Source organism: Fistularia commersonii, chromosome 8 (assembly GCF_037954325.1).
Source record: "Fistularia commersonii isolate RoL2024-O1a breed Wild chromosome 8, RoL_Fcom_v1.0, whole genome shotgun sequence".
NCBI lineage: Eukaryota > Metazoa > Chordata > Actinopteri > Syngnathiformes > Fistulariidae > Fistularia > Fistularia commersonii.
Genome location: NC_141291.1, coordinates 2471182 through 2543270, shown reverse-complemented (window position 1 = coordinate 2543270; position 72089 = coordinate 2471182). Strand labels below are relative to the sequence as shown.

The following is a 72089-nucleotide window of genomic DNA, read 5'->3' as shown; positions in this document are numbered from 1 at the left end:
TTATTTATCATTGTTATGTTTTGGCACAGCAATTTCCTTCGGGATACATAAAGTTGTTCTTATTCTTATTCTCATGACAAGTGTGGCCTATATATTTACACATATATTTACTTAGCTATTTTTAGCAGGTGCGGCTTATATTCAGGCGCGCCCTATAGTCCAGAAATGACAGAAAGTGTTTAAATGAATTGAATTGAATTGATTGAATTGAATTAAATTGAATTGAATTGAATGAAGCGTGTGAATTTAATGTCAGTTGAACTTTTCTGACCATTTTAAAACTTGAACAAATATGCAAATTCCCATAATTTGTGTCAAAAATAGTCCAAAAAATGTCAGCCTATTCATTGAATTAGCATGTAATCACCAACAATTTGCGTTTGTTCCTTAAAATACTTGTACTTTAATACTTATTGAACCCATTGTTCACTTGAACCCCACAGAGTCTCATCGGTACCTTAAGTAAGCTTTTATCGAAGGATATCAACACCCAGTCCTACGCAACAGATCTGTATATCTCTACATGACGTGAACGAGAGATTTAACGCAGGATATGAATGTATTCGCAATTTCGATTTACCACGTTTTCAACGACAAGCCAGCGGACGGTTTGACCTAAAACGAAGGGAAACATCTGGATGAATTAGATCATCTGGACCGGTGGGTACGAGGACAATGACATCATCGTGGAGGTTCTACATCGCAAGGACGAAGTCGATGGACCGGGACGACCTCGGCGGACCTCCTTCCACCCGGGTCCATCCTGCGTTTGTCCCCGGGCTTCGAGGAGGGTCATCTATCTCACTTAGAAGGTATCTGTGCGGCGGATGTGCCGAATCAGCTCCGCTCCACGTGTTGTATCAGCGGAATTCCGGCGTAACCTATTAAATGTTGCGGACGAGGCGCCACGTTTCCTTCGGTTTTCATAAGCTTCTGATAAAATAAGAAATAAAAGTCCACGGGTCTGGGGGAGTCAACAAAAACATGGCACCGAGACGACCGTCTCCGGCCAAATTAAACGCCGTGGAATTCAGAGTCGCAGAAAACTTGCCAAAAACAAAGTGGATGAAATATGGACGGGGAACTAATGAGGAGCCGGCAGATGGTAGATGTTGGAGCAGCTGCATCGCCGGACATAAACGAGCAGCAGATTGACGTTATCGTCTGAGATGCGGAGATGTGCATCGCGCATGTCGCACTCAAACGCAAATTTAAGCCCGGATCGCGCAGTTGTGCAACTGGGGTTGGATGGATAAAAGAGGATGTCTACAATGAAGATACGTTGGAAGACGGATTATTCACCCGTTCATCATCTACACCGCCTATCCTGCTCTCGGGTCACGGGGAGGTTGGAGCCTATCTCGGCTGTGATTGGGCGAGAGGCGGCGTTGGACATGGATCGATCACAGGGCCGCGTGGAGAGTCAGGCAGCCATTCACTCATTCATTCACACCTCATATAAACTTGCAACCATTCACTCATTCATTCACACGTCATATGGAGACACACAGCATTCAGTCTCTCATTCACACATTGAAGAGACACAACCGTTCACAAGTCATGTAGAAACAAAAAACATTCACTCTTTCATTCACATGTCATATGGAGACATACAATCATTCATTCACATGTCATATAAAAACATGCAACCATTCACTCATTCATTCACATTATATGACAACACAACCATTCATATTCATTCATACGTCATATGGAGACATACTACCGGTCACTCAAACATGTAGCTATTCACACATTCATTCATATGATATAAAAACACAATCATTCACTCATTCATTCATATGTCAAATAAAAACATGCAACCACTTACTCATTCATTCACAAGTCATGTAAACATTCAACTCATTTATTCATGTGTTGTACAGAGACGGACACCCATTCAACCATTAATTCACACGTAATACAAGCATTCAACCATTCACTCATTCATTCACACATCATATGGAGACACACAGCATTCACTCTCTCACTCACACATTGTAGAGACACAACCGTTCACAAGTCATGTAGAAACAAAAACAAACATTCACTCATTCATTCACATGGCATATGGAGACATACAAACGCCCGTTCACCCCCTCATAGGCCACATAGACATATAACTGTTCACTCTGTCATACAAACATGCAATCATTCACTCATTCATTCATGTTGTATAAAAACACAACCATTCACTCATTCATTCACATTATATGACAACACAACCATTTGCATTCATTCATGCATCATATGGAGACATAAAATCATTCACTCCTTCATTCACATGTCAAATAAAAACATGCAACCATTCACTCATTCATTCCTGTTATATAAAAACACAACCATTCACTCATTCATTCACATGTCAAATATAAACATGCGTTCATTCACTCATTCATTTATGTTATATGACAACACAACCATTTGCATTCATTCATGCATCATATGGAGACATAAAATCATTCACTCCTTCATTCACATGTCATATAAAAACATGCAATCATTCACTCATTCATTCATGTTGTATAAAAACACAACCATTCACTCATTCATTCACATTATATGACAACACAACCATTTGCATTCATTCGTGCATCATATGGAGACATAAAATCATTCACTCCTTCATTCACATGTCATATAAAAACATGCAACCATTCACTCATTCATTCCTGTTATATAAAAACACAATCATTCACTCATTCATTCACACTTTATATAAAACATGCATTCATTCACTCATTCATTCGTGTTATACAAAAACACAATCGTTCACTCTGTCATTCACATGTCATGCAAACATTCAACCATTCACTCATTCCTTCACATATTATATAAAAACATACAACTATTCACTCTCTCATTCATAAATCATTTAAAAAACAAACATTTAAATGTCATGTAGAGCCATACAACCATTCACTCGCTCTTTCACATATAGAGACCGTTCACTCTGTCATATAAACCTTCCACCATTCACTCATTCATTCACGTCGTATAAAAACATACAACTATTCACACGTCATATAGAATAACCAAATACTCAGGTGTTATTTGACCACCTGAAAACTCCACCAAACACCAAACGTTTGCTTCATCGGCTCTTTTTCGGATTCGATCCGCGTGCCTGAGGATACGACCCTAACAGGGAAAGATGTTTTCTCCCCCCCAAAAAAAATCCAGGAACGTCTCGCCAAAGCAAACCCGAGCCAAAGACCGAAACTGCTGACGCGCCGTATCAGCTAACAGCTAACAGAGCGCAAATTAGAGGAACAGTCCAACATAAAGTGTGTGAAGCTTCTAGATAACGTGAAGGATTTCGACGGACTTCCAGGAGATGAATGAGTGAAGGCTCGGGCGGAAGGGAATAAAAAAGCCGATGATAGATGTTTGTGAAACCCTGATAAATATAGGGCTGCTAAAAGTAGTATTATAGGAATTAAATCCGATGATCCGCCAGGTTCGTCTACTATTTTTTTTTTCCCTCTTCGGGGAAGAGGAGGAGTTAATGAGCTCCTTGCCCTCAAAATGGAAAAAAAAAGGTAAAGAATACTTTTAAATGGATTATTTTCCACCCACTTAGGCTACCTTTATACCCGAAACGTAGGTTGACACAAGAAATCGAGACTGTGAGTTTTATCCCATCGAGATCTCCGATTGTTTTTACGGCGAGCGACGAGAAAAGTTTCACTTTGGCACCAAAACCCAGCTCAGCGATTGGATAATACCATTTTTTTTTTTTTTTTTTTGTATTTTTATTGTATTTGTATTTTTTTTTTTTGGGGGGGGTTACTGTTTGGAAAAAATTTTTGGACTTAAAACTGAATTTTTAGATTTTTGGTTATTTTACCTCTCTCCAGAGCCGAAGCCGATATTTAATGCTTACAGGTCCGAATCTAAAAGCGCTACATTTGATTCGGGTAAGAAGGCGTCTGCAAATTCTTATTTATTCTAGTTTATGACCTTTGACACCGATGACCCCAAAACACAGCAGACGAGCGCGTGGAATGTAAATCCCTGAAGGAAAAATAAAAATAACAATCAGCCCAAATCTGTATTACTCAACTCCAGATCTCAGCTTTTAACACCCTGATGTTCACACTTTCTGCAATTTTGATTCATCAGAATGTCCTTTAAAACGGTGTGGAGTCTCAACCCCCGAACAATAACAGTGATGCATTATGATTTTATAATCATAATGCAAATAATAATACAAATATAATCATAATGAGATCTGCCGGGATGAAATCATACCAGTAGTGAAATGTGAAATGAGTGAATTTGATATGAGAGCTGCAAACAGTTGTGTCTACAAGAAAGTTCCTTGGTCTTTTTTTATGTTAAAAACTTGAAAAGGGTTATTTGGTTAATTTTTGAGTTCATAAACTTTGCTATTTATTTCATTAATAATGTTATCATTTATTTTCTGTTTTTTTTTTTTTTTTTTTTTTTTCTCTTTTCAAGATCCCAGAAAGGGTTCATTTTCGGTCATGCCTGGTTTTCTGGAAAAAAAAAAAAAAATGTTTACGTTTAGACATCTCTACGATCGTCACACTTTTTGTTCCAAACCAACCCGGCCTCCCGTCACAGGAGGGAAAAGTTATTTGTCCCTCGCAGGGAAAAAGTTTGGGGACCCCTGACATAGATAATGAACAAACAAATGAATATTACACTCGTTGTTTTTTCTCTGAAATCCATTCATTTTTTCTGCTAACTTTCCAAACTACCGCCCTGGCGATGCCTTTTCCTGCAGCCAAACCGCGTCTAATTTGTCATTGTTTCCCAAAAGCCGAAGCATCGCGAAAACACCCTCACACGCCGCTCCATATTTCCTGAAGATAAGCCGTTTCAATAATTGCATCCCTCCTCCTCCCACCAACTCCAAAAAACAGACGGAGAACATTTAATAGAAGCCTGTCCGTGCTGCCAGCTCTGCTCTTCCAAACCCGACCGCCGGCTTGAAAAAACACAGCTGATGGAAGGAACGTGCGACGTCAGAGGACGGGGAGGGCGGATTAGAGGGGGGGAAAGTACTTGTTCTGTTTCAATAATGTGAACCGAGCACGTTGTCAGGGGCGACAGCTCTGTTTTCAAGGCTATTTACAGCGTGGAAATATTTGCGTTCTCGTGGAGAAGCTATCCGGGGGGATGCGCTCGCCGCGAAAGACGTCGCTCTTTTTCCCTCGGAGGTGGATCACGGGCGGTGGGGTTGCCGCGATACCGTCCGCAAATACCGGTGACGCGCTCAAAGTCGCGAAAGCGCTGTTTCATTCAGAAATGTCAACCAACAATTAGGCACCGAAGCCGAGGAGACCCTTAATTACTCCTCCTCGCTCCGCACAATGGCGCCTTTGTGGCACGGTGGTCCTCGCGGCGGTTCGGGCGTCCGCGCAGACACCGGTCGTAAATGCCAATCCCGGATTCCGCGGCTAAAATATTAGCCGGTCCGTCAGAAATACGAAGGCGTCGCCGAAGACGACCTTTCACCCCCCGCCAAAAACGACAAGAACTCGGCGCTACTGATGCCTGTCAGGGTTTTGGCACGACGGTTGTTTCTGTTCAGCCTCACCAAAAAAAAAAAAAAGAAAAATGGAAATCATTACGCAGCGGTTTGGGATTGGACCGTCTTATCCGACGAGGGTTTAACTCAAACACGCCCCCAAAAAAACTCTCAAACAAATGCATCTTCCATCCCGACACAACCCAGTCCAAACAACTCGCGCGCTTCGGACATACAGGTTCTTGCAGAAACACTTGGTTTGCAAGGCGGTGAAGATGCAGATGCATTACATTACATTACATTACATTGCATTTGGCAGACGCTTTTATCCAAAGCGACTTACAATAGATACAAAACGCGTTTGGAAATTTCGACATCTCAGCAGCGACGAGGGAACGGAGACAACCAGGGGATGTTCCGCATCACGGAGATGAAGGTGAACCGGCGAGGTCGCCACTCAGGATGCTGCTCACTTTGCAGGTGATTTACAACCCGAAATATTCCTTTAGTAGACACTTCGGTGAACTTCCTGAGAGAACCCGACGGACACGTTCACGGCTTCCTGCACCTTGCACGGAACCGCCAAGTCGTTCTTCACGCAAAGAAGTTTGTCGCGATGCACAGAGGAGTTGAACTTGTATGGATGTTCGCATCCCGCGGCGACAATTAGCGAGCTAAGAGCGGCTAACGTACCTCTTTCCTCGTAGTTGTAGGAGAAGACGCGGGGGACGGGCAGGAGGAGTAATCCAATAAACCAGGGAGGAATGCTGCAAGAAAAACAAACAAAAAAAAAAAAACAAAACGGCGCTTTAGAGCTAGGATGATAAAAAAAAAAAAGTTATCTCGCCGGGGGCTTTCGTTTACCGTAAAGTCATCATCTTCAGCGACGGTGATCTTTAGGTCCAAACTGAAGAAGTCCTGCTCATGTGCGGCGGCGAGATGGAGCCGCTCTGCCTCCTTCGCACTCCAAAACTAAAAAAGCTGCTCACTTTCCTCCTCCTCCTCTTTCTGCTCTCGGTCTCTCTCTCTTCTTCGGGTTCCCGGTCGAACAAAGGCAGCTTCAGTGCAGGGAGACTCGTGGGGCCCTGAAACCCGACTCCCCTCCTCTCTCTGCTTACTAATCCCGTCCTCCCCACGTATACAAATTAACACACTCCGATGAAGTCCTCCTCCTCCTCCTACTCCTCTCTCTTCTTTTTCCTGCACTTTTTAAGCGTCCTTCCTCTCCGCGTGGCCTCGACCCGCCGCCGAGAAGAATCTGGAAATTCTTTCGGAGGCCGAGGAGATACCGTCGGTGGATTTTTGTCCCGATCCTTATCCGCGAACATCTCGGGGCCGAGAGACTTTCAGATGCTTGGGATGATTCGGAGTCGGCGTGGAAATACGCATTCTGTGCATTTGCGTTCATTGATTACGGAAGCCCGGTTCTAGTTTCCTCGGGGTTCCTCTGGGTTCTCCGGTTTCCCCTCTAACAGTCCGAGAACATGCAGGAGGTTCGTTGGTGACCCGACTTTGCCCAGAGGGTGAAGAGTTGTATGTCTCACCCGGGTGAGAAATTCAAACGCGTGTTCACTCCTGAGTGTCTAATGGTGCGTCCAGAAGTTGCAAGACGAAGCAACTTTTAAATCACCAAACCAGAATCAGCAATTTCCGGCTGTTTGAGCACCTTGTCCGACGGAGCCGGAGTCTTCTTGTTCTTGCGAATTTCAGCCTCTCTTGCTTCTCTTCGGATCGCGAGCGAATCTTTGGCCCGAACTTGCGCCGCATCTGCTCTCGGCTCGGTTCTCCGACGGCCCGTGACTGGTTCTGAAAGACGGAGGTGACCTCGGGTGAAGGCAAAAAGGGTGCGCAAAGGGAAGAGTTGAATGGCCCTAACTTGCTTGATGAACTTTGCATGGATTCACCTCGGATGAGTCGTTTCCTTTGCCCCCAGCGAGCCGTGGTTACAGCTGAATAACCAGGAACCAGGAAGACCGACTCCCTCAGGAAACTGGTGCCCTGGTTCCGGCCGGAGAGGTCCAATCACTTCCCCCGCGGTGTGAGTGGACGGTTTCCGGGCGCAATGAATCAGCTGCGAGTGACTTGTATGACTTCTGGAGGCCGTTTGAGCGGTTGGTTTCCAGTAGCTTCTGCCATGTGGAGTCGTTTGTGACAAATTCTTCACCAACGCTACAAACAAACTGATTGTTCATCACCGCCTACATGCCGCACTGACGTTCTTCCGAATCTCTTTTAGTCGTCGACTGAAACCACCAAGGAGCTCCACCAAGGTCTTTCCTACCTGAGGCCATCAGACTTCTTAATTCCTCTTCCTTCAGCCGAAGGGAATCTTCAAATCTTTGTACTTTTTAAGACCTTAAAACACTTGATAGCCTTAACTTTGACACTTTATATTTTATTCTTATTCTCCCTCCTTCCTACTATTACCTATTATTGTCATGTTTTACTTGAAACTCTGGCACAACAATTTCCTTCAGGATAGATAAAGTTGTTCTTATTCTTATAGAACGATACGCGACGTCTCCGGTGCTTCTGTACAGAGTTCTTCCTTCAGGGACGATTCAATTCCACTCTACTGTGGGTATAATTAAAAACCAACACTAAAATGTTTACCTTTCAACTAGCATTGCTCCTTTTCTAAAAAGAAAACACGTATTTACATTGTGACGTAACAGGAAAAAAGTCTCTTTAAATCCCTCGGCGGCTCCTCGGCCGCACTGATTCCACTCGGGGTCGAGTTTTTTAGGAATCCGAGGACATTCCAGGCCAGATTGGAAATTTCATCCCACAGCGTCTCGTCTGTTTCCCAGTCGGTCCAGGATATTTCCTCGGTGGCGCCCAGAAAGAAACCCGATAAGAGCTTGAAAAAACTCGCAAACTCGGACGGCGAACGTCCGCCGCTCCTACCGGCGCCGTCCGAGTGTCCGAGCTCCCGGTGTTTTCGGGATCTTTCCCCTCTCTTTTCGGGGGACTCTTATATAAACGGTGAAATTCTGTTTTTCTGCACGAAATGCATCACGATTATCAATTGTTGAAAGTTCGTCAAGTTCACCTCGTCCTTGGTGGATTTACAAGAGGTCTCGAGCGCTCGAGCTCCTTGAGTTACCGCCAACCTACGCAAGGACCTCAGAAATTAAACCGCAAACTGTCGCCCGACAGCCACGGGCCGGGAAAATTCAATCACAGACAGGAAAAAATGAAACCCCGGAGAGCCGATCGACAGTCTTCATCTCCGGCATATCGACTCGGGCGAAAATCGACTAGCTTTAGCGGGAAACGTGCGCTCGTCGAGTTTGAGGAGGAGTTTTGAAAACAAAAAACTCGAGGCGGGAATTTAGCCGTTAGCCATTTCTGTGCTATCACTTGTGTTATGCATTCATAACAGTTCGGTCGGGTGATTTCTTATGTTTGGAGGATATATTCAAGATGTAACATGTTAGCTAGCGGTTTAGCTATCTAATGAAGCAACTTCCAACATCATACTTTTATGGGGACGGTTTTCTGTGGTGATTCCTCTTTTAAACCAAGAGGCTTCTTGGGTTCTGTTAAATCAGGAGGAGTTTCAGGCGCAGGTAGAAGTGCAGGGGTTTGTCGTCGGTCCAAGCGGAGATGGTTGTGTTATCGAGTTGTTTGCAGAAGCTAGCTTGAATGGGGTTGTTGTGTTGTCATTTGGGGAACGCGGTTACGAATTTCGGGGACTCGCCGGAGCCCGAAGCTGGATTGGAACTTGAAGTGGAACTCGTACTTTAGCTCGCCAACCGACGCACATATCAACACAACAACCGGTTTTAAGCTAGTTTCTGCACAACTCACTTATCAACATGACGAACCGTCTCAACTTGGACCAAAGGGCAACTCCGGCGGTTCTGAGGAACCAGTCATGGATCCACCATGAGCAGAAGGTAGCTAAGGAGCAGCGCCAGGTGAGCGATTAGCGGTCCAGTGTCTCGCTAAACAATACTTTGGCGGGCTTGGAGGACCTCCTTCGCTTGTCCAGCACCTGAACCTCCCAAAGACCTAGTAGAACTGAAGAAGTTGACCATCTCCCAAAAAAAAAACAACACTGACAGTGACTAACCCCGACCTGGATGACCGTGACCTTCACAGACACGACGCACCGCCGGCGGCCGTGACGGCGTCATAATATCTGGACGTGAAATACCCATGTCTGCCTCAAGCGGCGGGGGTCGCCATGGAGATGGAACAAGGACGGACGAAAGCGTGTCACAGACCTTGTTTCTGCGCCGGCAGATAAGAGTCGTCGCGGCATTTGAGGGACTCCGGGAAGAAGGTGCCTTCCGTGATAAGCCGGTCCCGGCGGCGGCGGCGGCGGCGGCGGTCCTTGAGAAATCTTCCGTCATCTCTTTATTCCCCGCTGTTCCACTTCTGAAGCCGCCGTCACCCAGGTTTTTGTGGGAGTCCTGTCTGGGCGTCCCAACAAGGAGAAGAAAAAGCTTTAGCTTCGGTTGAAAGGTCGCGTGCACCCGCCGTCATCGTGGTCTGATCTTTAGTAAATTAAGTAAGTTAATTAGTAGAAGTAAGAAGTAAATTAAATGACTCATGAGGCCTGGCAAAGGGACGCCGTGGAATTGTTGGAGTGTCGAATGAAGCAACTATGGGGAATAAAAACGTACACTAGAGTGTCAGGTGAAGGGTTTCAACCTCATCTTTAAGAGCAGCGTCTTTTGTTTGTACCAGGGACCGGTGTTATGCAGGAAAATGTTTGCCTGGTAGTCAAATAATAAAAACTTTTGTCAGTTCACAGTATTTAATCTAAGTATAATACGTTTACACTTCAGCAATCATAATAATTTTAGAGTGTAATAATGATAATAAAAATTAAATCAAAAATAACAATAATACATAAATAAAAAAATAATAAATAAATGAAAATCATAAATACCTCAAAAATGATGAGTAAATAAAAATCAAATATTAATAATTAAACAATAATAATAAGTATATAAAAATAATGAATAAATAAAAATAACAAATACCTCAAAAATTATAAGTAAATAAAAATCAAGTATTAATAAATTAATAACATTAATAAGTAAATAAAAATTATAAATAAATGAAAATAAGGAATACCTCAAAAATAACAAATGAAAAAAATAAACATTAATAAATAAATAACAATAACAAGTAAATAAAAAATAATTAATGAATGAAAACAGTAATTAAATAAAAAATAAAAATAAAGTTTGGAGCTGCTCCACCGGCTCTTTCATCCTTACACCTCGGCTCCAAGGGGCGTGGGAAAATAAATTAATTGAAGTGCATTTTATTTGTCTTAGTTCCTTTTTTCAATTTTTGTTCTAAATTGGAAGATTATTGTGATCTTGAAATATTAAAATAAAATTATATTTATCATTTTTCCACGCTCAAAGTTTACATCACACAGGCGGAAGCCGGTATACCCGCCGAAACGCCATCAATTTGTCGAGACTTTCAACCCCAGGTAGGCAAAATATGAAAAAGCAATATACACAGGGGTATCTTTATTTTAGATGTCAAAAGTAATTGAAGCTCCCAGTGTTTTCTTTTCTGTGGAAACTGAAATCCGCGTTCTCGTCGTTTGTTCGCTTCCTCCCCGAAAAAGCTCTCCGGCGACTCATTTTTCGTCAATGCTAGCTTATGTTAGCTGTGTTAGTGTAAAATGCTAAGGCGAAAGCAGAAACTGTCGTATTTCAAAATAAAATCCGGAAGGTCGAATGAAAAAAAACTATTATTTGTACCAAGAATGTTTTTTTTTTTTGTGGACCCGTTCCAAAGGATGGGGGTTGGCGACCCCTGCAGAAGAGGAACAGCGTTCCAGACATCAACTTTGTCAGACACTTCTTTGTGGAAAGACGGATAAAAAAAAACAAAATTGTTTGTTGAGTCACTCAAAACAAACAAACAGACAATTTTATTCATTTTCATCCATTCACTATCCACCGCTTGCAATGAACCAGCCGATCGCAAGGCTGCATAGAAACCGTTCACATTCTCTTATTCACTCATCACTCTTCCCCTGCTGTTCTAGAACATTTCCATCACCCTGCACAAATTTCTTTTATTTCTTTCCTTTTTATATATTTTTTGTATTCTGGTGTCTATATTGTATATAGTCTTTGTTCAGTTTGTATTCGTACATGCTGTCGTGACCATTGAATCTTCCAGTCGTGGGATGAATAATGTCGATCTTGTCTGATCTTACATTGAGACGTAAAATGACCGAGGAACATGGAAGAACATGCAAACTCAGATTTGAAAAAAATCTGCAAACAAGGAGTGCACCGAAATTATAGATAATTTATTATTATTTATGTATTTTACATAAAGAAAATGATTCCTTCCTTTTATGTCAATTTATTATAGCATAACGTTTCGTGCAAAAATAATCTCTATTTTTTGGTAAAAAATTTTAGAAAAAAAAAAAAAATTAATTATCTTTAATTTAAAAAGAATTCACTTTAATTTTGGTGTGCAACATTTTTTTCAAACCCGTTTATTCGATACTTTTCCCCCTGCCGCAATGTAACCAGGGACCTTCTTGTTGTGCTCCATCCTGCAACCGACAGGTCATTTCTTTATTTCTGATTTTGTTAAAAATGCAGTGTTTTGCTTGGCGAGAGATAATTAAGTAGAACATGGGGTTCGGAATCCCCTCATCAGGAACAAAACGGCCGACCAATGGAGTTTTCGATCAAATGTGGAATGGAACTGAGAAAAAACCAGACGAACGCGCAATCAAACAAACAAACTTGCGTGTTTTCCTCGTTGTAGCGTAGCCGCAGTCGCGCGTGCTACATAGCATTGTTTACATCATTGAGTTCTCCTGTTATCACACTTATTTTTGCTTTATTTCGATAAATTAGCCTCGTTATGGCTCCCAAACAGGTTAAGAATGCTTGTGCAAGTGGTGTTTAGAGGAATCTGAAGAAGGAAAGAATAGCTAAAGCTGAGAACAACCATCTGTACGATCTGAAGAACAAAAATCGGCTTACGACAGACGATGTGGCGAAAGAGGCAGCTACGCTAACGAAGCACAGGTCTCAAGTCTTAGAAGGAGGAGAAAAGTGGTTGTTCATTAGGATGAATGACCGACAGCTCGCTAGAAATAGCGTTAGCATTAGCATTAGCATTAGCATTAGCATTAGTGTTAGTGAGGGTCTCATATGCAAAAGGGTTTTTATTTTGCTGATTTAGCCAAGGAGACGCTGAGAACAAGTAGTGGCAAGAAGAGAAAGAACAGCAGGAACATGATAATAATGATAAGATAAGATAAGATAAGATAAGATAAGATAAGATAAGATAAGATAAGATCAGATAAGATAAGATAAACTTCACTGATCCCCATTTACAGTTACAGTGTCAATAAATATGAAAACAAATATAAATAGACAATTAGAAGACAGTTAGAAAATAATACCCCAAAAAAAAAAAAAAATCCACAAATAAATAGACAGCAGAGAGAATAATGACATCAAGGATAAGAAAGAGGAAACAAAAAAAGACAGTAAATTGGGTAAAAAAAATAGACAACCAAATCTACAACAGTAATGACTAGAGTAAAATAATAAACAAAAATATGCAGGATAGTTTCCTTGAAAATTTGTGTTTACAAATGAAATAAAAGAACAAATTAAATTCCTACTCCCAGGTTCTACTGTGGGAGTCTTGTTATAGACATTTTGTGAAGTCATGCTTTTGTTTCAGGTGTCTGATCTGATCAGATCTGAGCGTTTGCGGGGAAAAAAGTGAGTCCGCAGATCTTTCTAACACCGACCTGCCGTTTTGTGTGTTTGCTTGAGTTGATGCCGCTAGCGACGCTTTGTTTCGCCGCTAATTTAGCCGGATTATCGGATTTCCTGAAATTCGCTGGACCGGGAGGTAAAAATCCAGAGTCTTCTAATAAAAGTTCATAAAAGTATGGAGAGAGTCTGACTGGCGCCTTTGAAAATAAGAGTTTAGCAAGTTTGGGACGCCTTTTCCGACCTGCTGGATTGTGGCCATTCTAGAGGGACGGGAACAAACCCACGGTGAGGAGACGCGATTGATCGATCCATCAATTGATCAATCGTGCACTTGCATCTGCACTTTGCCGCCTCACCTAGAAACATAGTTACATAGTTCTGATCAAAGTGCACACACACACACACACACACATTTCAAGCAGCATAGATAATGAATGAATGAATGAATGAATGAATGAAGGGGTTTATGGATGGATGAATGGAAGGATGCATGATGGATGGATGGATGGATGGATGGATGCAGTAATGAAGGGATGACTGGATGATGTATAAATAAATGGACGAATGGAAGGATGAATGGATTAATGGATGGACAAGTGGGGGGATGAAAGGATGATAAATAAATGGATGAACGATTGGAAGGATGCATGTAGTGACGGATGGATGACTGGATGATAGATGAATGGATGGATGAACAAATGGAAGGATGTGGGGAGGGATGGATGAATGGAGGGATGAACGGATGATGGATGAATGGAAGGATACATGGAGGGATGGATGGATGGATGAATGAATGGATGACTGGAGGAGTGAATAGATGAGTGGATGGACAAATGAAAGAATGAATGGATGAATGGATTAATGGATGGACAAATGGGGGGATGAAAGGATGATAAATAAATGGATGAACGATTGGAAGGATGCATGTAGTGACGGATGGATGACTGGATGATAGATGAATGGATGGATGAACAAATGGAAGGATGTGGGGAGGGATGGATGAATGGAGGGATGAACGGATGATGGACGAATGGAAGGATACATGGAGGGATGGATGGATGGATGAATGAATGGATGACTGGAGGAGTGAATAGATGAGTGGATGGACAAATGAAAGAATGAATGGATGATGGGTTAATGGAGGGATGAATGGACGGATAAATGGATGAACGAATGGAAGGATGCATGGAGGGATGGATGGGTGGATGAATGGATAATGAATGAATGGATGAATGAAAAGATACATGGATGAACAAATGGTAGGATGTAGGGAGGGATGAATTAATGATGGATGAATGGATGATGGATGAATGGAAGGACGAATGGAAGGATGCATGCAGGGATGGATGGATGACTGGATGTATCAATGGAGGGATGAATGGATGAATTGAAGAACAAACGGAGGGATGGATAGTGAATGAATGGATGATGGATGGATGGCAGGATGAATGGATGAACAAATGGAAGGATGCAGGGAGGGAGGGATGGATGGTGGGATTAATAGATGATGGATGAACGGATGAACGGATGGATGGATGGATGGATGGATGGATGGATGGATGGATGGATGAGAAATAACTTTGTGTTTCTTCAGTAACCCAAATCATCCACATGCAGGCGTCTGTTGCTACGTTTGATTATTCCGATCACATGCATGTGGTTATATGAGCCTGTTGCAAATGTCACACACACACACACACACACACACACACACACACCACAAAAAAAACACATCCGTAAGGCCATAAATTAGGTATAATAATTCAGCCTCTATCGACATTACAATTTGCAAAACTAGCAGTCCAAGGCTGCAAAACTGCTCCGAGACACTGAAGGGGTTTGATATTAGATTTCACTGCTTCGGGGGAAACATCAGATTGTCGCAACCTTAAATTAGGCCTAATCTTTAAATTAGGATTAAATGCTGATTGTACAGGTCAATAATCACTTAAAAAAAACGATAAGGGATAGATTCCGTGTCACGCTTTTAAGACTTTATTTTATGACTTGATTATTTCCTTTTATTGTATATTGTTCTGATTCATTTATTTCTTCATTATTTATGTTTTCTGTAATTATTTTTGTTTTTATTCTAATGTATCATGTATTCATTTAATCTTCTTTTATCATTATTTATTGATTTTATTTTAGCATGTTTTTTCATTTTTTTTATTTATGTTTCATCTATTTTAATGTTTGTGCAAAACAAATTATGTATTCGTTTCATCTTGTTATTATTTAATCTTATTTTTTCTTCATTTTATTGTGTTTATTTTCATCCCTTTTTAAGTTTTATTGATTTTCATGATTATTTTATTTTATTATGTACTCATTTAATCCATTTTTTTTATTTAATATTATTTAACAGTGCTCCTTTACGTGCATTAAACAAACTTTTCAAGTCCATTTTTTTTATTTTTTTTATAACATGTAAACCAAATCTGCTATTTGTTTTAAAGCCGTACCTTCAAAGTTTATAAAGCAACAATACCGTCTGTTAACTTATGAAATTATTGTGGCTTCATGCAAAACCTGCAGAGCGATATCTTATATCTTTTTCAAGCGCAAAAGGATTATTTACGTCTCTGCCAAACCAACACTCATCGGTTGTTGTTTTTATCGGGAAGCGACGACGAATCTGTGGATCCGAAAGGGAAACGCAACGCCTGCGTTTCTAAATTCCCAGCTTGTATTGACTTTGTGAGGCTCCTAAAGTTCTGGGGGTTCAAAGGTCACAGGGCGAACCAGCATTGTGCGGACGTTGGGGCTCCGAGGCGCCGCGAATAACAACGGCTCCCGGAGTTTCTTTTATTTCGTTTTAAGCCGGAACCCAAATACAATGCTGACAAAGAAGACGAAGAGGAGAAGGAGGAGGAGGAGGAATTCTTTTGGGGTGAAATAGCCGGCGGGACCCCGAGCGACAGGGTCGAGCCATTTCTACAAACCGGGGGTTCGGACAAGACGCCGAACTCCGAGCTACTCCCGATTGTCCGGTTAGCGCCTCGGACCAGAGACGACAGGAGAACATGAAGACAAAGCCTCACCCTTGTCGGAATCCAATCGGGGAGCTTCTTGCCGGGAGGCGGTAGCGCGGCGGCTAGTGCTACCTGATCCACCGATCGTATGCCGCCTCCTTAGCTGTGCAGAATTGCAATGGAGGTGGTTGCAGAGCTAGAAAAACAAACAAAAATAAAACTGGGATCAAAAAGTGGGTACAGTTTGAACCCCATCTGGAGTTCCATCTGTATTATTTTGTTCTGTTAGTCTAATTCTTCCTCCCATTTATGTACTCGATTTTTTTTTACATTGTATGCTTGAACCCTTCGATCAAGAACGTTTTAGTCTCCATATCTGTAAATATGTGAAAAAAAGTATCTGTTTTTCAGGTTGGATCGTAAAAAAAGGAAGGTGATATAATGTTAAAATGTTAGGCTACACTTTATGGCCAAAAGTTGACGCTCACCTGCCTCGACTCGCATATGAATTTAAGTGGAATCCCATTTTCTAATCCATGCGGTTCAGTTTGTTGTTGATGGTTCACCCTTTGCAGCTTCGACTATCCTAGAAGGCTGTCCACAAGGTTCAGGAGGGAGTTCATGGGAATTTTTGACCATTCTTCCGGAGGTGACACACCAATGTTGGACAATGAAGGACTACCTCTTGGTCTCCAATTCATCCCAAAGGTGTTCTCCAGGACTCTGTGCAGGCCGGTCAAGTTCATCCAAACCAGACTCTGTCCTCCATGCCTTTGTGGACCTTGCTTTGTGCACTGGTGCACAGCCATGTTGGCAAAGGAAGGGTCCAGCTCTAAACTCTTCCCACAAAGTTGGGAGCATTGAATTGTCCAAAAGGTCTTGGTACGCTGAAGCTTTCACTGGAACTACCGGGCAAAGCCCAGCTCCTGAAGAACAACTGTTACATCTCTTGGGGTCGCTGTGCTTTTTTTGGGGGTGTTGTCTTCTGCGGCACTGTTCTCCCTCTTTATATGTTGCAGGTAGTTCCAAGCAGCTGAGAGCGTTTTGGTAATTGATTGCAGTTCCCTCTCGGTCCCGGCATTTAATACCGGCCAAGATGCCGTTCCAGGGACAGAAAGATGCTACAAGCCAAGCCCTTCACACTTTCTATCGGGTTTTTTTGCACTTACTAACACACACTATTCCTTTGTAACTCATGTCTGCATACTGTAGTTCCTAACCTTTTGTTCGGTCTCACTGCCCAAGACAGGGTCTTAACAAAACAGTAATACAAGTACCGTTCCCTCGGCAACTGTCAAACCAGGACTCATCCACCAGGTTGCCGGATGGAGAAGCACGATTGGTTGCTCCAGGGAAGGCGTCTCCGCTGCTCTAGAGTCCAACGTCGACTTGCTTTACACCACCTTTGCATTGCACTTGTCGAGGTGCGGCTTGGATGCAGCCGCTCGGCCATGGAAAGGGATTCTACGAAGCTCTCTGCGCGCTGCTCTTCAGCTCCTCTGAAGGCCACGTGAAGTTTGGAGGTTTGTAGCCGTTGACTTGGCGACCTCTTGGCAACTCAGCATCCGCTGACCCTGCTCCGTCCGTTTAGGTGGCCTACCGCTTGGTGGCTTAGTCGTTCTCAAACACTTCCATGTTCTTCTAGCACAGTTAACCGCGGAATATTTAGGACGAGGAAATATCTCGACTGGATTTGTTGCGCAGGCGGCATCTTGTCATAGTTCCATGCTGGAATTCGAGCTCCTGAGAGCGAACGATTTTTCATAAATGTTTGCAAAAACAGTCTGCATGGCCGTGGAAGTGATTGGATTATTTGGACGGTTGAGCAAAAACTTTTGGCCGTGTGATCCCTCGCTAGAACGCGGTTTACTTTTCACGGTTTCGCTACTTCACGGATTTGCATGGTGCATTGTGTTCTGCATTCTGATTGGCTAAACAGTCACTTCGCTTCTTCTCTACCTGTGCGTCAATAACGTTGCAGTTTAATATGTACACGTACGTAAAACGGCTTGCCGAATTTACATGACGTACGTGCAAATTCTCTCGCAATTTCGAGTTTCTGTAAAACCCATAATGTTGACAAAACGCTCTGGAGCGACAAAAGGGCCCAAAAGGCAGCGGAAGATGCTATCTATCGCAGATAAAGCTAAACTTCTGGACATGCTAAGGGAAGGTAAAAGCTATGCGGCTGTAGGTCGGCATTACGGAATTAATGAATCTTCCGTTCGTTCCATAAAGAAGGAAGAAAAAAGCAGCAATAAGTTTTAATAAGGATGCAAAAAGGGTTGAAACCGTCCGCAATTTTTTTCAAAATCATTTTTAATTTTCTCCCGTTTAATCCAATGACTCGGGTGGCGGTGGGCGGAGCTAATCTCCGCAATTTTTAAGCTTTCGGTTCACATTGATGATTAAAATTATTATTTGACAGTACAGTACGGAAGTTATTTGTTGAAAAAAACGTTTCTAAAGTACAGTACTTTTATTTGTGAAACAAATGATTGAGCCTGTAAAATGGTTTGTTCTTTCTTTTCAATGTATAATAGAGTATTTAACTGTATAATAATTGTAAAAAAAAATAAAGGTGTCTACTTCACGGATTTTGCCTATCACGTGTTCTTTTTGGAACGTAACCCCCGTGAAAAACAAGGGTTTACTGTATATGTAAAATAAATGATTTTTCCTTTTGGATCATTTTTGGTGAGCGTTTTTTTTCTCAAAATCTAAACAGGACCGTAGTTGCAACCGAGAAAAGATTGCCAATTTTAAATGTCTTTTTATTCAAATTCCTGGCAGGAGCTGCAGATAAAACACCTCGTGTGGTGAAAACCCAGCTGGGAGGCTATATTTAAAAAAAAAAAAAAAAAAAAGAAAAAGGATTTTGGCTCTTTTACAGGAAAATACGTTCCCTTCCAAGGTACTCCTGGTATTGCTGGCAGGTAAACTTCCACGTCAACGGCCGTGAAAAGGGTCTCCGCGCCGGCGTGGACGATTATCTCATCATCCTGCAGGTGTTCTTTACCCCGGGTTTTTTTGTTTTTAACTTTGGCACATAAACTAGCTGTCCTTGACACGGTATGCGGGTATTTAGCAACCCGGCTGATGATTTAACGCCGCGTTTGAGCGACTACGGGGTGGAGCCTGCGTCGTAATTACGATGTTAAAAGTGTCGCTGTTTGTTAAGGGATTCAAAGAGCAGATGTCGGGCGGCCGAGCTCGCCGAGGGTTCGGAGAGAAGCGGGAGCCAGATATTGTTCATTCATCCTCAGTTGGCTGCAGCTGCAGTCGGGAGGGGGAAAAATACACTGGAAAAACCAGTTCCTGAAATATGTAGTGTTTCGTTTTAGACCGAAACGTGCAAAAGAAGACCTTCGCTACGGCAGGAAGAGGTTTTAAATATATTTTTTTTAACGGGTTCGGTTTCGTTATCTATCCTATCTTTAACCTAAAAAAAAAAAAATGCAATATTTCATTTCACTGTGCAATATTCAGAACTGTGCAATATTTCACGTCATAACAGCTACACTACAATTTTTCCTTTTATCATACTATTGTGCACTCCTTACCTCACTTGTTTACTAAGACACTTTATAGTTTCACTGAGACACTTTATAGTTAATAGTTTATTTTTATTTTTAATCACATTTGCACCTGTTTTTAGTTTATCTACTGTTTTCTTTTTTTTTTTTTACTGCCGATTGTACCTGTTTTTAGCTTTATCCACCCCACTTGTAGTTTTTAATTTGATCTCATTCTTACTTGTTTCGAGTTTTATCTACTGCTTCCGTACTGTCTTTAATTTAATCTCATTTTCACCTGTTTTTAGTTTATCTACTGTTTTCTAATTTGTACTCCCAATTGTACTTGTTTTTAGTTCTATCCACCCCCTTGTACTTTTTAATTTGATCTCATTCTTACTTGTTTCGAGTTTTATCTACAGCTTCCCTACTGTCTTTAATTTAATCTCATTTTCACCTGTCTTTAGTTTATCTCCTGTTTTTTATTTTGATCTGATTTTATTGTTGTGCTGTGCTGTGCTTTGCTTGTAAACTTGTCGACCCTGAAAATGAGGGAGACCTCAGTGGTCTTACAAGTATAAATGAAGGTTATTATTATTATTATTTTCATATTTATTTTTGATTTTTTCCATTAAGTTGAGCTGAACTTATTCTTTTGTCCCACAGAAACGCGCAACCATCAACCCGTTCGTTCACACGTCCGGGCAGTTTAGGGCGTCCGATGAACCTTCTGCGTGACACGTGGAGAACATGGAAACTCCACAGAGCCAGAATCCCTGTCGGAGTCCAACAAGAGGCCTTATTGCTGTGAGGCAGAAGCGCTAACCGCTAACGGCATGAGTCATTTGTGTTCAGATGTTTTCATGGATACTACCTGGCATTAGAGCACAGGTTTTAAATCCAGTTCACTTTCCATTCACTTTTTACTACTGGAACTCTTGATGGCTGGTTCAGCCCCCAACGCAAACAACTTGTTGCAAAAGATATTTTCTGTTGACGGGTCAAACAGAAGTCGTGACATTTAATGGCTTAGCGAGTTTGGATGTTAGGGGGGGAAAAAAGTAGGCGTATTAAAGGACACGGCAGGATATTTCATCGGGTGTTTTTAGCTCAAAGAACCGACCTTATGAGGTCTCTCCATAAATAAACACTTATTAAACATCTGACATGATCAAAACATAACAAATTAAACTAAAGGACACCTTATAAAATCCTTGCTTAAACAGTCATTTCGTCTATGTCCAATATCCTGCGGTCCTTGTCTAGTTTAAGCATCCCGGAGGAACCCTCCAGGATCCCACAGTATGGTTTGTTCCAAGCAGAACATCATGATAATACGAACCAAATTCCTCAATAATATTTGTTAGCCTCTAAGAGTTTATACTGAAGACTTGCTATATTAAATTTGAGCAGCCTGCCTTTGATTCGCTACCATTCAACAGAAAAACCTTGACGCTCCCCAGGAAGGCAAAGGCCTAAAACCATTTCTCTTTGCACTGAGATGTTGTGAGCGGAAGCGTGTCACGTAGAACCCACATTTCTAACGCACGGGGTGAGCTACTGCAGCCGTACGAGGACGGCCACTTGGTACAAAACGATGCTGACAATATATGACATTTTGTATACGAGTACATGTACGCAGTACCATAGTTCCTTTCCTGGCACCCAGTTGTATGCTTTTTCTGGGTCGACAAAGGTACAGCTCAGTGACCTCTGACCTTCTCTGTACGTCCGTAAAGCAAATACTGCATCTGTAGTACTCTTTCTATCCGGTGTGTATGTACAAACATAAATATATATATATACAATTATATTCATATATGGTATTCACTTCACTGTACAGGGTAACATGTTTCCTTGTTGTGCACATGAAGGTAAACATGAAACCAGGAACATAAACATGCACAAATACCCAAAAACATACATATATGTATATATATATTCATATAGGCTAATATCCAGCAAAATGTAAGTCCCCCTTGTTTTGTGATTTTTCTTTGTGTGTTTCCATTTTATTCCCCGGCATTTCACGGAGAACGCACGGGGTGAGCTACTGCAGCCGTACGGGGACGGCCACTTGGTACAAAATGTTGCTGACAATATTTGACATTTTGTATACGAGTACATGTACGCAGTGCCATAGTTCCTTTCCTGACACCCAGTTGTATCCTTTTTCTGGGTTGACAAATGCACATTGCAGCAACCTCTGACCTTCTCTGTACTCCGTAAAGCAAATACTGCATCTGTAGTACTCTTTCTATGCGGTGTGTATGTACTAACATAAATATATATATATACATATATATTTATATATGGTATTCACTTCACTGTACAGGGTAACATGTTTCCTTGTTGTGCACTTGAAGATAAACATGAATCCTGGAACACAAACATGCAGGAATACCCACAAACATACATATACATATATATGTATTTATATAAGCTAATTTCCAGTAAAATGTAAGTTCCCTTCGTTTTGTGATTTTTCTTTGCGTGTTTCCATTTGATTCCCAGGCTACGGAAAAAGGCCCACAAAGTTCCACATTGGAGTTTGCATTAACTTGAGCCAAACACGGTTCGACGAAACACGGGAGTTCATTTACAGAGCTACCGCCAAAGAAAATAAGCGTAGCAATCCGACACCTTTACTGTTCAGCTCAACGTGTGAAAGAACCGCCGTAAGTCATTTTACTTCTGGTGCCGTTGACCCTTAAAACCCTCTTCTCCCATTAGGGTTGTTTTTTTTTTAACCTTTTGGAAATACCATATTTCACTCGGAAGAGACGCACTTACGCGATACTCCGGCGCTTGAATACGAAGTCCTCCGCGCGCTAGCAACCTCCTCCGTTCGCAAATTATTTAAATGGAGTTTATTTCAACAGCTCAGACGTGTGTGTTCTTACATACAACCCCTCCGGGGGTGTTAGGATAAGGTCAGGGTTGCACCGTCTGCGTTCATTTAAACCTTCAGACTGAATTCAAGCGGGGATTCGCTGAGGCTTTTGCCCAAAGCGCCGCGCACAGATAGAGCACGCTAAAGAAGTGGAGATGATTATCTTCTGCTAGCGGCAGCTGGTTCCAATGAGCGGCGAAGAGCTGGGCGCATTCCAGCTTTTTCCTCCGTCCTCCCAGTTGGATTCGCTGCGCTACGACTGTCGTGTTTTATACGCCGTTTTAAGTGTGTAAAATTAATTTTCACGAAGCCAGGGTTCGCCGTTTTTCTCGCCGTGTGGGATGTTGTTGTTTTTCAGATCATAATCTGGCTGGAAAGCGATTAAGCAAAAGGGGAAAGCTGTTAATTGTTGCGCTTGTTTTCAGTTTACCGGTGATTTGATTTGCGTGTAAAAAATGATGCAAAACGTCAAATGGAGGTGAGATGAAATGTAAGCATGCAAAGAAATACATTTGCGAAAAAATATTAGTCATTCATTCGTCGCACTGTTTATCCTGCACTCAGGTCACAGAGGAGCCTGGACCCGATGCCGCCCCTCATTGGACGAAAGGTGGGGATACCAGTTGGTGACGGGGACACAGGAAGAACCACAACACCTTTCACCCTCTCATTCATGCAACCAGTCAGCGTCAGCATTCTTAACTTATCTAGAGACAGGCAACCATTCACCCTCTCATTAAAGACATGCAACCATTCACCTTCTTATTCATTACTTATCTAGAAACATCCAACCATTCACCACCCCATTAACAACTTATCTAGAGACATGCAATGATTCACCCTCTCATAAACAACTTATCTAGACATGCAACCATTCATCCTCTCATTCATAACTTATCCAGAGACATGCAACCATTCACCCCCTCATTCATGCAACCAGTCACCCTCTCATTCTTAACTTATCTAGAGACAGGTAACCATTCACCCTCTCATTAAAAAAAATTCTAGAGACATGCAATGATTCACCTTGTCATTCATTACTTATCTAGAGACATGCAACCATTCACCCCTCATTAAAAAATGTTCTAGAGACATACAACCATTCATCCCCTCATTAACAACTTATCTAGAGACATGCAACTATCCATCCCTTCATTCATAACTTATCTAGAGACAGGCGGCCATTCAACCTCTCATTAAAGACATGCAACCATTCACCTTCTTATTCATTACTTATCTAGAAACATGCAACCATTCACCCCCCCATTAACAACTTATCTAGAGACATGCAATGATTCACCCTCTCATAAACAACTTATCTAGACATGCAACCATTCATCCTCTCACTCATAACTTATCTAGAGACATGCAACCATTCACCTTCTCATTCATACATGTAATCATTCACCATCTCATTCTTAACTTATCTAGACATGCTATCATTCACCCTCTCATTAACAACTTATCCAGAAACATACAACCATTTACCCTCTCATTCATTCATTACTTATCTAGAGACAGGCAGCCATTCACTGTCTCATTCTTGACTTATCTAGACATGTTGTCATTCACCCTCTCATTAACTACTAATCTAGAGACATGCAACCATTCACCGTCTCATTCATTCATTACTTATCTAGAGACAGGCAGCCATTCACCCTCTCATTCATACATGCAACCATTCCCCCCCTCAGTAACAACTTATCTAGAGACATGCAACCATTCACCCTCTCATTAATCTTGAGGCGGTCAACAAATACAAATAAGTCGAATCTGATGAATTGTTTTTTAAAGAACCACATCAGATGTAGCAAAAAAAAAGCTAAATAATAGCATACTCTCCTCCCCTGCGCACACAACCACGATTCTTTTTTGAGCGTATTCGTGATGCAATCCATATTTTGAATTGAATCATTACTCGAAAAGTAGCTGCAATCTTGTTTTTTTTTTTCTTTTCAGAGAGGTTCTTCACATTCAGGGCTGCAGTGTGATGTCTGGGCACTGCTTTTTTTTTTTTTTTTTTCTGCCCTGCGAGCAGCCGTATGTTTTGGCTTGTTAACAAGGCGAAAGAGCTTTTCCTCTGTAAAAGCATTGCAAGTGAGCCCCGCTACTTACGGCTAATGCTTGCTCTGCCTGATAAATGCAATCCAAACACTGTACTTGATCCCACGTAAAACAACCTCCAGAAAAACGACAACGCTAACACCCGCTAACACCCGCTAACACCCGCTAACACCGCTCCTCGATCATGAATCTCAGTCATTAATTTCCGCGTCCTTTAAGTGCATGAGTTGACGAAGTACCCGTTTGTATTTGCGTTTTTGCGAAGGTCCAGCATCGCCGGTTAATTTCAGTGACGTTAAAGAAAACTCGTCCGGCAAACGCAGATGTGGTCTGGCCCTGGGCCAGGAAGCACAATCTGCCATATTTCACGCCCTGGACGGGAAAATATATTCACGGGGATTTTCCAGCACGCCGTCATGTGTCAGCCAAGAGTCCAACTCACTCCAAGTATTTTTAATAAAAAACATTTTTGGTACATCATCGCTTCCCCGTCGTCTGATAAGAATTGAAGTCGGTGAGTTTGCTGAAATCTTGATCATCAATCTTCAGAATTAGAATAAAAAAAAATAAAATAAAGTTATTTGTCCCCAAGGGGCAATTGGGGGACACCTGGGGTAGCAGCATCAAAATTGAGCATGTGAACATCAAAAATAAAATAAAATAAAATAAAATAAAATAAAACAAAATAAAATAAAATAAAATAATAAATACAATAAAATAATAATAATAATAATAATAATAATAGCAATATTAATACTACTACTACTACGAATAATAATAATAACAATAATAATAATAGAAAAATATATATACATATAAATTACTGTACAAAATTTGTACAAGATTGATGAAGGTTGCCCTTCTCCTCTGGGTCGACTTTCAAATATCCAATATTCCTTTTCTCAAATCACAGTTGATTTTTTTTGGTGAGTCTTTTTACTTGTGGAAAACCGTTGTCCAATGATTCATCCATTCATTCTGCAGCCTATCTTAGCTGTCATTGGGCGAAAAGCGGGGTTCACCCAAAAAAAACATACAACTATTCACCCTCTCAGTCAAAGTTGCTAAAAAAAATGTGATAAATGTCTCGTAATGCAACAATTCGAAGTTTTATGCTTGTAGTTAGCAAACCGTCTCTTCCAGGATGCTGGTTTTCGGTGGTTAAGGGGTTGATTTCCATCTTCATGTCTCAAGTCAACGGTGGGACGATAAACAAAAGATTAGCGCAGCAAAGAGGAAGTCTTGGCCCGGATATTTAGGAATCGGACGTGAGCCACGGCAGATATCCCTGCCCGGAGAGCGGAGGTCGTTTGGAGATGGTAGCCGTATCGCCGCGGCGACACGGCCGAGCGGCTTCAGCTAGCATCCTGCTGCTAAGAGCGGTGAATCCGTTTGCTCTAAATTCCAGAATACTTCTTCTTTTTTTTTCCCCCCCATACATGAAAAGAAAAATATCAATTACTCCAATTTCGTTTTGCAAGCTTGCAAGTACAAACGCCGGCACTACCTCCTCCAGATGTGCGGTATTAGCATCTGGCCGGAGATCTGGCATCTCCTCTTGTTTGCAGCACCCGTGGAAGCCCGGAGGACAGTAAATAATCCACGTCAGTCCGTGCGGTATTTCCACACCGGCTGTAGGCAGAGCGCATAATTTGACCGTTGATCAGCGGTCACAATTCCAGATGGGGTTTTTAATGAAGGATGAATTAACTCACTCTATTCTTTCTTCTCATGTGTCGGCATCCTGGAGTCAAAGTGCAGTAAAATGTGAGATGAAGCCACGTGCTTTTATGCTCTTTGGAAATGGTTCACTGAACCTCAGTTCGAGGAGGATAGTGTGGTTTTTGTCCTGGTTGTGGAACAGTGGACCAGCTCTCTACCCTTGGTAGGTTCCTCGAGGGGACACGGGAGTTGCCCGAGAAGTCTACATGTGTTTTGTGGATCTGGAAAGGCATTCGATCGTGTCCCGCAGGCAATCCTGGGGGTTTGGGGTACCAAACCCCGCTATGAGGGCCGCTCAGTCCCTGTGTGATCGGTGTCGGAGCTTGGTCCGCATTGCTAGTTGTCAGCCTGACCCATTTCCGGAAGTGCAGCCAGGGCATAGAGGGGATCTGGTTCGGTGGCCACAGGATCAAGGCTCTGTAGAGATCAAGGCTCGACCTCCAAATCCCAGACCATGGAGCTCTAATGGAAACAAGTGGAGTTCCCATTCTGGGTCAGGGAAGAAGTCCTGCCCCAAGTAGAGGAGGTCAAGTACCTCGGGGTCTTGTTCACAAGTGATTGAAGGATGGGGCGCAAGATCAACAGGCAGATCAGTGCAGTGATGCAAACTCCGTACCGAGGTGAATCTCTCAATCTACCGGTTGATTTACGTCCCAACCCTCACCTATGGTCACGAGCTGTGGGTAGTGACCGAAAGAACGAGATCGTGGATACAAGCGGCCGAAATGAGTTTTCTCGGCAGGGTGGCCGGACTCTGCATCAGAGATAGGGTGAGAAGTTGGGTCATCCATGAAGAGATCAGAGTAGTCGCTGTTCCTCCCCATAGAGAGGAGTCAGATGAGGTGGCTCGGGCATCTGGTCAGGATGCCTCCTGGACAGGAGGTATTCCGGGTATGTCCATCTGGGAGGAGACCACGGGGAAGACCTTGGACATGCTGGAGAGACTATGTCTCCACGCTGGCTTGGTAACGCCTTGGGGTCACCCAAGAGGTGCCGGGTCCCGTGGCGAGGAAGAAGGAGGTCTGAGCCTCACTGCTTCGGCTGCCGCCCCCGCGACCCGACTCAGGATAAGTGGGGGGGGATGGATGGAAATGGAAGTAAGGTCGTTTTGACATTCTACGATTGTTGTATCAGAACTGTTAGCGTCATGCTAACATTTCAAGGGCAGAAAAGAGATTATGCAAGCGTTTATGGGAGCGGGAAATAGAAACAGAAACGTGAAATGCATCTCCTCACAACCCTTCCGTGCCAGGATGACGACATCCTTCTGGCATCGATGCGAAGCGACCTCAATGACGTCGTACCTCTGGTGATAAAGCCCTTGTGGGCGTCAACGCAAACATGGGATGAGGTCATCCACAGAACTAGGTTTGTCCGAGATCTTGACCAAATGTCTCGGGGTCCCAACATCGGGTTTGGTTCCCTCCCCTCCAAAGAGCTAATGCTGCATGCTAAACACTGAGAATGAATTTCTTTCTCGTCGTTTTTTTGGACGGTATCGAAGGTAGCCCATAAATTCTGCAGTCAGCCGCACACCTTGGCCCTTTACGAGATGGCGGAGACCATCCTGGCTCCACCACAGCATGTGATGTGGAATTTGGCAGGAGTTTCCTTTCTGCTTCGTTACGCTGTCACTTTGGCAGGTTCTTACGTCCAATCATTTGTTCTCGTCAGGATTCTTGTGAAATCCAGGCAAAATCTCTGGCGTTCCATGTATCCTATTTTCCGCACTATAGAGCGCGCCTGAATATAAGCCGCACCGGCTAAAAAGAAATATACAGTAAACCCTTGTTTTTCGCGGGGGTTACGTTCCAAAAAGAACCCATGATAGGCAAAATCCGGGAAGGAGAAACCTTTATTTTTTCTTTACAATTATTATACAATTGAATACTCTATTATACATTGAGAAGAAAGAACAAACCATTTTACAGGCTCAATCATTTGTTTCACAAATAAAAGTACTGTACTTTAGAAACGTTTTTTTCAACAAATAACTTCTGTACTGTACTGTCAAATAATAATTTTAATCATCAATGTGAACCGAAGGCTTTAAATTGCAGAGATTAGCTCCGCCCACCGCCACCCGAGTCATTGGATTAAACGGGAGAAAATTAAAAATGATTTTGAAAAAAATTGCGGACGGTTTCAACCCTTTTTGCATCCTTATTAAAACTTATTGCTGCTTTTTTCTTCCTTCTTTATGGAACGAACGGAAGATTCATTCATTCCGTAATGCCGACCTCCAGCCGCATAGCTTTTAGCTTCCCTTAGCATGTCCAGAAGTTTAACTTTATCTGCCATAGATAGCATCTTCCGCTGCCTTTTGGGCCCTTTTGTCGCTCCAGAGCGTTTTGTCAACATGGGTTTTAGAGAAACTGGAAATTTGCAAGAGAATTTGCACGTACGTCATGTAAATTCGGCAAGCTGTTTTACGTACGTGTACATATTAAACCGCGACGTTATTGACGCACAGGTAGAGAAGAAGCGGAGCGACTTTTTAGCCAATCAGAATGCAGAACACAATGCACCATGCAAATCAGTGAAGTAGCGAAACCGTGAAAAATAAACGACGTTATAGCGAGGGATCACTGTTTATGTAAATATATAGGCCGCACTTGTATAGATGTCCACGTTTTAACATGAGACATTACCAGTAACACACACAAATACGTACTGGAAATGCTTTTTTTTCCGAACAGTGCCTGTAACACGGCTGATGATAAAGATGAAAAATAAATTCCATTTTCTATCTGATTTCTAGCTGATCCCTATCTTGGTCTTCCTCCTCATGCTAAAACCATGGGTCGTCTTCTTCATTGGGTGGAATTGAACGGCCTCAGACTTTTACTGTCATTTCATTGGTCCCTTGCGACAAGGCTAAACGTTTCACCGGCGTGAAGCTAGTTCGACCCCAAAAATCCATAAATAAGCCGCAGTGTTTAAAGGGTGCGAAAAAAGTAGCACAAATTACGCTAATCCTGCTCAAATTTTTTTATCAATGCTCTTTAACCCTCATATTATGTTAAGGGTCAATTTGACCCATTGGGTCAATGGGTGAAATGGTTCAAATTGACCCTTAACATAATATGAGGGTTAAATTTGCATTTCATTTAAAAGTGAATTTATTCATCTGTACCGCTGCTGCTGCAGTCAGGAAGGTCCCTAGCGAGGTCCGCTTTGGACCGGTTGCCTTACCGAAGCATACAACTATGGCGTCCTACGTTTTTGGTTCTTAAGTCGCGACAGAGCGCGATTATTTCCGCCGCCAGGATGGAACTAGCATACAGACAAAAAGTCGAAGTGCAAAAAGTTTAAAAAATCGAAAGAAAGCGAATGTAGCGCCATCCAAGCAAAGCCGTCTTCACTTGTTCAACTATTTCAATGTCGCATCAGGATGATGGAACAAAACTTTCTTCATAACTTCATGCGAGATGGAGACGCAACCCAGAGGGCGGAGGACGTCGTAAAATCGAGGACCGGCCGTCGTCCGGAGACATACGACCCTTCCCCGTTACCACGGCGATCCTCTCTCACCTTTCCATTATGTTTGCAGCGTCGGCTGGTCCTCATTAAATTCGACCTCAAATAACGACCCGACTTTGAAAGCTCGCGTCACTCGGCTCGTCCTTGAGAAGCAGCGGTCGGCCTCCCAAAAAACGAATCTGGCCCCAATATGTGATTTCCCACAGCCGCCAACTCCTGATCAAATCATTCGGCCTTTTATTTTCTTACTTTTAGATTTCATTGTCGGGAAATTCCTTCTTATTCCACCGATCATGGATGAACCGCGAGCCGGAGGGAGCGGCCGGGAATCAAACCCTGTTCCGAGGATTTTAAGGATTTTCCGGTGGTCCTGAAGGACACGTATCTGTGTGACGCGTCGAAACGCTAACAACGCCCAACTTCGACCGACGATCCCCCGCTTCTCGAAAAGCGGCAGGTGAGGATGTTTCCAGCGTCCGACCTTGGCATGCAATTAAAAGCCGGACGGCGGCGAGATGGAACAAAAGATACCTTTCACGGCGTCGGGGGGGGGGATCGGCGCCGGGTCGACGTTTTCATCGGCGCAGCTGACGGTTTGGACGTGAACGCACAATGAGTCAGTATGTGAGGTGATAACAGCATGTTGAGCCGCATTGTGTAATAACAGTGCATTTTGTAATAAACGTCCAAAATGTAATAACTTTTTCATTTCATTTTGTAATAAAGCCGCATTTTGTAATAAACTGCCCCAACGCATTTCGTAATAAATTTTCACGCATTATGTGATAAGTTATTACATATTGAGATGATTATTACAAAACGCACCTGCAACTTTTTTTTATTTTCTAGGAAATGTAATAACATGGTGCATTATGTAATAACAATTCTAAAGCATAAGTTTGTTAATTGTATTTTATTTTACTTTAAAGTATTTGTAAAAGCTAGGCCTATTATCATTATCACTGTATTAGCCTAGTAGCAGTACTTAGCAATTACTATCAGTACACTATTCAAAGGTTGCATTAACAGAGAATATTTTATAAATTCCATGTTATTACATTTCCTAGAGAATAAAAAAGTTGCAAGTGCATTTTGTAATAATCTTCTCAAAATGTAATAACTTATTACATAATTCCATAAAATTTATTACAAAATGCGTTGGGGCAGTTTATTACAAAATGCGGCTTTATTACAAAATGAAATGAAAAAGTTATTACATTTTGGACGTTTATTACAAAATGCGGCTCAACAGGATTACTAAAGATCTATTCTATTCTATTGCTTTGTTGAAATTGTTAAAAAAAAAAAAAACCCGCAGAGAGGATTTGAAGGCAGCATCTGGTTGGACAGGGGATTCTGCGTGAGGAGACGCTGAACCTGGGCGTCTCCGGCGAGGGTTTTCAGATCCAACGCGCTTCCAGCCGAGACTCCGTCGCAGATTTAGCGCTTTAAACCCGACACGTGTTTGCGAGCCGCCGGATTTAGAATTCAATTTGTTTCATTCTTTTCCGAAAGAGTCACGATCAATCCGCGCCGCCGCTTTGCCAGACATTATGTAAAACTATTTCCACCAAACTTCTGGACTCCTGAGATTTGGATCCGACTTGTATGCTTTTTTTTCTGCGGGGAAGAAGAAGGGGGACGGGGGGGGCGAACGCTTCCGTGCTGGAAATAAATTCAGTTTCATTGGTGAAGTCATACCCTGATGGGGAATTTTTTTTAGTGTTCCTCGTCTTCCCTTTCTGGAGAAACATCTCAAAGTGCCGGCTCTGGATGCAGAAGGCCTTTCGATCTCGAACACCCGGAAGAGAACGCTCGTTTTTGTGCGATCGTACCCGTCATCTCGTTCTTTCAGTCACTACACGAATAATAATAACAACCTCGATGAAAAGAATTGGAATTAATTATGCATCTTGAATAAATCATGAATATGGATGTAACTCATGCAAATGATCCGTTTCATTATATTCCCAATCTAATAATTAATGAGAAAAGGTCACTTCCAACTCTTGAATAATTTGTTCGATGGACTTCTCCTCTTGAGGTTCTTCCGAGGTCACTTTCGCATTTCCTCGCCCTGCAGAAGTGGTACTTTATGTTGATGCAACTCGAAATCCTCTCCAAGGTTGATACTTGTGATATCTCGTCCGCATTCTGAATTCCGCGACATCTTTCGAGATTTGCGACCTCGTCTCCGCCATCAGATAGTTGCCGAGATGCCTGTCAGTCCCAGACGGATGTACTTTTTAACTCCCTTATCAACTTGTCTGGGTGAAACCCCTTTTTCCGTGACATTCAGGGACTGACGGGAGTCCAAACTGAAGCCGACCCGAGTCCCGGAGCCGGAATGCAGGCTCGGCTCAAACGGAAAATAAACGGAGTTCGAAGTGCAACGCTACAAGGTGGCGTCCGAACATATCTAAATAACCGTCGCTGGGAGAAAGCCGAGGATCCAAAGGCCAACGCAGCCTGAATTTACAGCATGACTTGAAGGAGAGGAATGAAGGTTAGTTGCGGCGAGTGTGAATGACAGGGTGGAGATCAAGAAGTTGGAGGAATTCAAGTACTGTATTTTTCGGAATACAAGTCGCTCCGGAGTACAAGTCGCACCAGCCAAAAATACATAATAAAGAACGAAAAAAACATATGTAAGTCGCACTGGAGTATAAGTCGTATTTTTGGGGGGGGAAATGTTTTTGATAAAATCCAACTCCAAGAATAGGCATTTCATCTTGAAAGGCAATTTAAAATCAAAATAGAATAGAGAACAACAGGTACAAGTGTAGCCAACATGACGCATAAACAATGAACTGAGAACGTGCCTGCTAGGCTATGCTAACGTAACATATTACAGTAAGAGTCATTCAAATAGCTAGCATATAGCACATGCTACAACAACACAATCTGTTTCACTCTTAATCACTAAATCCAACGAAATCTTCTTCTTCGGTGTCACTTCTGAACAACTCCGCCAACTCCGAAGGTAGCCAGTGCGCCGCTTCCTCTTCTACCGCTACGTCGCTACGTCAGAGTCATCGTCACTTGCAGTTCCAATTATCCCGGCCTTTCTTGATCCCGACAGGACGGCGTCCTTGCTCTGATAGAGAGGCGATTGCGTCGCATGAAGCGGTATCACCAGGAAGATCCTCCCGAAAACTCATTTCTATTCATCTCCTTGGCAACTACCTGGGTGTGAAGACGCAACTGTCCTGTTGACAAGCCTCTCCCGGCAGCACCTTGTTCAAGCACCCGAGTGTGAACTCCTTCCTCTAGCCGCGGCCAGCTAGCTTTTAGCCCGCCATTAGCTTTTTTAGTTTTCTTCATTTCAGTAAGAGTAACCTCCGCTTTTCTCCAGTCCCTTACAAGTTTCTCACGAACTTCAAACTTTAGCCCGAGCGTCTACAATCCATTCGCAAATTGTGGCGTAACTCGCCCGGCGCCGCCTTCCACTCTTAGCGAAACCGTGGTCTCCAAGAAGCCTTTCGTACCCCGTTGTGCAAATCGCTACCGTGCAGGTGCCCTTCTTCTCCACAGTGACTCACCGGGATGTCGAAAGTGAGCGGCACCTTGTCGATGTTGGCGACGTGGCTGGATGTGTTTGTTGGAGATGTTCTCAGGGTTGTTAAAACAACGATGTTCTGCATAACTCACATACCCGTTCTTTTATATATAATCAACGCCCGCACTTCCCCCTATAACGTTCCCTCTACCACGCACTCAGGGCGCACTGCACTATAGGGTGCGCCGCACATTTTGCAGAAAATCTAAGACTTTTATGTGCGCCTCGTGAAAATACGGTATATCCGCCAGTTTTTTTTTAATCCCACAAAGTCGCTCTTTTGTTCCAACACCCCGATTGGCTAAACAACCCACTTAAGACGTAGTTTCTGCAGATCAACTTTCAACAAGAATTCATTCATCGCAAAACAAACATTTCATTTCTAAACTTTGAATAAAGCGTTTCTTTGCAGACGACTGTGTGCTCTATGTCAGTCACCCGGTATCTCCGTTCCAGACATCTACACGCAGATCCCGAAACCCGCCGGCTTTTCTGTGCGCCTTACAGTCGTGAAAATACGGTAATAGTTCCCAGAGTGACCCGGACTTTCCGTTGCCTTTACAATAACAGAGTCATTAATCTCCTCCGTCCCGTCTTATCTCGTCGAGCAGAGAATAAAAACGAATAGTTCGCTGGATGTGTCAGCGTCCACGTCCTGGCCTGTGTGAGAGTGTGTGAAGGGATGCAGGGATTGTCTGCTGTTTTAACTGCGGGCTATTTTTCCACATTCGCCATGAATCATCTCATCGCTCAGTTAGGACGGATGTTTAACATGTCAATCTGTTCACACAGCCCGCCAGCTCGCGGTTTGCCCGCTTTTTTTTTACTTTACGCGCTCGACATCGACGGTCACAACACCAATGATCGATTTTATGTGGTTAAAAAAATGCAAGGATAAAATGTATTGCTTTTAGATTTGAAGGACAGATATTTGTCACGGTTCCCACGATTTCGCGTCGCGCAGTCGCGCAACGGGTCATCTTCCCCTGTGACTCGTGAATACTCGTAATCTTCTACCTCCCCGGTGTTTGATTTACTCCTCAGGGGACCTTTCTGTCCACAGGCAGCTCTGGGGCCTCCGAACATACTTAATCAGATTTGCGGAGACTTTTTTTTCAATCTTAACATTATGTTCGGGGATGTGTCCGTCTACAGATTGGAGATCGACCGCCAAGTGACCTGGTGCGGTCAGAACAGCTTGAAGCTAAATGCTATGAAGACTATGGAGATGGTGGTGGACTTCAGGGGGACGGTCAGGAGGGCTCAACAGAAGCTGTTCCTCCTGAGGAGGTTCGGCAAGTCGCCTAAGATCCTCAGCAGCTTCAACAACTGTATTGTTGAGAGCATCGACCTCAATCTCCAAGGACCACGGCCGCCCCCAACATGGACTGTTCACACTCCTACCCACCAACTGGAGGTATAAGAGAGTGAAATGTAGATTTACAGGATTGAAGAACTCGTTCTACCCGACTGCCGACAGACTCTGAAACAGCTGACGCTCATTCTTCTTGTACTTGGAACCTCTTGGAACCTTCTTCTTGCACCTGCACTTTATGAGTTGCACCCCAAGCTGCACTCAAGCGTCCTGCTGCCCTGCCACTGTTCCATTGCACTGTTCATATTCAAATCTCCAGTTATAACTATAATAACGTTTACACTCTTCCTATCACATATTCAAATGCACTGCGGATAGCAAAGCAGGACTTTCAGTGGACAGGGAAACACGTTTCTACACTGTGCAAGTGACGATAAACACTTCGAATGTTGAATCTCCAGGAAGAACCGGGCCCGTACCCTCCGTTATCATCCTGGGAGACTCCCCAGCTGGAGTCCTGGGAACAATCATCTCCCAGGACCTCAAGTGGGAGCTGAACATCAGCTCCCTCACAAGCAAAGCACGGCAGAGTATGTTCTTCCTGAGGCAGTTAAAGAAGTTTAACCCGCCAAAGATGATGATGGCGTAATTCTACACCTCCATCCTCGAGTCCATCCTCACCTCCGTCTCCGCCGCCACCACCAGAGGCAAGGGCAGATTTCAGCGTATCATCCGCTCTGCAGGGAGGGTGATCTACCATCTGTAATCTATCTTGTCTACAGGACTTGTATGCCTCCAGGACCTGCGGGCAAGATTGCAGGCGACCCCTCTCAATCGGGACGTGGACTTTTCCAACCACTCCCCTCTGGCCGGCGGTTGCGGTCCTTCAGGACCGAAACTAACCGCCACAAAAACAGTTTCTTCCCATCGGCAGCCCGCCTCAGCCCCGACAGTCCCGACCCCTCTATTGCACTACTCTGCACAACTTGCCTTTTTGCACAACCAACCACAAGCGCCTTAATTTCACTTTATTTAACCAAAGCCTTGTAGTTGTAAAATGACTTGGCGAATAAAGTAAATCTGATTCGGATTTAGGTGGTCCTACAATGTCTAACTGGGACTCGAGTCTTCAGAAAAGTGTTTTTTTTTTTTTTAATACTCCTTTAATTTGTTCATGAGTTTGCCTGTTTGGGATTGCTTTTCAGTCGTTTGCAGGCTGGATAACAAACGTGTGAGCTGCTACGAACAGATCGGCAGACAATAAGTTCAGCAGCGATGTCAGATTTTCATTTCCAAAAGTCTGGACACCTGGAACATACCGAGCAAAAGTTCAGCGTCTCGATTGCTGTGTTTTTCTAGAAGACTTCCGTCGGGTCGAGAGTTCGTTCGGACTCCTGGGAAAAGGGATCCTGAGACTCCGAGGTCTGGATTCCCACGTGATTCACCGACTGAATTACATTCTATCGTTTTTTTTTTTTTTTTTTTGGTCATCCCGCTCATACATCTGCCGAATGATGTATCCTTCAGACGGAGCCTCCTCATTGGCCGTTACAAATTCCTTCCCTGAAAAGACAAAGCACGTTCCATGATGTGACACACCGCTTATTTATTCGGTTGTATCACCGCCATCGTAAACAGTTTATATTATCTACACCGCTTTATTTGGAAAATATTAGCAGACCTTAATGGTCTCCATTTATTTCGAGCAGCCGGGTCAGAGGAGGCCCGCGAGTCTCGACGCCGTGACAACTTGGACGACGCTATAAATTATCTCGCTGCCGACAAAAAAAAAAAAAAAAAGAAATTATGAATAACTTTCTATTTCTTCTTTTTTTTTTTTTTTTTTTGAGGCATTTTTTTTTTAATGCCTCAAAGATACGAGGAGTGCAGGTGCCAGCCATCATCTCAAGACCTCAAGACCTTGTTTTTTTTTTGTTTTTTTTTTTTTTCCCCCCCAGACTGCAAGCATTCCTTTGCCGCCCCCCCCCAAAATAAAAAAAATAATAAAAATAAAAAAACAAAAAAATCCCGGTCGCTTTTTTTGAAAGGAATGACTCGCTGTGTTCGCCGTCGTAGCGATGAAAGGATTATAATTGTCTCTAAAAACCCCGCTTAGCAGTATGCAGCCCATTTTGCATGCGCAGACCCTGCTGAAGGGCTTTAGGGGGTTCAGGAGGGTGAAAAAAACGTGCACGTAATGGTTGGGAACACACACACACACACACACACACACATACACACACACACCTTTGTGATGCTAGCAGACCGCAGACGTAAACCAGACATCATGCAGAGGACTGGGGATTTGATGGGGGGGCTACAGCAGACAAAAACAAATGTGACTGTGTGTGTGTGTGTGTGTGTGTGTGTGTGTGTGTCATGCTGCTTTGAAGAGGGGGGGGTTCATTTGCCGGTGAGGCGGTGGGTTTATGCGGAGGCGGCAGAGATTCCCTCGCTCTGCTTCCCACAGTTCATATCTAACTTTTTTTTTTTTTTCTGTCTATTTATTTATTCTTTTACTGAAGCCAGTGAAAACACACGTCTGTGTTTTCTTGTCAAGGCTGAGAAAATAACCCGGATGATGTTATAGGGGTTATTTTTACCGCTCGATTGGAAACGAGCAACTGTTGTTACAGACAAGGAAAAAAAAAAAAAAAAAAAAAGAAAAAAACCTTAAGGGACGTGAGACAGCTGCACATCCTGGATTTATTCTGTCAGGTCAGAAAACTCCAAATCCGTAAATGTATATTCGTACGTGTAGATGGTCCTTCAGTTCTCTCAGCATTAAAGATACAAAGCTATTCGTTTATTTATTCATTCATTCATTCATTCATTCTCCTGCTTAGCGGTGGTGCCGGAGTCGACCCCAACCACCATTGGCCGTCGAAACGCAAACCACCGCGCCAACGCCCTATGAAACGATTTATTTTCTCTAATTTCCTCATCCAGGATTCAAGGTCTCCTCCTTCCCTCAACAACTCCAGATAACCATCGTTAATTTTTTTTTTTTTTTTTGGCAAGATGGCGGGCGGGAGGACGCTGGCGCGTTTGGCTGCCGCTTCCCGCTCTCCAACCAATCAACCAAACCAAAGACAAAGGCTCACCTGGACAATCTCCAGCAAGCTACCAAACTAGCTTGCCGACCTGAGCAGGCTAGCTAGCCGGCTAGTCTCTCGAAACTCCGGATCTCGATGGCAACCTGAGCAGGCTGGCTAGCTAGCTAGCCACTAGCCTCTCGAAACTCCGGATCTCGACGGCGACCTGAGCAGGCTGGCTAGCTAGCTAGCCCACTAGCCTCTCGAAACTCCGGATCTCGACGGTGACCTGAGCAGGCTGGCTAGCTGGCTAGCCAGCCGGCCAGCCTCTCGAAACCCCGGATCCCGATGGCGCCTAGCAAGACGGCATTTCCATCGGCCGAAATCTTCTCGCTCCTCCTGCTCCACCATCTCTCCCTCCACCAAAAATCCATCTCCGACATCCAGCTCCAGCACTTGCCTCCTCACAGCGGCGCGACACTCAGCTGCACACCGGCGAAGCTCCTCCAGCTTGTCCCTGGACTGGCGCTCATCGCCACACTCTGCAATTTGGACTTCTTCCCAATAACTCTGTGTATGTTCTGATCCTTCTGTTTTTACTTGTGAAGCGTCTTTGAGTGTCATGAAAAGCGCTATAAAAATCCCATGTATTATTATTATTGTTATTATTATTATTATTAAATATGTTTAGATGAATTCTGACCCATCCAATCCTTCACCGGTACAGAAGATCAGATCTTAAACAGACTCTTGGCTTTTCCCTTCGGCGAATCCACCTTCTCCATCTAACTTTATTCTCTGCATCTCTGACCTTCTCTGCAAAACATCTCACATGTACCGTCCCTCTGATGGACTCCTGATCCTCTCCATCCTGGTTGCTCCCAAAAAGAACCTCAACATCTTCATCTCTGCAACCTCCAGCTCTGCCTCCATACAGCATCGCTGGTCTCACCACTGTCTTGTCCACCTTTTCTTTTATTCCGGCTGAAATTCTTCTATCTTTTCGTACCCGTAGTTCTACATTTGCAGCAGGAGAAGCACGGAAATGACTTCCGGTCACATGGCAGACGATCGGCCAATCCCAGTGAACCACCGGAGTCCGATCCGTCCGCGGCTACTTTGACAAACATCGTGGAAGGGAACGTTTGTCATCACCGTTACGTCGGCGTCGGGTTACGGGTTTGCTTAAGGCTCACAAGAACTACTGCATTTCCACGAGTATCTTGACATAAATCACAACATAAACACGTCTTTAAGATTTCAGAAGCGCAAATATTTGGACTTGTTGCTTACGGCAGTGAAGTGGAGATAGCAAACTCGCTACATGCGCCGTGTTATCGTGAGCCAAAAAGGAGGCCTCCGCTTCCAAGACTACCCGCATTCTCCGAGCCGGGTGGTTTAAAAGGTATGACAGCTGGATTAACGCAGATTTATTGCGTTAGCGTCGGAGGTGCTAACAGCCTCGTGCTAACGGCATCGAATTACATGTAAAGAGATGATTCTGCGTCGAATCCCGATGTTCCAGGCCTTCTGAGTGAATTTTTTTCGAACCCAAACATCGTAAATCTAACGGAAAAGAAAACCTCTGAGACAATCCGATGACCATAAGTTACTTTTAATTGCCTGGAACTTGAAATTTATATAAAGTAAAGGAAATGTTCAAGTAAACTAATTAGCTCGCCCTCGTCCTTCCAGCGTAAACGCCGTGAACATTTTCTGTAAACTTATCTAAACTCAAAATAGGTTTACAAGAAGTTCAACATGTTCTAGTTTAGTTTATGTCAAACATCACCGGTGATATCACATTAATTGCAAATGCTGTTACTGTCACGTGGAGGAAGGATGTTTTACGATTTGTATCCAAAATGCCCCAAACAAGTCCAATCTTGGGCGACATCCAGGAAAACCTGAATCATAACGCGGTAGTTCTTCGTAGCGACGCAACTTTGATGATGTTAAAAGGAATTCGGGTCAGCGGATCTTCAGTGGAGCGTGGCCAAACACCCGATGAAGCTGCTGGAGGAGCAATGCACGACCAGGAGCATACCTCAAAGAGGTCGCAAAAAGTCCCGCCATTGATTCATGGGTGTATTTCAGCTCGATGAGTTCCAGTGACCCCACATCCTCCAGCACAGCTTCTGATTTCGGTGGACGGGCGCTCCTGACGGGAGAACGATACTTTCGAGGGGTGGATCGATAGTTGCCCTGCGGTTCTTCGCCGTGTATCCAAGAGTTGATAGATCCTTCGAACCCCTTTGACAACTTGCAAAGAGGCACCCGATGTAACTTTTGTTTTTCTTCCAGTCATCACTTTCTGGACACGAACAGTAAGTCAAATGCTAATCACAGATTTGATTCTGCTCCTCATTTCTGATTCCAGATATGTTGTTTGTTCTTGGCATTCCTTCCTAATTTTGTTCGGGGGCGGCATAAAGGCACAGCAAGAAGGTCCCTGGTTCAATTCCGCCAGGAGGTCTTTCTGGGGGTTCTGTGGGGTTCCTCCGGGTTCCTCCCATGATCCAAAAACATGCAGGAGGTTCTTCGGAGACCCTTGGTGGCCTTGGTTGACCGGCAACCGAACCAGGGTGAACCCAGTGTCCAGGGACACCTGGGATTGGCCGCAGCTCCACAGGATACGCGGTAAAGAAAATGAATGAATGAATTTCATCTGGGTTGTCCTTCCCTGCGAGAATGAATTAAAAACGTCTCTAATGGATGGCAAGATGGTGCCACTTACATTACTTCACGTACATTTTCCAAAAATAACAGCAGAAGAAAACAACAACTAAGTCACCCATGGGTGGAAGCGCAAAGAGCTGGTCTGCATCTCCCGTCTGCATGGAAGCTTCCCTGAACCAGCACCGGGGGAAATGGACAAGTTCCCTTCGTCATCTGCCTCCATGGAAGCGACACCAGGTCAGCTCAGACCAGGAGGGGTCTGCAGTCTGGGTCTGACTGACAAAATCAAGCTACCTTGATTTTATACACAGTGGACCCTCGCTACTTTTGCACCACTACTTCATGGATTTTTTTTTTGTAATTTTTTTTGTATTTTTTTTGTAATTTTTTTTGTAATTTTTTTTGTAATTTTTTGGTAATTTTTTTGTGATTTTTTTATGAAATTCGGTTCTCGGGATTTAGCCGTCTTTTAGTGTCTTTTTGCAGTATTTGAAAAAAAAAATCTTGCTGAAATAGCCATATCTAGCCGAAGAAGAAGAAAAAAAAAAAAAAATGTAAAAATAAGGTAAAATTAAAGCAAAATTAATTTTCTAAAATAAATAATATCTCAGATCTCATTTGCTAAACAGAGATACCCAACAATGCCATCAAAATTATCACATCTCTACTTCGCCGAAATTCACGATTCGCGGGTGTTCTTGTAAATTAAATGACAAATTTAAACTATAGATTCCAAAGGCGACGATTATCACGGAAAAATCTGGTCAGTGAGTGAGGATGTTTTGCAAACACCGACCGTCTCCTACAAGGAAACATTAGCGGAGGAAATGACACTCCCGCCGGGGGCTAAAAGGAAACCTGTTTGGATTCTCAGCGAGGATTGACGTCCAGCTCGGTGCGACAAACACGGATCCAGACCTCCGGCTCGCTGCTTCACTTTGCGTGCGAGTGGAAGACCAGAAAAGACGGCGCCTCATCACGCAAACCTCTAGAGCTCATCGCTTTGAGTGGAGAATGTTACTTCGATGGCCGGTTCTGTTTTCCACCGTAGCCGCTTTCCGTCCAGCTCGGAGAGGAAACAGCAGCAGGAAAAGCGAGCGTTGACCTTCTGGGGCAGATGGGAGGACACAGGTGTTCCCCTCATTTAGCTGTAAGCGGAAATTTAAAACACACGTGTGAAGTCGGTCGACGCGTTACTCAACCAACTCAACCATCACCAGCCAGGTTCCCGTCTGGTGTCAACATCGACCAAGAGACTTCCATGTTGGGAAGTGCCGAGCATACGTGTCTTGTGCCAGAAGCGTGGAGGCTAGGATGATCTCATGGAGGGGGAAAATTTGAGCGTAGCAGGAAGACGACCTCTCAATAATGTGAAAAGCACTGTTTCACCATCGCCGGCTACCTTGACGTGATTTGTGGGACGGTTGTTTATGGAGGAAAATATGAGCGATGAGTTGAAGATTCCGAAAGTGAATATCTCATATCTAACAGGGGAACCGTCGGACATCGGTGACAGTCGGGTCCAAGGTTCATGCTCACTTGGGTTCTAAATGGAGGCTTTTCGCCGCCGTAATCTGTCGTTTGATTGGATTTTGATGATTCCCGCAGGTGCCGTCCTCCACAGCTGAGGCTCCACGGGCTCTAAAACAAGCTGCTAATAGTCTCCGGAGTGTCTTCTGCGGCAGCTTGTAAAACCTCCTCCACGCCAAAAACCGTTATTGGCTCCTTTCCCGTCAAATAAAATGATTGTTAACCAAAAAAAAACCTATTTGATTCTCGACAGGGACGTAACACAGCCTTGTAGGGTGAAAAACAAAAAGAGAGCATTGACCTCTCTTCTCCGGATGCTCCCTTCAGAGCCAATCATCTGCCTCCGTCTGACCTTCCACCTAACCTCACATCCTCCATCCATAAACCTCGTCTCTGATCGTCCTCCAGACCTCCGACCTCAGCATCCTCCTCCCCGGATCTTCACCGAACCATCTCGGTTTGACTTCATCTCAAGCTTTCTGGCTCTGAAACTCTTCTTTTTGGACAAGGTTGGGAGAAGCTGTCACACTTTTGTAAATGAAATGATAAGACAATGAATAAATAAATAAGACAATCACAACCAGAAGGTCCACAGTTGGACCCCATAGGGGTCTTTTCTATGTGGAGCACCCATGTTCTCCCACAGGTCCCTGGGGTTCCTTCAGGTTCCCCCTAAAGTCCAAACACAAGTAGGAGGTCCACTGAAGACCCCCAACTGTCAAGACTTGTGAGTGAAAAGGTGAAAGGTCGAACATCTCGATTTTACGTATTCCACCGAACACCGCTTTCGCCCGATGAAACCCATTTGATGTCTTCATCGCGGCACTGGACTTTAGGATCGGACCCGACCCCCGATGTTAAGGTATCATCACATTCTTGTCCGGGATGCTTCTTCAGTTCAGAACTGAAGACGTCCGCAAGTGAAGAAATTCAAGTCCAGTTGCCACAACAAGATGTCGACAACAATTCACCAAGACCAGGATGACTGAGAACCTTCAGACATTGCTAACGCTGGTCCTATCGCCACGGTAACTCGGCGATACTTGGACTCGTGTCGGAAAAACGCAGCGAAGACGAAATGTGATTTTCTTATGTTTTCAAGGGCTGAAAGCGGTCTCGGAAGGAAAGAAGTTAAAAATCCGCCGGGCCGAAGGACAACCTTCTACGGCAGGCGGGAGGAATGGCTGCTTCCTTAAAAGGGATCCCGTCGCTGTGATTATTTGTGTACACATTTGGAAACAATCAGGGTTTTATCTGGCTTCGGACGGGGAGTGGCTGGCTCTATTTGCTCCCAAAGAATCGTAATTGATGTTTGTAACGGCCCGGCATGGCGCTCGCCGCGGAGCTGCACCGAGTGTAAACAGGAACAAACATATTTAATGAAAGAAAGGCAGCGGCTCAGTCACACACACACACACACACACAAACAGATGCAGAAACACATATTTCCTCCCGGCGAGCGTTTTTAAGCGGTATTTGGACGCGAGCCGGTGTTTGCAAACATTCCCTCATGCATGAAACATGGGTTGTCTTCTACTTGATTCTATTTTTATGATGATACGCCGGTCCAGGTGCGAGAGCCTCCGGCGAACGCAAAGATCTGATCGGGCCGATGATATAAGAACAATTGTTAAAAGAGTCGCTTCTCAACCGAGACGAATCGGGGCGGCGGCCTTATCAGACAAACCGCGGGCATCCGAGCCCAAAGCAAACACCACCTTCTACGGGTCTACACGCCCTCTACGGCCGCCACCTGAGGCTTCAATTCAAAAATAAATAAATACATACATGGATGAATACAATAAAAGGTGTCTTGATTTCTTATTTAAGTATGTTACACTGGTGCAGGACATGTATGCTCGCTGTGAGGCAGAGGAGAGGTGTGCTGTAGGTGGAACAGAGAAGTTCAAGGTGGAGGTGGGACTCCATCAGGGATCAGCTCTTCTTGTTTGCAGTGAGGTTAGACAGGAATCTGCATGGACCAAGAGGTTTGCAGATGACATTGTGATCTGTAGTGAGAGCAGGGAACAAGTGGAGGAAAATCCATGGAGAGGTGGCGGTATGCTCTGGAAAGGAGAGGATGAAGGTTGGTCACAGCGAGACAGAAGTTGGAGGATTTTTAGGACTTTGGGGTCAACATTCCAGAGAGGCGATGGAGAGCGAGGAGGTAAAAAAAATGGGGTCAACCAGGTTGGAAGGGGTGGAGAAAAGAGTCAGGGGTACGAAGAGATAAAAAGGATATCATCCAGGATGGATTGGATCAGGAATAAGTCCATCAGAGGCACACGTGAGATGTTTTGCTGAGAAGAAATGACCAAAGAGACGATTGATGGGCGTCGCGAGGGAGGATATGAAGGTAGATGGTTTGAGAGACGAGGATCCAGAGAATAAAGTTGGATGGAAAAGGTTGATTCGCTGTTCCGACCCCTGAAGGGAAAAGCCAAAAGGAAAAGAAGAAGGTTTTTTTTTAGTTATTTTTCAAATAGAACACGTTTCTATTCGGTATATCGTTGTGATATTCAATCATTCATTCTCTCAACTGCTTATCCTGCGCTCAATCAATAAATAAAGCCAAAAAAAAATTTGTTTATTCAATTTCAGGTGTTTTGTTTTCTTATTTGCTTTGAAAAGAAACGCGTCGTTCGTTTGTGGATTGGTGAGACATTCATGCATTCAATGTTATTTCCATTCATTTCCATTTCATTTATTTTACGAGTCTGACAACAATGTGTTATTTTGAAAAAAAATGACCGTATTCTCTTCGTTACAAGTGATTTGAAAGGAAAAAAAGCGGGAATATTTCTTTATTGATACGTATTTATCCTCCACACCTTAAAGGCCGGTCCGTGAAAATACAATCTGACATTAAACCGGTCAGAGGTGCCAAAAAAAAAGGTTGGGAAGATCTAGTTCAGTGTTTCCCAACCTTTTTTGAGCCACGGCACATATTTTACATTAGAAAAATCACACGGCAACACCACCAAATAAATATGTCAAAAACATTTTTGAACAAATTAGAATGAAACCGTAGTCTCAGTTTACTTAGTGTGAAATCTAATATATCTAATATCTGTAGATTCGTCAAGTTGCAATGCAAATTTCCCGCTGATGTGCAACTTTTCCAGAACACTTATTTCAATGTCCGAAGAAATGTCATCAATATGTCTGGAAATGGTATTATTTGAGAAAACTGGCTATTTCTTTATCAACGCCAGAGCCGAGCTTTTCTTCTGCAATGATTTTGCCGGCAGGTCGTATTAATGTTTGGATTTAAAGATGAGTTCAGCAACTTTATAGCAGCTTTCACTGCTTTCTCACTCGTCTTGGTCGTTTTCAACAAGGCTGCCTGTTTGTTTACGCACATACAAGTACTTTTTATTTTAAAAATGTATCACTAATCTCTCTGATACACAGATGCACAGGTTAATTCACTACCCGTCGCCATGGAATGGCCACGCTGCCCACATAGACATAGGAAGACACATTATTTGCGTCGGATAAATAATTTTCGGACCAATCGGGTGAAAGTGGGCATTTTTCCACAGCGGTCAGAGACATAAAACCACTCACTCTCTCCGAAGGAGGTTCATGAAAATGAGCGAGCGAAGCATCACCACAAGCAGGATGGAGGATAAACCAATTAAATCTTTAATTGTTACTTTACTTGAGTTACTTGATCGTCCTTTTTTTTTTTTTTTTGAACATTTATTAGAACAGGTTCCTTAACAGAGTCACACACATTCTTGCAAAACCTCATAACAAGATACACATTACACAATATTCTTTATAGGTCACTTATTTCCTCACTAGCAAGCGAAAAATAAAATAAAACTAAAAAAAAAAAAAATTGATCGTCCTTTTGACCAAACATTCCCGGTTCAAATCCTGGGTTCCTCCCAGCCCGGAGGTGGGCAAACTACGGCCCGCGGGCCACATCCGGCCCGTTGGTCTTTTTAATCCGGCCGGCCAAAGATCGCTACAGAATTCATACTTGATGTGAATGATTGAATGTCGGAGATCAAACAGGAAGTTATTTCATTTTTGGAGCTACTTTTTCTGAGCCAAAAGACGGATTAGCTTTGTGATTTAGCCTTTACTGCGGACGTACCGACACAGATGAATTAGCTGGATGTGAAGCTACAGGGGGAAACTGGTTTGTGCACGAAATGCAAGCAAACTTCTTAACCAAGCTGGTTTTATTTTCAAAGCAAAAGTCATACAAGTCTGATATCTACTGTTAACTTAATGCGTTTTTTTTTTTTTTAAATTTTATTTATTTTATTTTTTTGTATCGTATCTTCTGCTGACCCGGCCCGTCTGTTGAATTTTTAAAAATCAACGCGGCCGAAAAGTTTGCCCAGCAAGGCATCAGATGGCTGCCAACTGGTTCATCCATGATGGGTTAAATGCAAAGAAGAAATTCCCGCAAGGGATTAATAAAGTACACATAATATGTAAATACCGTATTTTTAAAACATATCGCATCAAGCAGAAGGTGACGCGTAACTCTGACGTCCGTGGAGGTTCTCAGTCGTCCAGGTCCTGGTGAATTCTTGTCGAAATCATCTTGTCGCGTCCTCAAGTGAGGACGTTTCGAGTCCGGTTGCCAAGACGAGAGGATTTCGTGTCCGAACAAACATCGGCTTTGCAATCGACGAAAATAACGTCCTTAAACGTCTTTCTTCCGTGACCCTCCTCGGCCGGAGGCGACATGATTAGACGGGGGAGGGAAAAGACGAGCATCAAAAGCACTCGAGATGAAAACATCATGATCAGGAAGTCCATTAGCCTCAGTGTTTTGTTTTGGTTTTTGTTTTTGTTTTGCTTTATTCTCACACAATGACCGAGCGGGGGAACGCAGAACCTCCAGAGGGTTGGAGTCATTAGCTTCCGGCTAGCCTTCATATCAGCTGACCCACTTCCTCTTCACAGAGATTATTCTTTTTTTTTTTTTTTTTTTTGGCGACCAGAAAACGCCTGGCGAAGCAGCTGGACGGGATCCGGGTTTACAAGCGGCGAGGGGCCGAAGACAAATCTTACACAGAAAAAGGAAAAGGAGAACACTTGGTTCCCGCGTCAGCGCTAAGGCTAGTATTTTACATTTTTTCCAGATTTTTCCACCTCGACGAGGAAACAATGAACGACCTGATATCATAAAATATATTTATTGAGACCCATAAATAGACCCGGAGGATGTCCAGTCCTTTTTAAGGGATTCGGTGTTTTTATCTGTTGGGGAAAAAGTTGCGCGTGCTGAGGTTGTGTCGGCTTTTAGAGGACATTCTCAAGCTAAAATCTTGCCGTAATTTATAACATTACATTACATTGCATTTGGCAGACGCTTTTATCCAAAGCGACTTACAATAGAGGACATAGGGACTGCAAATACACTTGCAAATACACGATGCACAGGAAATATGCACAGGAAATAATATAACTATAAAAGCCTCAAAGTCACCTAAAACACCAAATAATCCATTACCATTATCTACAACAGTGTTTCCGGACTAGTGTGCCTTCAGGGATCATCAGGTGCGTCGTGGAAAAATGTACGTTTTCACCCGATTTGTCCAAAAATGATGAATTCAATGCAAAGAATGTGTCTTCACATGCAGCAACAGGCAGAACAATGAAATGTTCATCCACTGCATGGCAACAAGTAGATACCGGCTGATTGTTGCTAAGGAGTTTCCCGTTCTGGCAAATAGAGCGATTTCATCTCCTGCCTTCGTCCAGGAGAAACTTACGCGAACTGGGCTTTTAGTAATAAAGATTAAAAATAAAAAAGGAGAGACTCAAAACAGTTGAAGAATATCAGTTTTGAGTTCAAGCAAACAGGACCGGATTTCAGTTGTAAGTGAGTGGAGACTACAATTTCATTTTTTTTCATTAAAAATTATTTTGAATTATTTATTTGGTGGTGCGTTGCGTGATTTTTTACGTAAAATATGTACCGAAAATAAAAAAAAAGGTGGGGAAACGCTGATCTACCATGTAACGCACGTGTCAAAAAATAAATATTTACAAATTAATTTACTATTTAATGTGCTGAACCATTAAATTAATCCAAAAAGTTAAAATAAATCGTGAGATATTTAGAAGCAATTTACTTATAACTGTTTGTTTTGATCTGTTTAGTCCGTTGACGAATAAAAACACATTTTCTAAGCCCGTAATAGAGTAGCGATAAAAAAAAAAAAAAAAAAGTGCAGTTACGAATTCCATACTCATGTTTACGCATTCATTCATTCATAATCTATATCGGTTATTCTGAAGTTGGGTTTCTACAAAACCAGGAGGAACCCGGAGGACACGTGGAGATCATGAAGGTCCATCGCTATTAAAGATGTTCTCCAGTTCCAGATGCTGCTCGTTTTACGAGCTACGCCGCGGCCGAACGGCCACGGTTTCGCTTTTTCCGTCATGTGTTTCCTCGATCGGACGAGGCTTTTTGTGTCGATAATGAGGCCGACGTGTACGAGCGCGATCCCCATAAAGATCACACACGTGCTTTTCACATCGCAAAGTAACGTCGACGGAATCGGGAGGCCCGCGGCTTCTCCGGTTTCCCCGGCGGCGTGGAAATCCTCCGGTCGCGCTTCACCAACCGACGCCGTGGTGCTGCTCGTGTTTCGGACCCACGGTTCGGACGAGCGTCCAATAAATGAAGAAAGGGAAGAGAAGGGTCCAGTTTGGTAGATCGTCATGTTGGATTCGGACGATTCAGAAGAGTGTGTCCAAATTTGGTCTAGGAAATATATTCGAAATTGTTCAAATTGAAATCTAATTAAAATTGTACATTCTAGTTCTTCTGGAGGTGGGATTTCACCGTTAGGCCTTCTCGAGGTGTCGTGGGCCGAGTTAACAATAGCTAAAGGAAGGTACCCGCTTGAAAACGCCAACGGTATGCTTCAAACTGCTGCTTGCTAAGGTAGCTAACTGCTGATTTGTGTATCGTTTGTTAGCTTCTTAGCTTGCAGGCTGCTAGCTTGCTAGCTTGTTTGTTGTTGTTTTTTGTATTGTTTGTTTGCTACTTCTTCTTCTTCTCCTTTGGGCTTTTCCCTTCAGGGGTCGCCACAGCAAATCAACCTTCTCCATCTATTCTCTGTATCCTCCTCTCTCACTGCGTCCATCAATCTTCTCTTTGGTCTTCCTCTGGACCTCCAATTCCAGCATCTGTCTATTGATATATATTCACTCTCCCTCCCCTGTCCATGACCCAACCATCTCAGTCTGGCTTTTCTGACCTTCTCCCCAAAACGTTGAACTTGTGCTGTTCCTCTGACAGACTCATTCCTGATCCTATCTATCCTGGTCGCTCCCAAAGAGAACCTCGCCATCTTCATCATTGGTCGTTGGTCAATATCAGTGTTTGTAGATCATCTCACCACTGTCTTGTACACCTTTACTTTCTCCATCCATTCCAACCTGCCTGAACCCATTTCTTCACCCCTTCTCCACTTTCCACTGTTCTGGACTGTCCTTCAAATCCTCCAACTTCTTGATCCTCCACTCGTATCCTCACCGTTTCAACCGGGTTCTTCTCATTCACATGCATATATTCTGTCTTGCTGCGACGAACCTTCATTCCTCTCCTTTCCAGAGCATACCGGTGGAGGCGTTTCACCTTGGATTTTGGCTCAAGGGACAGCAACATCTTGTCCTGTGTATGATGTTTTCAAGGGTTGCCACAGCCAATCACGTGCCTCCATCTAACCCACAGCCAATCACGTGCCTCCATCTTCCCCTCTCCTCTATGTAGTAAACACACCAACTGACCCCATGTCCTTGTTCCATCCATCCATAAACCTCCTCCAATCTCCTCATCACCCTTCTACCCAGATCTTCACCCCTCCTTCTCTGTCCAAACCATCTCCGTCTGATTTTTATCTCCGGAACATTTAACACGCGCTGTACTTCCAATCCTCTCAATCTTCTAACCTCCATAAAGAACCTTCACATCTGCATCTCTGCCCACCCCAGCTCTGCCTGCTGTGTCTCCAAACCAGACAGCATCTACTGCACAGGGCATTTGTTTAAATATAGACACTATGAATCACTCTCGCATCGGATTCTTTGGTTTATCACTCAGATATCAGATACACGCTGAACATTCAACCTCTCAACGGCAAAGAAGTACGACGGCGGCTTCGCGACACATTCCCCCCCCCCCCCCCCCCCCCCCATCCTGAATGCGTCTGACGTTCCAAAAAGCTCCTGATCCGGAGCCATAAAGCTCCCTCGTTAGCATCAAGGCCCATGACCGGACATTTCTGCGGAGGGGCTATCTGCGGTCGGCGGCGTGAGTCCGGGGGAATTTTTTTCTGTCAGAACTTTGGGAACCGAGGACTTGACTCATGCGCAGGGATCTCAGCGGAGGGCAGGAAACGTCCCTAGTAATTGTTTAATCACCAGCGCTTGGGTGTAACACATTACCAAGCAAGCCATTACTGTAATCACCGTGCATTTGTCTGGAACGCAGACAAATGCTAGTGACTGCCTCTGAGGCACTGAACATCAAAAAACACCAAATGTTCTCAATATAATTCAAAATAAAATGTGTACCTTCAGGGGGCTAAACATGTATGTCCCTTTCTGTCTGATGACGTTAAGTGATTTCAGTCTTGTAGTTCAGAAATACTGATCTTCATGCGGTTAGCCCCTAGTTATGCTAACATGGGCTATCTCTGCTAAGGGCTATGCTATGATGCACCTCTCTTCCTGTTCCGTCTGTGCTTCATCCACGTGTATCTTCTATTTAGTTACCCTCATGTCGCAGGTTCCCAAGGGGCGTGGCCTGATCTCTACCATTGCTTGTTTCTTTAATTAATGATAAAGCCACAAATGGATCATTTCAGCTGTTAGCATGTAGCTGTTAGCACAGCTGGTAATAACAGTACAAGATGTGTTGTGCCGGTCCCTCCCGGCAGAAGGCCGCCTATATCGAGATTGGATCTGTCCGAGATTTCTGCCCAGTTTTAAGAGGGCGGTCCAGATTGCTGTGTTGCAATTTGGCGCAACGTCAATAAAATCTGACTTGACTTGACATGTTAGCTCACTGACAAGACCCCGTTGAGAAAAGCTGAAGAACAACATTTCATGACGGAGCCTTGACCTTCGGAACGGAAGCCGTTTGCTAATCCACTCTTGCCTTCAGCCCCTCACAGGGACCGACTCCTCGGCAGCCTCGAACTTTCAAGGCCGTCCTTGAATCCTCGGCATTCCAGAGGAGAAATATCCAGAAACATAACGAAGCCAGTCACACGGCAACGTGTTCGAACGTAATGATGGATAAAGTTACGACAAAATACAGAACTGAACGGGAATAGGAGCCCCAAAAATTTTAAAAACGGATCAGTTATCGTTGATTGTATGGATAAGCTGCCCAGAACAAGAACTTCCTACTACTCCTCTTCGGTGAAAGCACCTTCCTAGCATTAGCTCAAAACCTTCCTTCTTGAGAACACTTAGCTAGCACTAGGCTACCCGCCATGGGCTAACTGTGCTGAGGGGTTTGCAACCTTCATCAAATGCATGATCTAATCATTTCTGTCGTGAATATTAAGATAAGATAAGATAAGATAAGAACAACTTTATTAATCCCGAAGGAAATTGTTGTGCCAGAGTTACAGAAAATATAACAGTAATAAATAATAAAAAGAAAAAGGCAGAATTAGAAATACAAATAAACTATAAACTATAAAGTGTCTCAGTGAAACTATAAAGTGTCTTAGTAAACAAGTGATAAAACTATAAGTGTCTTAGTAACAAGTGAGATAAGGAGTGCACAATGGTATGATAAAAGGAAAAATTGTAGTGTAGCTGTTATGAAATGAAATATTGCACAGTTCTGAATATTGCACAGCTACTAAAGCTATTAAAGCTACTATTGTAGCATGTCAGCTATTAGCCTGTCATTGTTAGCACTGCCGATATGAGCGATAGTGTCCTTCCCTCTCTTGCTATCCCATCTGGCCGAGGCAGACGGCCGCCGGCATCGCGCGAGCATCCGTCCAGGTTTCCTGCCCGGAAAAAGGCGGCGTATTCGCATCGCCAAGTGTTCCCTCTCAAAGGAACGTCCAGATTCTGAAGATCATCTTAAAGGGCTTGGTCCAGACCTGCCGGCAGAAGTTCCTGACTTACGCTGCACCCCTGAGCTTACATCACACCGTTGATGCATCTGAAGATCATTGACCAAAAGCCTTCCTCACAAAGCTTTAATAAACTCCCGCACAGCTCGTCGCTCCTTCAGGGAATCCTTTGACCTCCGCTGCTGATTTGTAGCCGGTCCCGTGTCAAATATCTTGAGATATCGGTCAACGCGAGCGGGAATGTTTTTCTTTCTGAGTTTCTCATCGGCTTTGCCGGAGGAGGGTGACGGAGGACACGCACGTCCTTCACTGTGAGGGGATTTCCAATGTTGCCATGACAATAACGGTAAATATTTTTCAGGGTGTTTGCAGTGGGGGTAATTGCACATGAAGCGAAATGAGATCATCAGCCACCGTCTCCATTGTCTGCGAGCACCTTTTCTCCACGGCCTCCTTCTTCTTCTTCCCTTTGTCTGCTCCTCACGCAGTTGGATGTTCGCTCTTTGTCTCGACGAGCGCCAAACATTTTCTCACTTCCTCCACGGATGCCCCACGAATCCATCATTACGACACAAAACCTTATCCAAGACTTCACGATGATGAAGTCGGACCAGAGTCTTCCGTCGAATAGGAAGGGGCGTGGAAAGTAAAGGAGAAACAGGCAACGTAAGGGACCAGGAGACTCCAGAGACAGCTGATAGAGATATTCCTGCAACTTGAGGAATATTTTGCAGTTCCAAGAACCTTTTGATGAACTAGGCTACAGGACGGCAGAGGAACCAGGGACCATGCACTCAGCTCCTAGGACTGTTTCAGCCCCCAACTCCAGGCTGGGTCTTTTTACGGTTCCCTAGGGACTCATAATGGACCCAACGGTACCAAATGGACAGAAACAACGAGAGGTCCGACCTCTTCTGGCCTGCTCGCCTCAGGGGTTCCAAGGGCTCGCAGAGGAACATCAACATTTTGGACCAAATCAAGTTAGCTTCCGGCTAACTGGGTTCTTCACACAGCAAAGCAGTGCAGGGACAAGATGATGTCACTTCAACCAATTGGACAGTCATTTCATTTTCTCCTTCTTCTTCTTCGGTGGTGCCGATGTCACACCGGTCACTTCTTACCTGTTTCCTCACTGCCTGTGGGAACGCGAAACTAAATGGTCCCCCTGAAGGAGGCTACTTAGCTGAACTCAATTCAAGCTTCAGTTCTTACAACTGCGCTGTCTGAAAGTGGCTTAAGACACTCCTGCAAGGATCATTTCAACTTGGTCTACCTCCATCTTTCTTCAGGTCAACGGAGCAACGTCTTCGCTAACAAACATGGTACCTTCGTAATGCTACATCTGTCACACAAGAAAAGCACAGAATTCTCTTATAAAAAAAAAACTTTCTCCAAAGCGTGTCAGGTGCGAACGAACACCGAAATCTTGGAGTACAACTGGACAAACGAAGGAGCGGCAAAACAAGACAGACCAGGACCTTCTGCACCCTCCAAACAACCAGGAAAGACCAGAACCACCAGAAACAGCAGAGTTTACCTTTTCCAATCCAGGGAATCCCACTGAGTTGCTCTTTTGTTCCAACGAACGACACCCTCATTAGCATAACAACCTCCTTACACCTAGCTTCTGCAGATCAACTCTTCCATTTAAACGACAAGCCACCATAACCTGGACCCGCCCAAAACCCCGGAGGTTATTTTGGGAAAACTCTCCACAGGTTATTAGAACTGAAGAAGTCTCTTGGATGAGGGCTGAAACGTCTACGAGTGAGGAAGTACAAGTCCAGTTGCCACGACGAGAAGATTCCGACAAGAAATCACAACAGGGAGTTCATCTCCTCACACAGCAGCGAGCTGTTAGCCTTTACTAACATTCATTCCTTCTCTATAAAGCTTATCCGGTATTCGCCCCAAACCGTTCAATCGCAGAGCCGCATATCGAGACATCCAACCATTCGTACCTCTGGATAATTTTAGGGTCTCCACTGAACCTCCTGCATGTTTTTGCAGAATGAGAGGAACCCGGAAGAACCCCACGCAGACTCGGGGAGAACATGGATACTCAAGACACAAGAACATTTTACGAATTAAGTCAGAACTCGTGGTTCTAAATTGTTTTTTTTTGTTTTTTTGTGTTGAGGAGGAGCGAAGGTATCCTGTGAAATTACGTCTTTACAGAGAAAAATCAATTTCAGGAATTGACAAGTTCTCAATTTGAGCCTCTGGGTGAAAACGGCTCAGCTAATCGCTAACGGCTAAAATATCCCTGAAGCTGTGGTCTTTTCGGGCTTCATTCACTCATTCATTGATTCATCCATTCATCATTATCGATGCCGCCGATCCTGCATTCTGATTGGCGGGAGTGCTGGAGTTTATCTCAGCGGGGTTCCCCGATCTCAGGGTCGCATTTGGAGAACGCAACCATTCGCTCGCTCATTCACACGTCCAAACAACGCAGGGTCGCCACTGAACCTCCTGGATGTTTTTGCACAGCGAGAAGAACCCGGAGAACCAGAGGAACCCCACGCAAACTCGGGTAGAACCCGGAGACTCGCACAAAAAGGCCGTCCCGTCAGGATCCAACCGCGGACCTTGTTGCTGCGAGGCAGTTGCGCTAACCGCTACGCCGCCGTACCGCCCATCTTTGTTTATTCATGTGTTTACTCAGACGGTGTGTTCGAAAGCACGACACGGTGTTTTCAGTCGCCCCGTTGCTAAGCGTCCGGAAAACGGATCTTCCCCGTTTCCAGATTGTCTCTGACACGCCGTGGCGTTCGGACAGAAACGTTATGTAATCTTGTGTTTTTTGTTTGTTTGGCTGGTTGTAAGGAAACAAATGCAATGAAACCTAATAACCAAACATTTTACCGTGAATGCGAATGATTAAATCTGTAGTAATGCCTTTGAAAATAATGAATTTGGACATTTCAAACCTCACAACATCCCGAGGCAAAAAACTGGTGCAACCCAGAGACGAAACGCTCGGGCACAAGACGGAGAACGTGGCGTCTGCCGTCATTTGCGCTGAGGATTGTGATGACGTCAACATCGGAGAAACCAAAACAAGCTCTGGACGGACGGAGCTTGTTTCATCGGCTCTTTCACCTTTACACCGCGGCTCCGAGCGGCTTGGGAAAATAAATTATAATTATTTAATTGAAATATATTTCATTTGTGTTTTAATTCTTTTTTTTTTTACTTTTAGTTCTAAGTTGGAAGATTATTGTGATCTTGAAATATTAAATAAAATGATATTTATTATTTTTTCGCCGCTCAAAATAACGTAATATACCCGCCAGCCGGTAAAGTCCCATTTACCAGGTAAAATTAACATTTATGAAGATATTTTGCAAATATTTATTTTTTATTGTTTACTGACACAGCGATTTTTTTCCCGATTTATTTTTAAAATTCAGGTCAAGGCTCCGCTAAACGCTCTGAAAGCCCAAAGCTCAAAATGAGTTCATTACATAGATAAAATTTAATTTTCTCCGTAATACTTTGTGAATTTCAGAAGCAACACCCTACACACTTGTTTATACAAAGTGTAAAAGTAATAAAGCGCAATATATACAGAGGTACCTTTATTTTAGACGTCAGAAAGTAATTGCGGCTCCCAGAGTTTCTTTTCCGAGGAAACCGGAACTGGGAACTGGGATCAATACAATGGGTTTTAGTACAATTAATCCCATTACTTGGGTTAATCGAATTTTTTATTTTTTTTTCCAATATGGCGCTGGAAGGCATCCGCCTGTCGCAGCAGCTCCTATTATCTTTAATTCTATCTCTTTATTTTCTTGAGTTATTTATTTGTCGTTTATTTCTGGTTGTGTATTTTCCACCCTTACTGTTCCTTTATGTTATTATCCCTGATGGTGTTCTTGCTGTCTATTTATTCATGGATATCTTGCTGTTTTCTATCTCTCTATTTAATTTTTGAAATTATAACTACTACGCCGCTGTGACAAAGAACTCAATAAAGTTTATCTTATTATCTCTTACCAAGATGGACCAGGACCTTCTGCACCCTCCAAACAACCAGGAAAGATCCACCACCAGTAAAGTCCAAAACCCTGGCGGTCATACTTTTTGTTTTTTTTTACTGTTTATACAATTTCCTACTATTATTTATTATTGTTATGTTTTACTTGAAACTCTGGCACAACAATTTCCTTCGGGATAAATAAAGTTGTTCTTATTCTTCGGTCACTAGAACTGAAGAAGCGTCTCAGAAGAGAAAACGGTTCGGCTAATTGCTCACGGCTTAAATATTTTTTAGTTTCAACCGACCAGAGAAACATCTTCAAGTGACGAAGCTCAAGTCCAGTTGCCACAACAAGAAGATTTCAACAAGAATTCGGATTTAACTTCCCTAAAAATGTCTTTTCTCGGGACGGCCAAGAGCCCGCGTCAGTATTTCCAACTCTTGCGTCCAACGCAACCGAAGAAGGTCTCAGAACGTGAAGGTCGTCCGCGGGGTGTAACGCAGATACACACCACTAGAGGGAGACAAAGCTCAGGAAAACAAAAATTTATGAGGAAAAGCCGGGGCCGAAGTTGACCCGGAAGGCTGTTTGGGATCAGTTGGAACGAAGCAAGCTGGTTCCCCGAAGACTTCAGAGATGAAAATATAACTTGTGAATATATTTCCACACAGTAAAGTCAATAAACAGAGCACATTTTGCAACATATTTTGCAAATAAAACCTCGCTAATGCTGCGCGCTACTTCAAAATCCCCAAACGCCGGCGGTATTCCGGTTCCGGACGCAGCCGCCGAGGCCCGTTCTGACGCTCTCGCGTCGGAGGCACATTAATTCCTGCAGCAACATTAAGTCTGACGCATGAGAAAAAAGAAGGGGAGGAGGGTTTATAACATGGGAGATCAGAGGATGAGTCAGCCTGGAGAGGATGAGGTGAACATGAGTAGAGGAGGGGTGGGGAGAGATCTCCAGTTGCTTTTTGGAGGAAACACAACAAACACAAGCGGAGATAAAAGGAGAAGAGAGAAGGACGGGGATAAATGGAGATGTTGATGAGGATCCATATTCATTACGGTGAAAAGGGTGGGCGGGAGATGAAGAGGAGCGCAAAGTGTTGCCGGAGAAATAATAAGGGCGGCGATTTTTTTTTTTTGGTGAGGAGACGGAAAAAACTAGCGCGGGGAGAGAAAGGGGGAAGGAGGGGAAGCCGAGCGAACGTCGCTCGGGGAAAAAAAAAAAAAAAAAAATGGTGGGATGAGAGTCGGTGGAATGAAGACGAATGAAAGCGACCGCGAGATGAAAAGGGGGAACGCGAAGACGCCGGCTTTTCGGCCGAAACCGGGAGGGGAAACGGCGGGGATGACGGTTATCTGGTCCAATCATGTCGCGGAATCGATGACGCGCAAAGACGGTCGGGATACACGCGTGTTACACGCGTGCGAAACACACACCTGCAGGCCCTGCGATCGCAAAGCGACGTTCGTTTATCATTTTTCATTCGGATGAAATCGTCGGACGAACGCAAATTATCGTTTTGTATCTGAGTTAAGAAGGAGCAAAGGTATCCTGTGAAATTACTTTTCAATTTTTGCTGTTTTTTTGGTGTTAATCAACAAGGTATTTATTTAAAAACGTGCAGCACTCGGTGAAAACGGTTCAGCTAATTGCTAACAGCTTAAATTACATTACATTGCATTTGGCAGACGCTTTTATCCAAAGCGACTTACAATAGAGGACATAGGGACTGCAAATACACTTGCAAATACACGATGCACAGGAAATATACAGTAATCTTGGGTTAGTGAGGGTTTTTTTTTTTTTTTTTGGGAAAGAGACACACAAACGTACACACACACACACACACACACACTGCATAGCCTAACTTGCAGCTTAAATATTTTAGTTTCAACCGACCTGAGGGTATCCTGGTCATTCATTACCACGTCTGAACAATGCAAGGTCTCCACTGAACCTCCTGCATGTGTTTGCATGGTGAGAGGAACCCAGAGGAACCCAGAGGAACCTGGAGGAACCCATGCAGACGCCAGGAGAACGTGGAAACTCCACGATCCAAGCGCGAACCTTCTCGCTTCTGATTTGTGCTGTGTTTTCTTTTTCAACGGCGCAAAAAGAAAGATGAGTTGCAGATGATGACAATGGGAACATTTAGCATTTGAGTTTTTTTCTTTTTCTTCACACACACACACACACACACACACACACACACATTGGAAGGTGAGTGGACCTGAGAGGATGAGAAAGTTAATGACTGTGAAATGACGTCTCCCTCTTGTGGGAGGAAAGCGTTCGTTCGCCATCCCGCGAGAACTCATAAACAAGATCCGCAGCGAGAGGGTTGCGCTTGCATGGGAAAAGGAAATGTTGATGATTCTTTCTGTGAGATCCTTCTATTTACATCCGTTATTGTGAGATGGTTTTGAACATCTCCGGTGAGGAACCAGAGCCTTTTAGGGTTCAAGTCTCCTCTCAGGTCTTTCTCCAGACCTCTTGTAGTCTGGCAGCTCCAACCTCACCTCCCTTCCTCTGTCCACGTCCAAACCACCTCAGGATGGACCTTTATCTCCTGAACATCTCCTCTCCATCCTCTTAAACCCCATAAAGATCCTTCACATCTCCACCTCAGCCTCCTTAGTTCCTCTTGGGTTCCTCGCTCAATCATCCCTCTCTAGATCTTCCTCCACATCACAACGTCATCTGCAAACATGACGATCTCATCTGTCGTCCCGTCCGTCACCGTAGCAACAAATAATCCCCGACGCACTCACACTTTCACCTGTCACTCCTCCATCGCCTCCACGTGCACCACGCATGATGTTCTCGTCACCCGTCATCTGCTTCGGAGATCCGTCAGATGCTACGACATAGACGGTAGCGCTTGTTGAAGTACTCGGTAGAGTGGATTTTTCTGGAATCGTCCCACATCGGAGACATTTCGACCACAAACGGAAGAAAGTGGGCGAGAAAAGTTCTCAAAAATAGAAGAACTAAATCATAAATAGTAAATATAAACAAGTCAGGCATGTATTAACAATATGACAATATATACCAGCATTTCTGGACTACTGGGCACACCTGAATATAAGCCGCACCGGCTAAAATAACAAAAAAAAAATATATATATATATATAAAAAAATTATATATATATTATATAATATATAGTATATATAATATTAATATATATAATATAATTAATATATATATATTAATTATATAATATAATATGATATATATAATATTAATATATATATATATATATATTAATATAATATATATTATTATATTATATATTATATAATATATTATATATTATATAATATATATAGAGACTCATATATTATATATTATTATATATATATATATATATATATATATATATGTATATATATCATATAATATATATAAATAATATATATATATATGATATAATATATACCATATATATAAATATTATATATATACAATATATATATATAATATATATATAAATATATAATATATAATATAATATATAATATTATATATGTATATATATATAGTATATATAATATATTATAGATATAATATATATATAAACAAGTGAAACCTATATATATATATATATATAGGTTTCACTTGTCTATATGCTGCAGGTGTAACATGAGATAGTTACACAGGAACATTTTTTTAATTTTCAATTAAATACATAAAGGTTTTTCCAAACAGTGCTTGTCACACAGCTGATGACAAATTTGAATAATAAATAACACAAGGAAAAGTCTATCCATCCATCCATCCATTTTCTATGCCCACTTTGTCCTACTCCAGCTGGTCACTATCTTGGTGTTCCTCCTGCAAACTAAAAACCGTTTTATTCAAACAGCTTCAGAATTTCACAATCGTTTCATCGGCCTGACGTGACGAGGCTAAATGTTTTGGCAGCGTGAAGCAAGTTAGCTCAAAAAAAAAAAAAATCCATAAATTAGTCAAATCATTGTTTAAGCTGCAGTGTTCAAAGTGTGTGAAGCTTATAGTCTGGAAATTATGGTAATCACTTTCTCGGTAGAATCACAATCGGAAATGTTAAAGGATTACACGAGTTCAATATTGACAAATATCGATCGTTTCCTCGCTTCCCTCGAGCCGCTGCATTCAAATACAAAGGTGAACATGAAGCTAGCTGGTCGCTTCAGGAATCAGAGGCTCCATACCCTCTACAAAAAAAGGCAGGAAAGAAAGGAGAATTCTGCTTGCTTGCATTTATTGACCAGTTTCATCGGTCCGATGTGACCAGGCTTGAATGTTTGGCGGCGTGAAGCTTGTTAGCCCAAAAAAAATCCATAAATTAGCCGCGTCATTAAACCACAGTGTTCAAAGTGTGAGAAAAAAGTAGTGGCTTATAGGCTGGAAATGACTACACACAATTTTTTTTTTTTTTTTTCATACATTATGTAAATCTATATCACATATCGCAAAAAAAAAAGCAGATTTGCTATTTGCAATTTTGCAGCAGAACGACACTTTGCTTTCCACCGATGGAAGAGCAAGTAGACCGAAAAGAATCCATAAATCAGCCGCATTGTTGTTTAAGCCGCCGTGTTCAAAGCGTGTGAAAAAAAGAACAAATCGCGTCTTCTAATCCGGAAATGACGGTAAACGGCATAAACACGTGCAAAAGTTACGACTAGCGGCGAACAACAGCAATACTTGCAGCGGTAGCAGCACAGTAGTGACACCGAAGGATGTGTGGGAGAGGGAATGAATAAATGAATGAATGAATCGGGGTGAAGGAGCAGCTCGGTGCCGTCTTAGCGTTGTTCGCTAAGCTATCGAGACGATAGCCGGAGACAATCGAGGCTGTGATTGGACGAGAGGCGGCGCCGCGAGAAGCGACATTTGACCTTTCACCCTCTCATTCACATGTTAGTTAGAGACGTACGACCAGTGACATGCGGTCAGGGGAGGCAGGAGAGGCCGTGCCTCACTTGCCAATCTTGGAAAGCAAAAATATCAAATAAAAAAAAAGAATTAAATGCTTGTTATTGTTATTATACAGATATTTTTCCTGCTAAGTGACTGGTTGAATGTATACAGATGTGTTCACTATGTTTGATCTGTGCAATGTGTTTGCTACTAGACACCTTCATTTCCTTCAGGATCAATAAAGTATCTGCTCTACTATATCAATCAGTGATTTGCACCGTAAGGGTATTTTTCATTTAACTTCACCAGTTTTAGATTTATCTATTTATTTTTTATTCAAAACGGCTGGATTTTCACATTTACTTTTCAAATAGTGAGAGGTGAGGCAGTGGACTGTCGAGCCTCAACATAGATTGCGCAATGACAGCTAACTGCTAGCATGCGCTGCACTAAGACTGTATTAAACACTTTTGCTAGATGAACTACATTTCCAATGTCAACAACTGTATGTGTGTGTTACTAGTTTCTTGTGCTGAGCGTTCGTAAAACAGCCGCGAAGAGCCGCGAAGTGAGGCACACAGTTCTTGTGCCTCATGGTAGGGGGCGCTCGTCTTTCCAGGGACTCTTTTAACTTCACCAGTTCCGAGACGATAGCTTAGCTACCGCCCTCCTCTGTTCCGATCAACGGGAAGACGGAGCTAGCCTTCCTCGGCGGTTTGTCAAACTTTTACTTCTACTCCAAGGAAAACGGCTGATGCCACTACAGTGTGGAAGAAGGCCCTTAAGAAAAGCGTGAGGATCTGCGTTGAAAGTCCCAGCAGGCGTTTTTGTCGCGCAACCGCTAACGGCAATCATCTCCTCAGCTCGGACCGCTCGGCCCAATCACCCTCGACGAGCCGTTCTCCAAATTGTCCACAAGGTGGCGCAACACATCAGCGCTCCCGCTTGGCCGAAGAGGTCGGGGGGGGGGGGGATGAATGAAAAAACGCACCGGATCTGAATTTAACGGAGCCGCTCTCCAAGTCCGGGTTCAACTCAGAGACTCCATTTGAAGAAAAAAAAAAAAAAGAAACCTTTTTATCAAACGTCTTTCGAGTCCTTTGGCCCGCGAAGAAAGAAAGGCTCCCGAAATAAGTATCGATCGCCGGAGCTCTCGCACCGGCAACGCCGCGCAGTAAGGCTTTTATTGGGTGACCCGTGCTATATTAAAAGGTCACCGCAGTTCAATCCCCAAGCCCGCCACGCTATTGGTCAGCCGCGTCCCGCAGTTTGTGCCCTGCAAATAAGATTAGACGTTAGGCCGGGTTTGTTTTAGTGCAGCGGGCAGAAGGCGACGCCAGATTAGCGCTAAGTAGTTTGGCGGAGGTAGTTCTGGAACGGAGGACGGTTCTTCGAGGTGCGATCGCGAACTGTAAACATCACGTAAGGCTTTTCAGCGCCAGGAATGAATAAAAATAAAGATTATCCCGCGCGTAATTACCTAAAGAGGCTGCTGGAATAATAAATGCACTTTGCCAGGAAGTGTGAACAGGCTTGGTGAACATCTTCAGCTTCGCCACTCGGACTCGTCCGCATGCAAACATCGACTAATTACGGCGAGAACGCTGGATGAGGTGAACGCAACGAAGCGATTAATGAGGGAGATTGTTCATTCACTCATTATGTATATAATTTATCCTGCAAGCAGGGTCGCAGGGCCGCCGCAGACAATCCAGGCTGTGATTGGACGAGAGGCGGCGCCGCGAGTAGCGACATTTGACCTTTCACCCTCTCATTCACGCGTTAGTTAGAGACATACGACCAGTGACGTGCGGTCAGGGGAGGCAGGAGAGGCCGTGCCTCACTTGCCAATCTTGGAAAGCAAAAATATCAAATAAAAAAAAAAGAATCAAATGGTTGTTATTATTATTATAATACGGATATTTTTCCTGCTAAGTGACTGGTTGAATGTATGCAGATGTGTTCACTATGTTTGATCTGTGCGATGTTTGCTACTAGACACCTTCATTTCCTTCAGGATCAATAAAGTATCTGCTCTACTATATCAATCAGTGATTTGCACTGTAAAGGTATTTTTCATTTAACTTCACCAGTTTTAGATTTATTTATTTATTTTTTATTCAAAATGGCTGGATTTTCACATTTACTTTTCAAATAGTGAGAGGTGAGGCAGTGGACTGTCGAGCCTCAACATAGATTGCGCAATGACAGCTAACTGCTAGCATGCGCTGCACTAAGACTGTATTAAACACTTTTGCTAGATGAACTACATTTCCAATGTCAACAACTGTATGTGTGTGTTACTAGTTTCTTGTGCTGAGCGTTCGTAAAACAGCCGCGAAGAGCCGCTAAGTGAGGCACACAGTTCTTGTGCCTCATGGTAGGGGGCGCTCGTCTTTCCAGGGACTCTTCTCGCGACTCCTCGGCTGCAGAAACGCAGAACTCGGACGTCTTTTCGTTCCGAAAATTCCCCAAATATATTTCCGGACACTCGGAGGAAGATCACGATCAGGGAGATCTTGGGAGCAAATGAGTATGGAGTAAATATAGAGTAAAAAAAAGTGTAAAAATGATGAAAAACACGAGCTGATGTTGCAGGAATAAAACTTAACCGCTGAGTTTGCTGCTTTTCATGGCAAAGGTGAAGGATTTCCTTCACAACACGGTTCCTCCTCAGCTGATATTTCTCCTCTCCAAAATACGAGACCGAAGGAGATCTTTAGAATTATCTTCACATCCGGACGTTTCTAGATAAATTTCAACGCTCGTCTCAAAACGTCTGATTGAGGAGGAACCCAAGAGCAAATGTGAGGTGACAGGAAGTGGAGATGAAGATGGTGGAGGTGGAGAAACAAGCAGGTTCCTCTCGGGAACGAGTCCGTCAGAAGGACTGCATGTTCTTCTGAGGTCCAGAAGGAGGTCCAGAAGAAGACCAGGAGGAGGTTTAGAAGATCCACGGATCCCCGAGGGAGCGCCGCCGAAGCGGCACATTTGGGCCGCGTTCGGTCACCATAGAAACACTGCATTCGAAAGTCATACCTTGGACCTCCAGGATGACCCTGAACACTCCCGGCGTGACGCCTCCGCCCCGTCATTACCTCAGCGCCGAGTCGGCCTTGGTTGCCGTGACGATTAGCGGGAAACGACAAGAGCTAGCCGGACGCCGACGCCGGGCGGATCGTGCAGAGGTGAACCGGGCGCCAGGTGTTTTAAGTAACCGATATTCGTCGTCTCAGCGGCGGCAACAGACCCGCAAACCAGTCGCTCCCCTCCTCTTTTCTTTTCTTTTCTTTTCTTTTCTTTTCTTTTCTTTTCTTTCCCTCCTTCCTTTTTTTTCCCGCTCAGCTGCGTCGCATCGCGCGACGCCGGGATTGAGATGCAGAACAACGACGACGGGCCGATGAAGACGCCGCGCCGGAGAGCCGCTGAATAGGAAGTTTCATGAATAGGATTTGGAGGGGTGACAAATTGAACGAGGGATTAGTGTGCATGTGCGTGCGCGCGCACGTGTGTGTGTGTGTGTGTGTGTGTGTGTGTGTAATAGCTGGCTGAGCTCTCTTAGCCATTAACTGAAAAGGCATCTGAGTAGCTTGTACGTGCCTGCGTGCATGGGTGCACATAATTGCACACATGTGTGTGTTTACATACGTATCTGTGTGTGTGTGTGTGTGTGTGTGTGTGTGTTCGTCACCTAGACAATCACGTCTCGGAGAAATTCGGAGAACAAGCCCAAATATTTACACAAGCTATTCACACACTTGACTGTCAGCGGTAAATGGATTATATCGTGAACGGATACTATTTCTAGGGCAGCTTCTGCCTCGCAGTGAAAAAGGTTCCTGGTTCTATTCCAGAAGGTTCTTCTGCGTGAGGTCCCCGTGTTCTCCACGTGTCTGCGCTGAGGTTCCTCCAGGTTCCTCCCACAGCCCAAAAAAATATGCGTGAGATTCACCGGAGACAGCAAATTATCCGAACGTGTGAATGAGAGGGTGAATGGATGCATGTTTCTATATGTGGCTCTGTGATTGGTCCAGGGTGAGCCCCGCCTCCTGTCCAATCACAGCTGTGATTGGCTCCAGCGACCCTGAGCTGGGGGAAATAACTAGTGAATAATATGCCTGGAACCAGACGCTTTCGGATAAATCCTCCAAAATAATCCAAACGAATCGGCGAAGGGAAAATTGAAATGTGAGGTTCTTTTAACACTGAGTGTGTGTTAAAAATCCAAACACTTATATTTTGACCGGTTTGCGTACAAAAAAAAAAAAAGATTGTGTTCAAATGGCTCGGGCAAAGATATCAAGTTTTAATTTATTTTTTTTCCCATGTTGTCAGCAAACGCTACGAAATTATCTGCCGTCATCATCATCGCAAACCGCAAACCGCTCGAATGATATCATGATGCATTTCAAGTACATTAAAACCGTTTTAATAATGTTATCGTATATCTCAACCGCCTCCTCGACTGCGGCTTCATCATAGCATTCGATAAAGTCCCTGTAATTTACCCGCATTGAATCATTTTACAGCAATTACATGTACGTGATAACCAAATAATCCCCGTCTTACTCACCCTTCTCCACTCCGAGCCCTTTGTTTGTCGTCCATTTCTCACGTTTCCCGTCTGCAAACGAGGCGAAGAGTGGAAAAAAAAAGGTCATCGTGATGCAGAAGATCACAGGTTTCAGGTTCACAGAGCCGGATCAAAACAATTTTTTTTCCAATTCTGAATATTTGTAAAATGATATACATGAAGTTGGTTTGATGGACCTGCAGAGGCTTGTGGTTTGTTGAATCGTTGATCCCTTTGCTGATCGATCGGCGGCCTGCGCGCTTCCCCCCCCCCCCGCCGAGGTTAGACTTCTTCTCAGTCCGGAGGAGAAACGGCAGGCCTTCAATCCCATGCTTCCACGGCTCCACAGGAACCCCCTCACTTCCTGGTTGCTGACCACATGACCACAGACTGACCAATCAGAGAGACCCACACTGAAGGGAACCCAGTGGGAAAATCCCAAAGACAGATTTGCTAAATAATTTCCACTTTTTTATCAGTCTGGTGTACAGATAAAAAAAATGTACAGATAAAGAAATAAGATAAAAATCCAAATAAATAAATAAATAAATAAATTACATATATATATATATATATATATATATATATATATATATGTGTGTGTGTATTTCTGTTAAGATATATAAAGCAGAGAAAACACACATAAATACCCATACATACATACATACATACATACATACATACATACATACGTGTGTGTGTGTGTGTGTGTATTTCACCCAGCAGGATAAGTGGGATAATTGATAATGAATGAATGAATATATAAATATGTATATAATCTTGTAAAATGGGCGCACAAGCAGTATTAGATTAGATCAGTTGTAGATTCATCTTTATTGTTTATTTTCTACACACGTACATGTATTATTTCACAAATAAAGCAAAAAAAAAAAAAAGGATGGACATTTTTGATTGCATTTCATGTAATACTAGATATGTGTGTGTGTGTGTGTGTGTGTGTGTATGAGTGTGAATGGGTGAATTCTGCTGCATGTGAAATAACGTACCAGTGACTTCCATGTTATTATAGGACCCTGAGAAGTTACACACAAGCGAATGAAAATGATGAAAACAAAAAAATTAAACTGTTCCAGTTATAAACAAGACCCATCATCCTTCTCCTTCTCCTTTCAGAGCCTCAGACAAACAAACAAATGTGTCAGGATGGAATCGAAGCAGAAGTCTGCAAAGGGGTATGAGTGGGCGCCGCCATGTTTGCGGGACAAACGTGGCGCCAAATGACGTGGGCGCGAGTCGTCAAGTGGTAAATAGATTCCTACCTTTAAAACCGGGGGGGTATTTTTAGAAGGAGTGACGATCGGAGAGAGGGGAGGCCTTACGATCCGCCGTCAATACACCTCGATACCAGCCCAGGTGGGAGATGCACGGGAGGAACTGAACGGGAGCGAGTGATCGTGCATTTGAATTGCAGCTAATTCACCAAACTACCGCCAGAGATTTCCAAACAATTCGTCATTGTTATAAATGATGTTATTTTCTTGAGGTGACCCTTTCATCTTTGAGCATACAAGTCACACTGAATCTGGAAGGATATCAAGATATCATTCATTCATTATCTATTATCCGGCACTCGGGGTCCTGGAATGCCGCGATTGGCCGAGCTGCAGGATCAGGCCAGACCGAAACCAACGCGTTCAACCATTCACTCACTCATTCACACGTCATTTAGGGACATTTAGCCATTCACTCACTCATTCACATGTCATTTGGGGACATTTAGCCATTCACTCACTCATTCACACGTCATTTAGGGACATTTAGCCATTCACTCACTCATTCACACGTCATTTAGGGACATTTAGCCATTCGCTCACTTATTCACACGTCATTCAGGGACATTTAGCCATTCGCTCATTCATTCACACGTCATTTAGGGACATTTAGCCATTCGCTCATTCATTCACACGTCATTTAGGGACATTTAGCCATTCACGCACTCATTCACATGTCATTTGGGGACATTTAGCCATTCGCTCACTCATTCACACGTCATTTGGGGACATTTAGCCATTCACTCATTCGGACAATGTAGGGTCTTCAATGAAACTCCTGCATGAGTTTGCACCTGGAGGAACCCCACGCAGACCCGGGGAGAACATGGAGACTCCACATAGAAAGGCCTCCCGTGGGACCTTCTCGCTAACCGCTGCGCCTCCTATCCAATGTTCCCTCTAATTTTTCATATGTCTGGGCATACAGACAACCGAGCTGAGCACACTTAGGACCACTGTGAGCAACATCAGATGTGCTCACTGAGGCCACACATCCGTATCACACCTGGGATCATAGCTTCTATTTAGTCCATATTTTTCCATCAGAAAACTCGCTTACTACTTTAGCTTCGCTGCGTGTTTTGAGCAGACCTTTCACACTCGAAAAAGAAAAAATCTCAGCCGGTTTCACCGCTTGTTCTTCTATTTGCACGTACTATGTCAGCCGTTCCGACTTGAAAGAACTGCATTTCTTTTTTACTTTGGTTTTGTGAGTGGACGGATCGCATTGACTGCTTGATTGACTTGTTAGCATGTTAGCATTAGCATCACTTAACCCCACCACACTGTTATTATTGTTATGTAGCGTGTATGGGCAGAGCACGTGCGCAAATACTGTCAATGCCGTGATTGGCTGCGTAGCGTAATTGCATGGTATCGTATGATTGGCTGAACACCTGTCACTCACTGAGTTACACAGTAAAATAAAAAAGAAAAAAATGTTATACATTTAATTCATTTGCAGTGCGCTCACTGCGCTGGATAGGTAATCCTGTGCGCTGAGAGTGTATGAGCAGTGCGCAGCTTAGAGGTATATCTATTATCATATACTATATATATATGTATACCATCATTTCTGGACTATTAGGCGCACCTGAATATAAGCTGCACCGGCTGAAATGAATACAAAAATATACTGCTCAAAGAAATAAAGGGAACACTTAAACAACATGATGTAACTCCAAGTAAATCACACTTGTGTGAAATCAAAGTGTTCACCGAGGAAGCAACGCTGATTCATTTCGACTTGTTTTAAGGAGTTGGATCAGCCCGTTGTGTGTTTTTCCACTTTCATTTTGAGTGTGACTCCAAATCCAGACCTCCATTAGTTCATACATTAGATTTCCATTCATCATTTTGGTGTGAATTTGTTGTCAGCACATTCAACTATGTCAAGAGCAAAGTATTTCATCAGAATATTTCTTTCATTCAGATCTAGGATGTTAGTTTTGGGGTTCCCTTTCTTTTTCAGCAGCATGTGTACATTTATAAGCTGCTCTTGTCTATAAGCAGTATGTGCTAACATTGTAACCGATATTTATAGATATTTTTTGTTTGTTTTAATGAAATACAAGGCAAGTAACATCCACAAAAACTGGAAAGGCTTCTTTTCAAACAGTGTCTGTCACACGGCTGATGAAAAAGATGAATAATAAATAACACAAGGAAAAGTCTCTCCTTTTGTTTATCTCCGCTTTGTCCTACTCCGGCTGATCGCTATCTTGGTCTTCCTTCTGCAAACTAAAACCGTTAAAGTCGTCATCTTGGGTGTCGTAATCGAACAGACTAAGAATTTCACGGCCATTTTACTGGTCCGATGTGACGAGGCTAAATGTTTTGGCTGCTCGAAGCTCGTTAGCCCCAAAAAATCCATAAATTTGCCAAATCATTGTTTAAGTGTTCAAAGTGTTCAAAACTTTCTCGGTGGAATCACAATCAGAAATGTAAAAGGATTACACGAGTTCAATATTGACAAATATCGATCGTTTCCTCGCTCCCTCGAGCCGCTGCATCGATGTAGCTAGCTGGTGTAGGTGTAGCTAGCTGTTAGCTTCAGGAATCAGAGGCTCCAAACCTTCCACAACGAAGGCAGAAAAGAAAGGAAAATTCTGCTTTCTTGCATTTGTTGACCAATTCCATCGATCCGATGTGACCAGGCTTGAATGTCTTGGCGGCATGAAGCTCGTTAGCCCAAAAAAAATCCATAAATTAGCCAAATCATAGTTTAAGTGTTCAAAGTGTTCAAAATTTTCTCGGTAGAATCACAATCGGAAATGTAAAAGGATCACACGAGTTCAATATTGACAAATATCAATCGTTTCTTAGCTTCCCTCGAGCCGCTGCATTCAAATACAAAGGTGAACATGTAGCTAGCTGGTGTAGGTGTAGCTAGCTGGTAGCTTCAGGAATCAGAGGCTCCAAATCTTCCACAACGAAGGCAGGAAAGAAAGGAAAATTCTGCTTTCTTGCATTTGTTGACCAGTTTCATCGATCCGATGTGACGAGGTTTGAATGTTTCGGCGGCGTGAAGCTCGTTAGCCCGCAAAAAAATCCATAAATTAGCCGCGTCATTGATTGAGCCGCAGTGTTTGAAGCGTGAGAAAAAGGTAGCGGCTTATAGTCCGGAAATGACGGTATATAGGGGTTGTTATTTTGCCGTCTGTCATCCTTCCTGGATTAAAAACCCGCCGCCAACTCCTGGACGGCGGTCGCTTTCGCCAATGCCAATGAAATTAACAAGCCGATTCTCTTTGCCGTAATTATCCGCCCGGGGCCGGAGGATGAGCCGCCTCGCCTCGTCATTGACTGACTGGCGGGATCCGACCTTGTGGCAAATTGCTTCTCAAATATTCCCCCTCCTCTTTTTTCCTCCATTGATTCCAAAGGGACAACGGGAAAGTCAATAACAAATCTGGAGCTTTCACCACGACTGATTTAAACCGCGGACGAGGTACTCCGAGGTGCGTTTCGGCACATCCTTAAATCTCGCAAGGTCGCCTTTTGTTGTGGAACGGAGCTCCGGAAAGAACCCGCTGAAGGTCGCTGACGGTCGGAAGAAGCGAAGCTGATCAGCAGAAGACGCCACGGGAGGTTTTTGCATGACAACGGGAAACCTTTAATTTTTATTGTTCTTTATGCAGCACGGCGCAGGGAGGAGAGCGATTGTCCTTGGAACCGAAAATTCCAGGTTCGATAACCAGTTCCTTCTCGTGTGTCCAAGTGTTGTAGAGCAAGATACCGAACTCCTGACCGCGTTGCTAGATGGCTGCTAACTGCACATGGATCATCCATTATGAGTTATATTCCCAAATGCTCCACATGGGTCACTAGAACTGAAGAGGCCTCTGAGATGAAGGGTGGAACCTCTTCAAGTGAAGAAATTCAAGTCCAGTTGCCAAGACAAGAAGATTTCAACAAGTCGCTCTCCGATCCATCCGTCCATCGTCAGACACTTATCCGAAGTTGGGGTCACGGGAGGAAGCAGCTACATAGTCCAGCTCTTCTGGGGGATCCAGCATAGAGGCATGGTCTCTCCGGCGTGTCCTGGGTCCCTTATCGGACTCTTCTCTACTCCGACTTCTTCATGAATGACCGAACTTTTTACCCTAAAACTCATGTCTACCTTCCCACCCGATCTGTCGGGTCTGTCTTCACCACGACAGATCGGTTCAGAGTCGGCATCGCCGCAGACGCCGCACCCATTCGTCCATTTCCCGCTCCATCCAACCTTCACTCGTGGACAAAACCCGGAGATACTTGAACTCCTCCGCTTGGGGCAGGACCTCTTCCTTGATCTGGACTGGTCATTCTACCTGTTTCTGCTTGAGCAGCGTGGTCTTGGATTTGGAGTTTCTGATCCTCAACCCGGCCGCGAACCGTTCCAGTGAGAGCTGGAGATCACGAACCCATGCAGCCAACGGAACCACATCAACTTCAAAAAGCAAAGACTCGATCCCGCGGCCACCAAACGGGATCCCCTCGACGCCTTGACGGAGTCCAACTCTCACCGGAAATGAGTCCGACTTACAACCGGCAAACCAAACCGAGCTCCAATTGTAAAGGGACCGAACAGTGACATGGTTCGGTACCTCATATTCCCAGAGCACCTCCACATGATTGCCCCCGGAACATGGTCGAATGCCTTCTCCAGATCTGCAAAACCCATGTAGACTAGTTGGGCAAACTCCCGCGCCCTCTCCAGGACCCCACCGAGGGTCCAGAGCCGGTCCAGAGCCCACAACCGGCACAAAAACCACACTGCTACTCCCGGATCCGAGGTTCAAGGACCCGGCGGACCCTCTTCTCCAGCACCGCTGAGTAGACCTTACCGGGGAGGCTGAGGGGTGTGATCCCGCTGTAGTTGGAGCGTACCCCCAAAATCCCCGAAATTGATACAAATAATAATGGCTAAATATATTCACAGAGCATTCGTTCATTCAGGATCAGAATCAGATCCACTGCATCACAAGGGCAGCTTTTGCAGTGATGACCGAGGCGACCCGACAAATAGGCAATAGGCAAATAAAAAAAAAGATTTCACACGAGAGTCGACGAGAGAACCGGGCAATAGAAAACTGCCCCAAAAAAGGGGCGTGTCCCAGTGGAGCGACTCTGCAAGCTGATTGGACGTTGCAACAGCCGTAGAAGCGGATTTTAAGAATTTCCCCGTCTTCAACCCTTTGGTGGAAGCCTTGTGAATGAACCTGCGTGATTTGGGA

General features: G+C 43.6%; 1 protein-coding gene and 1 long non-coding RNA gene across 3 annotated transcripts in view; both read right to left on the bottom strand.

Annotated features, from left to right (window-relative positions):
* Positions 1-6505, bottom strand: part of LOC147231589 (uncharacterized) — an 83869-nt gene extending 77364 nt beyond the window's left edge. For both annotated transcript variants that reach the window (XM_086150472.1, XM_086150473.1), the window contains exons 1-2: positions 6365-6505; positions 6194-6267 (exon numbers count right to left, since the gene is read on the bottom strand). In XM_086150472.1, coding sequence (XP_086006598.1) covers positions 6194-6267; positions 6365-6378 — 88 coding nt within the window. In that variant the 5' untranslated portion in view covers positions 6379-6505. The remainder of the gene's footprint in view (positions 1-6193; positions 6268-6364) is intronic.
* Positions 6506-43816: 37311 nt separating this feature from the next.
* On the bottom strand, positions 43817-65814 carry LOC147231588 (uncharacterized). The gene is made up of 3 exons (XR_015106470.1): positions 65776-65814; positions 65579-65629; positions 43817-44439 (listed from the first exon to the last, which is right to left on the bottom strand). It is a non-coding gene; the product is annotated as an uncharacterized LOC147231588 (long non-coding RNA).
* Positions 65815-72089: the final 6275 nt, after the last annotated feature.